The 72,089-nt window shown below is 39.8% G+C and overlaps 1 protein-coding gene across 1 annotated transcript; it reads left to right on the top strand.

Moving 5' to 3' along the window:
- Positions 1-21,817: 21,817 nt before the first annotated feature.
- Positions 21,818-49,159, top strand: PLEK (pleckstrin; the record flags this gene model as incomplete). The annotated part of the gene is made up of 9 exons (XM_084235562.1): positions 21,818-21,859; positions 31,935-32,090; positions 32,343-32,524; positions 34,138-34,229; positions 38,152-38,336; positions 40,546-40,650; positions 46,714-46,797; positions 47,599-47,668; positions 49,023-49,159. 9 exons carry the CDS (start codon positions 21,818-21,820, stop codon positions 49,157-49,159), a joined length of 1,053 nt encoding a protein of 350 aa, XP_084091688.1.
- Between the last annotated feature and the right edge of the window lie 22,930 nt (positions 49,160-72,089).

The following is a 72,089-nucleotide window of genomic DNA, read 5'->3' as shown; positions in this document are numbered from 1 at the left end:
TTTCCCAATAGGGATCTGCAGTTTCCCAGATAAGAATAGTGAAGGTGTGAGTTGGATAAAAGGGAAAAAAAAATGGCAGGGGAGGAATTTGAGCTGAGATGGTTCAAGTCTAATGTCTGAACTCTGAGCACAGTGTTTGGCAAAACTATCATCACTGATAATTGTTGCCAAGCTAGTAAAATTCCCTCCCCTATGTATACAATAACTCTGACTCTGTCTAGTCTTGTAGAAGACATAGCAATGGAGTTCAAAGACCAGATGGGAAATTTTAATGATGTCTTGAAGCTTATTCTACATTTAGAGTTCTCTGATTAATTTTTTTTGAGTTCTCTAATTAAGAAACCAATTGAATAAGGGCTGGATATTTCCCACTTCCCAACACCCACCTCCCTTCCCACCATGAACAAACATGTCCACATGCTCAGGTGCCTAGAACGCCCACACGCTGAAACAGAATGTACAATTCCAGTCACTTTTCTAAATGCACAGAAATTATTTGTGGAGATTAAAAAGTTCCACTGCCCTGAAATCACAAAATACAATGACATGATTTCCTGCTAATGATGACTGGCCCAGGTCCAAGCTTCTGTCAGGATCATGTGATTGGCTTGGCAGAGTGACCATTATTTTCTTGCTTCCCCTGCCTTATGTTTTACAAAATGTCATCTTGAATAATCACAGGACTTTTAGTACTGACAAGTGAGAACCAAGAAACAGTGGAATAGATTGTGCATTATAAAGGAAAATCAGGTGACTGACTGAAAAACAAATCACAGTTCTCAAAAAAAAAGTCACAAAATACTGTCCGAAAAGATACTAAAAAAAAGTGAATGAAGAGAAATGGGGAGTTACATAATCATGTTAGGAAGAGGCAACCATACTTTTTTTTTTCTTGAGAGAGAAATACGTTTTTCAACCAGTAGATTCAGAAAATCTGACCAGCGTTTAATGGAAAATAATATGCAGGAAATTTCCCCCTCTTCTTTGACTAGCTCCATTTGTGACACACAGACATTCCAGGGGCTGAAGTGAGGTCAGTTTCAGGGAGTGTCTGAGTGTAGCAAGGTTGATGGACTGGGCACCCAAACTAGGAATTGAATTTTGGGTCAGAACAGCAGTATGTGAGGGATTAGTGCTAGGAACCCAACAGATATTGGTTCTAATATAGATGCTGTATTACCTAACTACAGATGTGTAACAAATTACCCTAAAACTTAGCTGAAAATAATACACATTTATTTATAGTTTCAGGGGGCTCAAGTATACATGAAAGTTTAGCTGATTTTTGGCACACACTATCTCACGAGATTGCATTCAAACTGTTAATTGAGGCTATAGTCATGTAAAGACTTAATGGAGGCTGGAGGATCTGCTTCCAAACTCACTCACAGGGGTATGGTCAGGAGGTCTGAGGTCCTCTTTAAGTGTTGACTGGAGGCTTCAGTTCTGTATGTCATTTGGGTCTCACCTCACAACTTGCAAAATGAGAGGGGGGGAGAGAGAGAGAGAGAGAGGAGAAAAAACATTCAAGACAAAAATCCAGTCATTATTGTCTCACCACAGAAGTGACATCTCATCACTTCTACCACACACTATTGCATTGTGGGAAGGGACTACACAAGAGAGCGGGGTAACTGACAGGAGGTGCAGATCACAGGGACCAATTTGAAGCCTGGGTACCACAGGTACAAAAGCATGTATTAAGATATCAGGTTAAATCTGAAATCTTTCAAATAAGGTACCTGAAAACTTAGTCATGTTTTTGTTTGAATAAATAGCATATTTTTGGTGGTCACTGAATTACAAATATTTATTTATTTATTTATTAGAAGATTTATTTATTTATGCATACAAGAACTGGGGTACAGGCCAGAGGTGTGTGTTGGGGGGTGAGAGGATTCACCAGAGATAGAATGGGGAACAAAACAGCGTACTGAACTACGCTGCTGAGGAGAGCAGCATTGAAGCAGGAGAGGTCTGCTGCACCATATGGGTTGCTCTCTGGCCAGGGATCAAACTCGTGCTATAGTGGCTGCAGATAGTACCACCAGGGAGGCCCATTACAAATATTTAAAACATAGGGCAAACTATAACCTACTAACCAAATTTGACCAGCAGTTCCTGAACTAAAATGAGTCTAAAATTTTGTTGGAAAAAAAGAGTAATTATATCTAATGACATGTGAAAATTACATGATTCAAGTTTCAGTGTCTTAAGTAAAGATTTATTGGCACATAGCTATACTCATTTGTTTAGTTGTTGCTTGTGGATGTTCTTGTACTAACACAGCAGAATTGAGTAATTGCAAAAGAGACTGTGTGTCCCACAAATTCTAAAATATTTATTATCTGACTTTTACATAAAGTATCTGCCAGCTCCTGATTTAAAGGATATTTAAAACAATGCCCTTGTTGCTTATAAATGGTAAAAGAATATAAACTTTATTATTGATAAGAGATATGACTTAGGGACTAATATTTGTGTTGTGAAATGACATATCAAATCTGATAGGTGTTCTGATATTGCTGCACTCATTCAGCATATATCCAGTTCAGATGTTTAATGAGAAATGTGTCAAACTTTAATAGATTATGGGAGACATCATAAAATGCTTTCAGTGCTTGATGAGAAGGAATTTTCTTCATTTGTTGTATTTAACAGATATTTAATCTCTAAATTGTTACCTATTTTGTATAAATTGTTAAATATATCTATCTATCCATCTTCCTGCTTCTCATCATCTATCTTAACTACAGAAAAGCAGAATGTAAAGACAAGTACAACAAAAAACTGTGCAGTTCCAATTATCCCATGGAATGTAATCACTGTATATTTAAATGTTTATCTTTACACTGTAAAGATATATATATATATATATATAATAATTTCTTTTTCCATATGTATGTATAACTGCAAAGAGAAACTATATGGCTTCCTAGAAGATTTTGTTTGATACCATGTATGAATAGTGCACATGCAATGTTTCCCAAAATTATTTAACTCTGCCCTTAAAATTAATATTAAATTCACTGAGCCCACTAGTGTTCTATAAGTTAGTGTTCTCATAAGTATTAAGGAATTCTGCATTAGATGTACATCTGAAGATTTGCCTGTTATATCTTCCTTGTAGAGACAGTAGAAGAGAGACACACCATTTTATTTTATTTTATTTTATTTTTTATTTTTTTAAAGATTTATTTATTTATGCATACAAGAACTGGGGTGCTGCAGGAGGCCTTGATGCCCCAGCCAGATAAGACACTGGCAAGCAGTGAAGGTAAAGGGCCTCACACCGTGGGGCTGAAGATTCCTTGTGCCTCACGCCATGGGGCTGAAGATCTAACATTCCTTCACTTTTTGTTCTTGGTCATAAAAGGAGAAAAATTTCCCAAAAAGTACATTAGGCACTACATTATATGCATCAGTATACTGCAAATAAATGGCACGGAAAATTATCTGTTAGAAACTAATTATTAAACAATTTGGCCCACTTGACAATGGGAGACAACTTACTGAGCATGCCTGACAAGCATTACAATACAACAATTATAGTAGGTCCTTCTTTTTTGTTTTCTCTACAAGTTTCTTAGGAAAGTTTTTAAAATGAAGTTGACTGTGTTAAGAAGTTTGTAGGTAGAAAAAGTTCTGATAGCTGAGCAGCAGCTGGTCTCCGGCTAAAGGCCATGTGAATAAAATAGTCTTTTGATGCTGAGGCTTTATTTATTTATTTATTTATTTTTTTATATAGAGGCATGTTTTTATTTATTTATTTATTTATTTTATTTGTTTGTTTGTTTTGTCCATACATGCACTGGGTACAGTCAGAAGCGCGGGAGGGTGAGAGAATTCACCAGAGCCAGAGCGGGGAGCAGAGCAGGCAGAAGGACCGAAGTACACTGCTGAGGGGAGCAGCGGGTGGCAGGAGAGGTCTGCGCACCATGTGGGACCCTCCTCCGGTGGCCAGGGAGCAGCCGGGGATCGAACCGGCGCCGCAGAGGCCGCGGGCAGCTTCGCAACCCAGCGCTCAACCGCTGCGCCACCGGGGAGGCCCTATGCTGAGGCTTTAGCTGATAGGGATGCACTGGCGGCTATCCACTGTCTTAGGTAATTGTCTAGCTGAAATAATAAGTTTTAGTGTTAGGTCTGGTTTTTTATCTATTAACCTTGAAGGCTACCGTCTAGCTGGGACCCGTAGGAGACAGTAGTCCATGGGAATAAAATACACTAATTGTTTCTGCTTTACACATGACAATGTATTTTTTTTTCTGCTTACTAAAAATGAATAAATAAAGACCTGCTGAGTCTCTCGGCAGAAGATACTAGCACCTCACCAAGTGTCAGTGTCTCCTCATTCTACCTCATCCCCTTCCCCTCAGTCCTTTCGTTTTCGCTGACGCTGTCTCATCCTTTCAGGAACCCCTGACACGAAATTTTGCCGGAGGCTGGTCCCTGGCACTGGGGTACAGGCCAGAGGGGTGGGGGTGAGAGGATTCACCAGAGACAGAGTGGGGAACAGAACAGGCAGATTGACCGAAGTACACTGTTGAGGGGAGTAGCGGGTGAGCCAGGAGAGGTCTGCTGTGCCATGTGGGTTCTCCCTGGCTGACCAGGGGGTCGAACTCATGCTGCAGAGGCTGTGGACAGCCTCATAGTTTGCGTCTTAACCCTTTGCGCCACCAAAGGAGGCCCAAGAGAGTCACACCATTTAAAAAATAAGCATCAACATTTATTTTGCTCTAATTTTGTGTAATGTACTTAGGGGGATAATAGGCTCATGCCCAATGCGGAATCCCTCTTTTCTCTCCTCCTGATAATGATCCAGGCTTCTTTGGTGGGACAAAGAGCAGGAAGAACATGGAAGAAGCAGACAGTTCCAATATTGGCACTGATGTCCTGCCAGGAAATACACCAGGAGAATGAGTGAGTCCAGGGTTTCTTTCTCACAGCAATGGAGATAGGTGTTCACAAAATCATGAGCACTTGGCTGTGACCACACAGGAGGTAGAAAATGCAGGTGGTTTAGTGGTTTGAAACAGTCCCTTTTATTCACTCAATTTTTTTCATAACAGAATGACCCCATATTTATTTGCACCAGCTAGTTGACCCTACGGTCTTACTGGGCCATCACTCAGGAAAAAAATAGTTGGTGATGAGTCAGCCAGTGACTGAGTCCTAGGGAGATTGTCTGTGTTTCATTGCTGAGGGCTGAGGGCCACCTGTGCATTTCAAGGTATTCCAATTGAATAATGGGAGCTCACTAGTACTCTTCTACAAATATTTTTTATTGTTTAAGTAAGTTAAAGATAGCAAAACTTGCCAATACCAAAATACACTTTGGTGTGATTATTTTGAAATAAAGGCAATTAAGAAGAGCAGATACGGGCCTCCCCGGTGGCGCAGCGGTTGAGCGCTGGGTTGCGAAGCTGCCCGCGGCCTCGGAGGCGCCGGTTCAATCCCCAGCTGCTCCCCGGCCCCCGGAGGAGGGTCCCACATGGCGCGCAGACCTCTCCTGCCGCCCGCTGCTCCCCTCAGCAGTGTACTTCAGTCCTTCTGCCTGTTCTGCTCCCCGCTCTGGCTCTGGTGAATTCTCTCACCCTCCCGCACTTCTGACTGTACCCAGTGCATGTATATAAAAAAAAAAAAAAACCCAAATAAATAAATAAAAATGCCTCTATTTAAAAAAAAAAAAAAAAGAAGAGCAGATACAAGAAAAACTCTCTGCCCTCCCCCTATTTGCCTGAAGTAGGACATGCATTTGTAAAGGAGTTTCCCACCCCTACCTATGAGGAAGGACAGAAATGAATCATCCAGACTACTCCAGACCCACAAGAATCTACATAGCATGTCTTGCTATAACTAGCTCCTATCTATCACTAGATTCCCTTCCCATAATTTGCCACCTCTAAAACCTCAGTTCTTTTCCTTTGTCTTGTAAGTTCTCTACAAAATTATTGTTCTTTGTTAAAGTGCTACATAAGCCCAACTTCTGACAATCTCTTTGAATTATTCATTACTGGACACTCTCACATGTAAGTGCAATGCATGCTTTATAAACTATAATCTTTCTTTTGTCATTTTAATTTGCAGGGCCTCAGCAAAGAACTTAAGATAGTTAGAAGGAAAAAGAAAACTTTTCTCTCCTACATAAGTCACAGTCAGTTTTCTTTTTTGGCAATCAAATAGCAGTAATAATTTTGAAGTGGAGGTGGGGCAAGTATAAGGAGAGAATATACATTATATTCAAATATTATGTTCTTTTTTTTTAAAGATTTATTTATGCACACAAAGAACTGGGGTACAGGCCAGAGGTATGGGGGGTGAGGGGATTCACCAGAGATAGAGTGGGGAACAGAACAGGTAGATTGACTGAAATACACTGCTGAGGGGAGCAGCGGGCGAGACAGGAGAGGTCTGCTGCACCATGTGGGTAGCTTCCTGGCCAGAGATCGAACTCGTGCTGTAGTGGCTGTGGATAGCTTCATAGGTTGTGTCTTAACCCCTTGTGCCACCAGCGAGCACCTCAAATGTTATGTTCTTATGTGGTTAAAATTTGGGAGAGTGGAGGAGTGAAATATGAGTTCTCATAACACTCTGGATCTTTACAAGTTTAAGGTGATTTTTATGTGTACCTTTATGACATTGTCCATTGGGTTTGTTTTGTAAGTGACGATGTATGGGTTTGCCTGGATAATTTCTTTTCTTTCTTTCTTTCTTTCTTTCTTTCTTTCTTTCTTTCTTTCTTTCTTTCTTTCTTTCTTTCTTTCTTTCTTTCTTTCTTTCTTTCTTATTTATTTATTTATTCATACAAGCACTGGGTACAATCAGAAGTGCGGGAGGGTGAGAGAATTCACCAGAGCCAGAGCAGGGAACAGAACAGGCAGAGTGACGAAATACACTGATGAGGGGAGCAGTGGCCGGGGATTGAACTGGTGCTGCAGAGACTGCAGGCAGCTTTGCAACCCAGAGCTTAACCGTTGTGCCACCAGGGGAGGACTTACATGGATAATTTCTGAATGAACACTTGGAAATGCTAATAGCTGCAGGATCAGAGATATAAACATGTGAACCTTGGCAGAGGCAGATCTGGGTTTCAGTCCCAGGTTTGGCACTTATTAGACTTTAGAGTTTCTTAGTCTCTCTGAGACTGTTTTGCCTTCTGCAAAATGGAGATAATGATATTTTCCTTGGATGCACAGAGATGCTTTTTAAATGTAGCTATATAGAGGAGACATGGGGCTAAGAGGAGACAGAATTCTGGGCTGGATCCTGAGGGATGTGGAGGATGCTTCTTTTGTCTTTGCTGTTCATCTGTTTTTCTGTTGCTGTGACAAAATATGTGTCCTCCCCCCACCCCCACCTCCCAACCACCTCCCTGGGCTGTTACTATGGTGATCCAGGGATTGTTGTGACGGTACAGATTGGTATTGCAACTTGTGAAATCTCACTCTCTAAAATAAGGACCAAGCAGTCATGGCAGCAGAAACAACATGGTCTTGGGCAAAGCTTCCGCCTCTTCTCAACCACATAGTAAGAGGAAAACCTGCAGTCGGTCTGCAGAGGACCTAGGTCCTGGGCCTTTGCGTTTATCAGGGAGGACAGTCATTTGAACTGATAAATTAAGATCAATCGAAAATTGCCCTTAACTTTGCAGTTTTCCTTTTCTTCAGTTTCTTTTTATTCTACTTACCTTCACATTCTGTCTCTTTCTACCTCAAATGCCTACTCTTAGATCTTTTGTTCTTTTAAAGTTGATACAGAAGTCATTCAGTGGGAACTAAGCATAGATGTTCTTTTAATTGATTTCAGAAAATGGTTAATTGTGAAAATTTTCAAACATTAAAAAGTAGATAGTATTCATCACCTAACTTTAATAATTATCAATTCATGGTCAATGTATAACCCTGTGCAATTTCACCCTCACATGTATTTTTAAAACAAATTCAAGTTACTATATCACTTAGTAGATAAATATTTCAATAGAACTGCTGAAAGATAATAATTAGTCCTGGTGTGCGTGTGAGTGTGTGTGTGTGTGTGTGTGTGTAATCTGATCACAATGCCATTTAGACAGACCTTGGAGATACTCTAACACTGTTGGGGAAGTTATGAAGACTAAAATTGACTTGTACTAATTCCCCTGAAGGTTTAACTGCAACAAGGATTTCCCTCCAATAATAAACAACTAGAAAAGCAAACTGAATATATGTAACTACTAACTTCGGAGAGTGGACAGCCAGCTATACAAGGTGAGCCCTATGACTGTTCTACCTTAATTCTGAGGCCTTTTCCAGGCTGTGAAACAGAGCCTCACAGACTCACTGAATTGAGGAGCAGAGAGAACTGGGGAGAGTGGCAAGAATTTGTGGGGCAGAGTAAGTACTAGAGACACAGAAAGGTAGAGAGTGTTCTGGAGTTGAATTGGAGGACAGCCTGCCAGTATCTGGAAAATTGTTTTTGGTGTGGGGACAGACCTCCACACATTTGGTAACCAGAGATGCAGAGTTTTGAGTGGATGTCAAAAAAGACTCAAAGGAGGAAACACACTACAGAAGAGCTGGGTGTTTTCCTACAGAGGAAGGAACCAACAGAGGTTTTCCATTTTACTGACTGATCAGAAAACTTAACACAAATTCCTTAAAACACAATTTACTATTTAATCAGGATCCCTTACCTCTAAACCTATTGATTCATAGTCAGCAACTTCATAGGGAGAATCAATATGATTTACTTTAGGTGATAGTATTTACTACCTCTCTGTCCTGTGAGACTTCTTACTATCTATCTGTCTACTGTAGACAACTCCCAATTTCTGTTCCCATTCAGGTCCTCTCTCTCTCTGACACCCATGACTGCTTTGACAAGTTTTCAGTTCTAAAGCATTATTATCTATGGTATACAACCTTGAGTAATCATTTACATATTTATACATATGATAGAGCAGACCATCAACTGCTTTCCAATAAAAACCTTTCTTTAAGCTATAAAAAAATTTTTGTAACCACCAAGTGCAGAAGTGGTATATTCATCTCTGGAGGTGTGAATTACTTATGCATACTACCAAAGTTCACTTGTGCAAATGGCTGCAATACAGTCTTTTTAGACAAATGGTAACATGCAGTATTACCACTGTGCACCTTGCTCTTTTTCACTAAACAATATATTGATTCATCCATTCATTTATCATTTAAATATTGTTCACCGAGTTCTTAATATGTTCTGGGTTCTGTTCTAGATGCAGGCATGCAATCTACCTTCTGGTCCATTGTCCTAAAACTAGCAGCATTTGTAGGTTCATACTGGCAATCCAACTAGCAAGACTCAGTAGGACTGAGTCTAGCACTAAGTTTACTCTAGAGATGGAAACAGGTCTGGGGAAAAAACATGCAAATCATCTTTGGTTTTATTAGAGATCCAGGAACTCCATGTAGAGAGTGCAAACAAAATTTCCATGAATGAGGTCAAGGTATGTATGATTCATCTTGAAACAGAGAACATACTGCCCTTATTTCCTATCTGTCTCCAGTTACATAGGCCCAAGGCTTGAGTGCCAATTGTTGCTCTCCCAGTAAACAAGATAGATGACCAACTTGCAGTGTGTAATAGTCCAGGTTTATGCAAGGAGGAAATGCTGTGAGAGGCAAACTCTGGATCATTATTTCAGCAGTTCTGAGGCTCATCCTAGACTCACACACATGCTCCTGAACGAGGAGACTAACAAAATAATATCTATCATATGGTAACACTATTGGTGGATGTTATGATGACCAAGAAAGGAGAAAGAAATAGACACTGGTGGAAGGTGCTAATTTATACTTTAGTGAGGGGAGTCCTTGTATATTTGTTATTGGGCACACAGGTAAGTATATCCATGGGCTATTTGCCAGGAGTAGATTTGCTGGGCCAGAGATTATGTGCTTTTTGTAATTTTGATAATTATCATCAAAGTTGCTTTGGTAGCATTTGTTCTACATTTCTCTCCTGCCAGCCATGTACCCATTTGCTTGCACCTTAATCAACATAGCATGTGAACCGTTTTGAGTCTGAAACAAGTGACATAGAAAGAACAGCATCTCTGTGGTGGTAGGAGACCTACAGGGACCACACTTGAGGGGAGAGAGCAAATGCTGTCCAAAAATTAATAATGATGTAAGAAAATAAATATAAAAAATAAAAAACCAGCCTCCCTGGTGGCGTAGGTGGTTGAATGCAGTGCTGTGAAGCTGTCTGCAACCTCTGCAGTGCGGTTTCAATCCCAGCCGGCCAGAAAGATACCCACATGGCATGGCAGACCTCTCCTGTCTCGCCCGCTGCTCCCCTCAGCAGTGTTTTTGGTCCATCTGCCTGTCCTGCTACCCACTCTGTCTCTGGTGAATCCTCTCACCTTCCCACACATCTGGCCTGTACCCCAGTTCTTGTATGCATGAATAAATAAATCTTCAAAAAAAGATTAAAAAAACCCAAAATAGCATATTATTGTTCCTTTTATCTTTTTTCTTATTTCTTTTTATAAATTCTTCCCCCCTTACATTTAAAAGGACATATATACTAGGAAAAGAAGGAAGAAAAAAAATGCACAGGTGGAGGGCTGTCTTTGTATACATTCTTAAAACATGAGAGAAATAATGCCTTTATCCTGTGACGTGTAATGATTTTTTTTTCAGTTTAACATTTCTTTTTGTTTTGTTTATGGGTGTTTCGTTCATACACAATTTTTTACTTCTATATAATTTAATCTATTTCTCTCTTACAGCATCTTCATTCTGGAATTATAAAAATAATTTTATCTCACTTTTTCTGATATCATTTTTAATATTTACACTTTTGGATATACTTACCTTTTTGATTCATCTGGACATTTTTTTGATGTAAGGTGTGAGATGTAGATTCCAGATTTATCTTTTTTCTCTACATGGCTATCCATTACAGCACTATCATTTAATGAATAACAACCTGATAATATTTTAGAGTATATATATCTGCTCTTACTGGTGACCTACAATAATACACTTTAGGCCTTTGTCAAAGACTTTTACATCATACTTTTGTTGCTTGACTTTTATCTTAAGCGGTATGATGAAAAAATATTTACATGGAAGGATCTGAGATTTTATGTATGTGTGAAATATATATTATATATATATATATATATATATAGAGAGAGAGAGAGAGAGAGAGCAAGTTTTATTTCTGGATTGTCACAGATGATTACAGAGTTTTTCATATGATTCCTGTTGTTTAATGCCCATCAGAAGTCCTTTTCAATTTGAGCATTTACTTATTATCTCAGGTTGTCAAGAGATTTTAAGATAATGCTGTACAAGATCCAGATTGTGTTTATTATAGTGATATTTTATTCAGTGACTTCTATATCATGGCACACAGCTTTTTTTTTATTTTAAGAAAGAGGAATCAAAGAAATTTTATATCTCTTGTGAAAATGATGAATCTTTTTCAGGGTTGATATGAATTTAATGACTGATTTCTCTTGGCTGCCATGTACCACTGTCTAGAGGTGACCATGTGCCAACTATTACATGGAGTTTGCAGGCTCTGGAGGAGGGCCTATTTGGATCAAATCACAGGCTTTTGCCTTTATGAGATGGGCTTCCTGGGGCAAGTCAGGTAACTTCTGTGTGCTTGCTGTCTTAGCTGTACGACAAGGATAATAATAATAGTTGCCTCTTTAAATTAGGAGGATTAGGTATGATTAAAAATAAGTAAAGGATTTAACACAATGTCACCACATAGTAAGCATTCAATAAATTTTGGCTTCTTATTATGGATTCATGTTATCAAGGTGTTAAGAGGCATGTCATCTTGAGAACGGTTGACAGCATCTGGAAGATTAACACAAGCTTTAGATGCTTTAGTGTCTGTGCGTTCCATGAAGAGGTGAATTAATTTCCTGCTTGTTATTGTTCTTCATATCCTAGAAAGTAGGGGTTTTCAAAAGACCAAACCATCCAAAAACAAACAAACAAATGTGAATGAATCGGATTCATTTCATAGAATAGCAGGTGTTGGAGAAAAAAAAAATTAGATGTTATCTAGTAATTTCCCTTCTCAGAGTTATTTGATAAATTTCAAATAAACCTCAATTTTAACTTTTCTCCCTATGAGACTAAAGAGTGTTAAAGAAATGGGAAGTATATTTGAATCAGAACAAAATACACACATATTACTTCTAAACTTTTACATGTTTGCATATTTTCAGAAACTTATCAAGATCTGGTATTTCATTTACTTTAAATTTTCATAGGATAACTTTTTCCTCTGCCTTTGGTGGGAGGTTGGCTGCCAGGGGGTATAACATCTCCCTGAGTTGCTGGTACTCTTCCCCCACCTCAAGTTCTGGTACCCCGTGGTGTCCTGTGCAGCAGACCTGCTGCCAAGAAGACAGTGTGTTGGGCTGACCTGGGAATAACAGCTCTGAGCTGATGATGTCAGTAACTTTTAAAATAGCATATTTAAAAATCTCTCCTGAGACCTCAGCTATACTTAATGACACTTAGCTCATCTGGACGTGGGCAGGAAATGTAAGAAGGATGGGTGACAACTGGAACTCCAAGCAGCTGTATCCTAAGTAGCCCATTTTAGGAAAGAACATGTCTGAACAAGTTGAAGATTGAAGACACCCTCAATATCCAGTGACAGCAGTGCAGATAGAGAACTAGGGTGTCCCCTGCCCTAGTGCAAATCTGGCGAAAATATAACTTTACAACAGTTGCACTTGGTATTTCTCAAGTTCTGCACATGCCTTCTGTGAGAGCAACTCCGGCCCCCTTCTCTGGTCCTCTATGTGTTTGGAAATGATGCAGGAGATGACTCATGGCTCACCCCTATCAGTTACTGTGGGTTTCCCCTGTTTGCCCTCCTTACTGTCCTTTCTTGCAACCCATGTGGCTACCAGAGCAGGTGATGCCTGCTATATCCAGGCTGTGGAGAATTAATGCCAAGGATGCTGATGTTTGCACTGATAGCAAGTCCCCTCCTTGCAAAATCAGGTGATGGTGTTGCCATCAGCAAAAGTGCTGATGGGGCCTGAGCGCCTGAACAGTTAGTTGTGCTTAATCTTTTGCAGGCTTTGGTGTGCTGAAGCCACAGCAAAGTGGGTGAACTTTTGCCACCCATGTGTTAATTGGACAGCAAAGCTATGCCACAACATCTATAGCTCTCTACACAGTTACTATGGAAATGTTTATGAGCCATCATTAAACATACTCTTGTTAAAAATTTAAGTTTGTGCTACAGCACCTAGATCTTCACAGGACTTAATACCTTTTCAGCCTAATAATTCTGTGATTTCAGTACAAAAATCAGCACATAAAATCTCCTCTGCTATTTCCACTCATTGGAAAGGCCCTTTATTTAGTTGCATAGTGCATGCTTCCTAATTCACTTAACCAACCTTTTATTCTTGCACATTTAGATCCTCCTCCTTTCCCCCTTCTTCCCCCCACCCCATTATTAAAAACAATGCTGCAGGGTACATCTTCATGGCTGTTCTTCCCACAACTCTCATTATTTCCTTAGGGGGAAAAATCCTGATGGCTGAATCAAAGGGGTTGTGTTTTTTAAGGCATTTGATACACACTATCTAGTTGCCTACTAATGGGATGAATTTACACTCCTACCAAACTTTTGAGGACTCTGGGTATACCACTGGATTTAAACAAAATTACTGCAGTAATACAAGCAGCAGTAATTTTGTAATAAGTTCAAACTATATAAAACCTTATTAAAATATAAGATAAAAACCTGGCTCCTTATGATCCCTCCCGACTTGTCTAAGTGTTTTTGTGTGTGTGCCTCCTCCCAGAGCCTCTTTCTGTGCATGTGTGGATGGAAGGAGGCAGTTCTGATTCTGGCATTTACTTGCACCAATGTGATGAAAATAACTATGTTGAAAGATAAAATCACCAGTTGTAAAGAAAACCATTAATTCACTCTCATTCATTTCCATACTTCATTCATTATTGTGCTGCTTGATATGTTTATAAGTTCATATTATTTTAGTAAACAAAACAATCTATAAAGATACTATGCATAAACATATTAACCTATGGGATAACCTCTAATGGATACTACCTGTTGCCCAAAACTATAAAAAAAGAAATTTATTGTACTTATTGAAATATATACATACTATAGAATGCTGAGAACACTATTAAGCACAGCTGAGGATTTTTCTTTTCTGTCTAGATTTGAGCAGAAAGTCTCAGATGGTAGCCCTTTGATCTAATCTGCAAAAAAGCAGGAGTTTCATTCTTCAGACTAGTGGTGGAACAAAACTGCTCATGGGCTAAATGGAGCTTGCCTTCTGGTTGTTTTTTTTTTTTTTTTTTTTTTTTTTTGATTTGCAAGCCAAGGATTTTTTATTTATTTATTTATTTATTTATTTATTTATTTTGGTGGGACCCTCGCTGGCGGCAGGGGAACAAACCGGCGCTACAGAGGCTGCGGACAGCCTCGCAGCCTCGCAGCCTCGCAGCCCAGCGCTCAACCCCTGCGCCACCAGGGAGGGGGGGTATTTTTACATTTTTAAGAGTCTAAAACTCAGAAAATTATTTTGTGACACATGAAAATGATATAAAAATTGTGTCCATAAAGATTTTATTGGTGCACAACTGGACCTACTTATTTATGTTTCATTTATAGTGGTTTTTGTGCTACAATGATATAGTTGAGTAGTTGTGGAAGAGGCTGCATGACTCTTTTTTACTACCTGCCATTTTGCAGATAAAGTGCACTAAGCCCTGACTTACACTTTCAAATGAAAAGTAGATTTCATTTCACTAAGTGGACAAATTTGTTTCTTTTCTTTTTTTTTTTTTTAATGGAGGCATGTTTTATTTGTTTGTTTGTTTGTTTGTTTTGTTTATACATGCACTGGGTACAGTCAGAAGCGCGGGAGGGTGAGAGAATTCACCAAAGGCAGAGCGGGGAGCAGAGCAGGCAGAAGGACCGAAGGACACTGCTGAGGGGAGCAGCGGGCAGCAGGAGAGGTCTGTGCGCCATGTGGGACCCTCCTCCGGTGGCCGGGGAGCAGCCGGGGAGCAGCCGGGGATCAAACCGGCACTGCAGAGGCTGCGGGCAGCTTCGCAACCCAGCGCTCAACCGCTGCGCCACCGGGGAGGCCCCAAATTTGTTTCTTAATCTCATGATGAGTGGTTTCTTAGTAGATTTTAGCAAGGAATCAGAGCATTTGAGGTGAATACCTGTGAATGAAATCTTGGAGAATGAGTGGACACTCTTATTAGAAGGATCAGTGGGGATGAGCAAGCATGGGAAACATGCAGTTGGTCTGTCTCAGAGCATATATTTGTAGGGGAAGTACTAACTTGTTATTAGATTTTTACTAATTATATTTTTACTAACAGTATCTGGGAGTATCTTCTTGCTCTCACCAAAATGAAAAATAAATTAAGTCTAATGGGCAATAAATGGCACATCCTTATTATTTTTATTTTTTAATATAAATTATTTTATTTTATATAATTTCTACATCATTTTTCATTTTTGCATAATGTATGCATTTTCATTTTGATTATATTCCCCATACAATTCCCACCCCCCTTATTCTGACCCTAATCACACCTCCACCCCCCCAGCCCCCCATGCGCCAGCCAGTGTGTCTCTGGTCTATAGTTGCTTGCTGATTTTGATTTTTACTTGATTGCAATTAGTATTTTTCCTGGTCCCTCATTTATGTTATCTAAATTCCTGCTATGAGTGAGACCATCCAGTATTTTTCTTTTTCTTTCTGGCTTATTTCACTGAGCATGATCCCTTCCAGCTCCATCCACGTTGCTGCAAATTGCATGAGTTTATCTTTTTGATTGCTGAGTAATATTCCACTGTGTATATATACCACAGCTTCTTGATCCAGTCATCTATTTTTGGGCATTTGGGTTGTTTCCAAAGCTTAGCTATTGTAAATAGTGCTGCTATAAATATGGGGTTGCAGGTGCCCTTTTGAATTAATGTTTCTGTGTCCTTTGGGTAAATACCTAGGAGTGGAGTTGCTGGATCATATGGAAGCTCTATCTTTAGTAGGTCAAGAAATAGAAATATCCACACAGCTCTCCATAGTGGTTGGACCATTTTGCACACCCACCAGCAGTGCAGGAGAGTTCTTTTTCTCCACACCCTCGCCAACATTTGTTGTTGCTAGTTTTTTTAATATGTGCCATTCTCACTGGTGTAAGATGGTATCTCATTGTAGTTTTGATTTGCATTTCCCTGATTACAAGTGATGTTGAAAGAAATAGAAACATATGCTTTGTTTGGTTCATTTACTTCATCTGTTTCTTTTTTCATATGCCTGTTGGCCATTTGCATTTCCTCTTTGAAGAAGTTTCTTTTTAGCTCTTCTGCCCATTTTTTGACTGGATTATTTTCTTCGTTTTTGTTGAGTCTCATCAGCTCTTTGTAGATTTTTGTGATCAGTCCTTTATCATTAGTACATCCCTCTTATTTTAAAGTGGACTTAACAATTATTAATGGTAGGCACTTTTTCAACTTTATTGATTATTTATACTTATTTTGTCAAATGTTTTTTTTCATATCTGGTTAACTTATGTTGTAGTTTGTGGCAGTGTGGGTGGAGACCTGGATGCTATCTTGGGTCTTGCCTCAAGAAATGTCCACATGTGATGGTTATTTCACCAGAAGGGAATCTTGGGTTATCTTCTCCAGGGATGTCAGCCTGGCTGCCAACATACTTGTTCCAGGTAGATGGACTAGCCTGGGATCACACTATATGGATCACATCCATACATGGGTATGGAGCCAAGTATCCTTGATGGAGCCTTGGTATCTCACTTCTCTCAATTATCAATATGTGGGTCAAACATTGGGCTGTGCTGACAGAGAGAGCAGGGATGCAACTCTTTCAAAGACTTTCAGACACACACACATATAGCCACAAGGCTAAACACACACAGACACACATAGCCACAAGGCTGCAGGAAGTGAGTTTCTTACTGATGTCTTTTCTTGTAAATGTTACAGTTATTTTGATAATGCTTTGTTTGGTTCATTTACTTCATCTATTTATTTTATAACTTTTTTCCAAAAAGGGATTTGGATGCATATTTTCCCATTTCTTACATACATGAATATGTCTTTACTGAGTCTTTGAATGCATGTGATAGACTGACTGTGAGTCTGCGACAATCTTTATATCTAGTATTCTGATTCATTACTTTGGTTTTATGTAGATACCATCTGCTGTTCTTTGAGCTATTGAACTTTTAGCCATATTTTAAACCAGATTTTGGTTAGCTTGGAAGGAACTAATTGCTGTTAAATACCTTATTCTCTGAATGAAGTTCTAGAAATTGCAGCATAGTCTCAGGTATATAAAAATGTGCACTTGTGCCATATTCCCCTCCTCCCTGGACTACTAATGCAAGGATGGAATGTCAAAAAATCAAAGACAAGATGCCTGTAGTCAGATGGGCCATGAAAAGATGGGTAAGTCATCTTGATATCAGATCAATAGTCATATGTATCAATCATTTTGGGGGGACACATTTAGTCCATAGCAGTGTACTTGCTGCTACCACAGTGTTGTTATTTCTAGGCCCTTTCAGCTGACAAAGCAAGGAAATATATGTGAGGAAATAATTTCTAGGCCCTTTCAGCTGACAAAGCAAAGAAATATATGTGAGAAAATAATTTTTGAAGCAAATGAGTATATGCACACTCAAAAAACTTGTATTTCTTTTTACCATTTCCATGAGAATTTTGTGTCTTTGTGTATATGCTCAACATATGGGTTTGGTTCCCTACCCTGAGCTGGAAGTCCTTTGCATATTCTCTAAAGGATTTAAACAAATTAGGTAGCATGGTGTTCTTTTTGCTGTGAGAGAGAATTCTCAATGGGTCTCTTGTGTTTTCTACAACCTGCAAGCAGAGGCACTGCCAATTCATGGATGTTTGTACAGTGAACAACAGCCATGAAAGGCTGAGAGAGTATCTATTTCCAGGGCAAAGGAAGATTCATTTACTGTTTACTTTTTAGCAGAACAAAGGTTTGGACAGGTTTGCTTGCAGCCCATTCTAAGACATTTGAGTCCCTAAACTCTGAGTTCTCAGCTGTGATGTGAACTTGATCTGGGTTTCTACACCTTCCCTCATCGCACTTGGAGGCAAGAGGGACAATGTCAACCTGAAGTGTACCCTGCTTGCCATGTGCAAGTCACCAAATCAGAAGTCTTGGTCTTGTGTCCTCTGTCAGCTTCCACAAAACTGTGGCAGATTAGTTTGTTAGCTTGCAAGTACGGTAAAGTCTCTGACTCTCCCAGGTTTTTGAAGCTGGTGTGTGCTGTTGATTTAGCCCTTGAACCACCACAGATTCTTGTCCACGAAGCCATAAAAATAATTTGCAGATTTTTTGATAAGTAAGTATAGTGAAGCAAACTTTATTCAAGAAAATAAGAAAAAGTTGATTTAGAGAAAAAAGAACAAAAGCAGTCTCCAAGGCCAAGGAGAGGCAAAAGATGCCCTTAAGGGCCCATGTCTAGGGGATATTTAAATTCTTTTTTCTCTATTCGAAAATCTCATCATCCATGATCCTATTTTGTGATTGGCTCTTTCTCCCAGTGGCTGTACTCCTCTGGGCAGATGTGCCCATTTTCCCAGATCTTACCTTAGAGTTTCTCTTTTTACCTACCCTGTCCAAGGTCTCCTAAAATTTACTGCCCAATTAGCCATAAATTTTAGCCTTAAAATTTACTGCCATCATTAGCCCTCCTGAATTTCTCTTCCCTTATCTCAGAAGCCTCTTTTAACTCTCTTGAAGTCCCTGCCCACACTGTCCCTGAGGCTGTCGAATTAACCTAACTTGCCCTGGGACTCATTTGGACATCTTTCTCTTAATTTAGGTTTAGTATTAGCAGTATTCTGATATTTCTCAGCCAAATATTTTTCTGAGTTACCAATGCTAAAGAATTAATTTTTAAAGTTTCAACAAACTAAAAAAAATTAGAGAGAAAGTCACGGGTGTGGCATGCTTACAACACCTGAAGGGGGAAATCTGCTGTCTGTAAATTATATACAATGTTCTAAACCAATGTTACCTCAATAAAAATAAATTTAAAAAATTGAAAAAGGTTAAAATCATGACTCACATACAATAAAATGTTAATGGAATCAAAATTTTATTGACCTCATGAATTAAAGAGGTCAATTTAACATCTGGTTACAACTAGTTACAACTAGTTCAAAGGAGAAGTCAAAGGCAAATTTATATGGCATAAAAGAAATGTTAAAATCAACTTACAGATGGGTGAAAAACTGACTTTTATGGGGGTTAGTGGGGGATCCTAGAGTAGAGTCTATTGACCTTTCACCAGACAGAATTTACATGTCTATAGATAAGAATTGTTTTGCTGTCAGTTATCATTAGTAGAGTCCTAAAAAATTCAAACATGAAGAAAAGCACAAACTCATAGGTAGCCTGGAAAAGGGTGCTGTAAGTGATGCATAGTTTTCCATTGGAGACACACGGTAATCTCTTTTGCTTATTCCAAAGTCTTAAATTTTCCTTACGCAAATAAAAATTGCTGTTTCCTAGGTATTGATTGAATATGGAAAGATTAAAAGGAGGACAGAAAAAGAATTTTAAAACTCAGTCTAGACACACATGCATAAAAAAGATATTGGAAAGAATTCAAAATATCTGATTTGGAAAAGGGACCTGAAGACTAAGAGCACTTACTCGACCTAAGAGAGGGAAGGAAATCCTAAAACGGGCAGTTCCCTCTCCTGACCACTAGGCGTTGCTGCTCAAGCAGGACCGTGACAAGAGGCGGAGAAAGGAGAGTGGTAACTTCTAATCCATCCCTTATAACATTAAAGTTAATAAATTTGGGAAGCTCCTTGGTGGCAATGCACTTTTACTTAGTTCAGGGCCTGGCACATAGTGAGCCTTTAACACATCTTGAATGATTCATAACACAGGGGGTTCTTTCACACTGTAGGCATCCCCAAATACTGCATTTCTGTGTAAGGGTTAAGACCTCTGGTCATATTAGGACAGATGGAGAAAACATTACAAATTAAAAGTCATTTGCTTAATTAAATAACAGCAGATAAATTTAGCCATGAAGTCAGGCTTGGAACATCTATGAACTATTTCGATGGCTGTACAAATGCAGACATAGCAAAAACACCTGTTTAAATATAGATGTGGCAAGTCATCTCTTTACTTGTTTCTGTTCTGCTCAGGTGCCATCAAATGTTGATTATTCCACTCCTATCCTCCCAAAATGTCTAATACTATCTTACTAACTTTGGCATGAGTTAATGAGAAACAGATGGTATCATCTGTACTTTTACAAAACCTACATTAGCAGAAAAAGAAAAGTGAAAAACAGAGGGGGAAAACTAGAAAGAAGGAAGAAGGTGATCAGGGCTCATAGAAAACCCCAGGAACAGGGGTTCCTAAATTTCCTGCTTCCTCCACACCAGGTGTTGACCTATGTTGGTTTTGCCTGCCTTTACTCTTCTAGTTTTTGGTACTTTGACTTTACTTTGGAGGATGAGCTCTTCTCCCCAGTGGGCACTGTCCTTATTGGGTTGTTAGTTTTTTTAGATGGCTGAGGACCAAACAGGAAGCCAAGCAGGCCTGACAAAGGTCCCATTGCTTGCCTACTCTATAGTTTCTGGTGTTGCAGGCAATCCTTGGCATTCCTTGGCGTGTATATGTTTCTCTCTGATCGCTCTCTCTCTTCTTCCGATAGATATATCATGTTGGATAGATTATCATGTTGGATAGATAATCATGTTGGATTAAGGGTCCACCTATTCACATGACCTCCTCTTAAATAATGACATCTACAATAATCCTATTTCCAAATAAGACAACATTCTAAGAGGTGGGGATTAGGACTTCCTTTGGGGGAACACAGTTCAACCCATAACAAAAATGCTAAAAGTTGTCCAAAAAATAATTCTGTGGTCAAGTAAGTTTGGGAAATGTAACACCAAATACTGTTACAATGGTAATATCTGCTGTAGTACCCTCAGCAGGGCTTTAAGATGCTATCCAGAAGGGGAGTTGCCACGATGGAACCTATAAAGTACAGTTTCTCAAACAAGCCTTATTATGGTGGATGTCTTTTTACAGGCCTTCTGTTGGCTTGTCTTTCTGTGTGATTCAAGGTTCTCAGGCCCAATGCACAGCAGCAGCACCCGCCCACCTTTTACCTGCTTTCTCTTTTGAACCTGCGTTCCCCCATGCCTACGATAGAGACTGACTTACTATACTTGCCCCTGTGGGTTTCTTGTGAAAACAAGGGAAATTAGATAGGCTGAAAACCACTTCACAGCATACCGGCACAGACCTGGCTTCCATTTAGTAGTAATCTTTGTTACGCTAACCAGTCAGTTCTGAATTTCTTGAGCATTTTTATAAGCATTCACAGGATCTCGAGAATAATACTTTAAGCCAGGACAGTTTCCACCAACAAGGTTTTCTTCCTTGCACCTTTTTTTTTTTTCTTCTCTTTAGGAGAATGATTTTTTTGTGATAATAAAAATTTACCTCGGGTAAATATTTGATCTAACCATACCTTTAATAAGTCTCCAACATTAGCAAAGAGTGGGTTATTTGGTTCTGCAGTTCCTTATTCTGATCTTCCAACCTCAGAGGGGAAGAGGATGTGATCATGCGATAACCAGCATGACGGGAAATTGTGAAAGGAACCTCACTATAAAAAAGCAGCCGACAACTACTTTGGCTTCCAGAGGAGATTAAGCTCATGGGAGGAGTTGTCTGAGAGTGGACCCTGCTGTCTGTCCATCTGACATGGAACCAAAGCGGATCAGAGAGGGCTACCTTGTGAAGAGGGTAAGCAGAAGGGCATCCAGGAGGGTATCCTGGAAATAAGGTTGGCGGGGGGGCAGCTTTGCACTCTTTATCCTCTAATTTTAGGTATATTTAATGTTAAACCTACTGGATTGAAATAGGGGAGTATTACAGCACGTAGAATGTTGGGAGTGGGGTGGTAAGCCAGGACATATACTGGGGCATTCTGGTTCTGAAAGATGAACTAATCCAGCTCAGGGATCAGCAAAGTTTGGTCTTGTGGCACTTTCCAGACGGCAGGGTCTGGAAAGTGGGGACCTTAGCAAAATCCTTCATCATTTAGAGCATATTTTCAAAAGCTACACATCTGTGTTATGTTAGACTATTTAAACTCTTCTGCTTTAAATGTTACTTGAAAAGACTATTGGTTTGTTATTTAAATCCCTCTTCCCCTTTTTTATTTTTGGAGGTGGGCAAGAAGAAAAATTTTAAAAATGAACTATTAAAGCAACACAGTAATTGTGACTAATTTCTTGGGCCATCTTTCTTAACATTTATGCTTTTTTTTTATTGGGTTAAAACCTCTTCATTCATAATTCTCAATGAATTGTAAAATGTGTGATTGACATGGCAGGCCAATGCACCCTTTAAATGATTAGGACATTGGGACACAGGTATATTAAAAATGCTTAGTCTCACTGGTGTGTGGCATCAGGACATTGAATTTTGTTAGCACTGTTGGCTTTACTTTTGGGAGCAGGCACATGAAGCATCATTGGGAAAGCCCCTAGGAGGAGCATTCATACACAGGGCTTGTGGGCAACACCTAAATAAGTGAGTACATTTACACTGACCCAAGGAGCTCAGCGTCCTGTTAGAACGGAACTAAAATTCAGTACATTGTGAATGTACAGCACTTCAGATAACCAGTTTATTCCTTGAACAAGAACCTGATGCAACTATTTTAAAACCCATTCATTGTTGAGCATTTTAGCCCAAGATGTTCTACAAGTGTCGAGGCTAAACAGCATACATTGCCACTTGATTGTGTTTTGATTAAAGTTGGAAGGGGCCTGAGATCATATGGCCTCTTTCCCTCATGTCCAGAGGAAAAAAAAAAAAAAAACAAAACAGGCCTTGAAGCTCGGTGACCACCCACGGCCACAGGGGAAACACAACCTGACTGTTGTGTTTCTGGCTGGTAGCATGGAGTTCTACCCTATACACCAGGATTTTCTTAGAGTGTATCTAATATAAGTTTGGCTTGTTGTATATATGTGGTAGTGAGAGTTATGTTTATTGTGTACCCATACTTGAAAACCCCAAATTACAAAAAATATAGAAAGCTAAATCTTTAATGAGTCTGCCCCACCAGAAAATGAGGATGAAGCATATGGATTTAAGTCAATAAATATTTTTAATCAATGAAAGTAATTCTCTGAGATTATTTCCTGAAAAAAAAAATCTAAAAAATTACCTAAAACATGTAGTGACATTTCAATTGATATTTCCACATTTTTTCATATTTTTCAGGGATCTTTTGAACATCTAGTTGTAGTATATTAAAATTCTCTAATTTTTCATTTTAAAGTAATATTTGGTTCAGAAACACTCTCCTTGTGGGCTGAAGAACTATATCTAAACTTAAAATTTCCCAGTGAGGTGTTAAAGTTCTTAACTTCTTTAGAGGTTAAGTTCCATTCAGTTACCTTATGTCTGTTAATTAAAACTGCATGTCGGGAACCTGTCACATAGTAGATGCTGCATAAATGGTAATGACTGTTAGCATTAGTGTCGATATGTGGTTCAACAGATCAGGGGCCCTCCTTCGATACTGCTGGGGTATGTATATATTGTATATATTGGTATATATACCTGAGCTGGTTGCCAAGTTAATAGTGAAGAAAGGACCATGAAGATCTTTATTTGTCATCCTGTTAGTTGTCTTGACTATGGTTATGGACCTTAAAGTATGACAGATAATAATATAAGAATCTACCTCCATTCAGTTTTTTCTCCTGTATAGTTGAAGATATCTGGGTGTTATTTTAGGAAATTATTTTATTGAAGATAAGAGATTTTGGGTTGGAAAAATATAACAGAAAATTCTGTTACAAGGATTTTATCATGTCAGATAAGCCTTAGTGTAAAATCAATGGCACTGATTATAAAACATTTCTGCTTTTTTTCTGTATGAGATAACTGCTGACATTCACAATTCAGGGTTCTTTGCTTTCTACCCAAGATCTTTAAATAGAGATGATAGAGGAGGAAAAATATATGGTTCTGTAATTTTGCATCTTTTTCAATTTAAATAAGAGCCAGATTTCCTGGTCTCAAGTCTTGTCACTTTTGATGTGGCGAAAAAAAGAGAATTTAGAACTTACCACATCACCACTAGCCATTCTATGAGCATTCAATCCTAACCACCCCCATGTGATAGTATCCTTATTTCCATCTTCCAGAGAAATCTGGGGCTCAGACAGAAATGACTTGCCCACAGTCCAACAGCTGATAGGAGGACACCCTGGGATTCAAACCCAGGTCACCTTACAGCTCAGCCCACTGTCTCATTGGTCCCATGCAGCATTCAAAAAGAGGGGCTGACCAAGACAAGCAAAAGCAAACGTCAGAGAAATTTTCCTGAACCAGAGTGAGGCTTGATAAATTATATTGTGGCAAGATTGGGTTTAGTAAACTCAAACTTCCTATCTGAGCAGGGGTGATAAAAAATAAACATATTTTGGAGGTCCTTGGAAACACACTATTGACATGGATATATTTATAATCATAGCTTAAAAGAGAGAGGAGCAGATTACGTAACCTGAACTCCACCACCATTGTGTCACAAACCAGCTTCATTTCTAGAGGTTTTTGGAGCAAACTTTTGTGACCAAGTCAGTAAGCACTTCTCACACCAGGCCTGACCCAAAGAGTGGGTTAGGGATTTGGGTGTCCTAGGAGGCTGGGAGAAACCCAGTAATTGGGGATAGGAAAGGAAAGAGAAGGACAAGGGGCTTGAGCAGGCAAGAAAAGAGTGACACTGAATAGTGGTAAAGGAGGAAAGTTTGAGGGAAAGAGAGGGCAGTACTCAGGTATCTTGCCCAGGAATTCTTTTGTGCAGCTACTTAAAACAGTCAACAGAATCTTGCACTCTTTGATTTACCATCATCATAATAGCTAACACATGTGGTGCTTACCCAGCAGCAGGCACAATTGTAAGCATTTAATGCATTTAATACTTACAATGACCCTTCCAAGTGGGTACAAGTTATTTTACAGATGAGGAAACCGAGGGATATAGGCAAAGAGACTTGCCCAAGCTCACATAGCTAATAAGTGGCAGAGATGGACTGGAAGGCCCAGTGTGACCCCCATGTCTCACAGAGCTGTGCTGAGCCATGTTACGTGTGGTCCTCACAGGTTCACATTGCTGCAATTTTCTTTTCCAAAGCACTGTTGCTCTCATGGGTGGTGCTTAGCAGAACATTCTGCCAGAATGATGTCATCGCATTACCCATAAATCTGTGTAATCTTGTCGATCTACCTATATGATTACCACTTTTTTTTTTAATACTTACAATAAGCTAGCCACTATCTAGCACTGTAAGCTTATTATCTGATTTAATCTTTTCAAGGGACGTGATACTTCATTATCTTCATTGTATAGGTGAGGAGACTGATGTCTGCAAAAATTAAGTAACTGAAATTTGCAAAAATTAAGCAACTGGGTTAAGTCCACACAGCCTGGCAGAGGCAAAATGGAGATTTGAACCCACATCCTTCAGAAGCTAGTGACCATGCTGTTAAGCACTCTGTGCCATTGCTCTCTTACTTAATATGGTTTTATTGTGAAATTGTCCAATCTAGAAGACTTTATTTATGTAAAAAAATATAAAAGATTATCTTCTTTACCGTTAAAGAATTGAAATAGATACACGATTACCATTTATTTAGGATATTATTCAAGTGATTTTAGAGATGAGGCTGGAAATCTAGATGATATGATTTATGGTGAAGCGGAAATAAGCACTTACATTAACACCCCACAATGACTTAAAATACCATGTCCCATGAGTGTGGGAGAAGAGACAGTACTAACCCACAGTTCTGCTTTAGTTAGCTACATAGGTTTGGTCATAATGTGATTTTACTTTGAATTCCAGCTATAGGTCTGCAATGAAAAGAGAAGTTTGAGGTTAAGGAGAAGTTAAAGGAGGTGTCTTCACGCTAGGGGAGGTGTCTGGGAGGAGCTCTAAACACCAAAGTTGCCCCAACCCTCAGCAATGGGTTGTGTCATGTTTCTGTGAAGTGGCATTTACACAGGAAGGCATGGCTCATGCCCCCGTTCATGCACAGTCAAACTGAACTGGAGCTGTTCTCTCTCCCATTAGGCTGGGAGCCCTTCCAAGTAGAGACTGTCTTGTTCATCTTTATACCCAGACACCCGGGCCTAGAAGCATAGAACTGCTCTATTATTATTTGTTGAATGAACATGTCTCAGAGAAAGAAAGTTGCCTAAAATAAAGTCAGAAAAACCAAGAAATCAAAATTCCTTGTTACATATGTTTTTAAGATGCATGTATTTTTGGATGGTAGGTCAGCCCCAAGAGTTGACAGGGGCATCTGAAAATAGAAGATAAAGGGTTGGTGGGGTCAACAATCTTTTTGGAATATATGTGTAGAATCTCAGGGTTGAGTGGAGGGTAAGTGTTGAAGCCAGTATTTAATGGGCCTTCCCCTTGTGGTCTGCATTTCTTTTATTAATCTGTTAACAAGCATGCTTGAATAACACCCATGTCAGAGAACTCACTCACTTCCTCCTTTAAGTTATGCAGCAATCTATTACTTTCTGAAAATACTTCTTGGGACTTCAAAACTACAACACCCTTAATAGTGGACCTGTCTGTCCCTTTTAGGGGTAAAATGTAGCTTGTTCTTTCAACTGTTCTTTCAACAATTCCCCAAGAGAGATACCATCTTGTCACTCTCTTTTGAGCAGGCTCAAGGTTGTTCTCCAAATGTACTTAATAAGAATAGATTTACAAGGAATAAGGAGTATTTATTGAGTGTGTATTATGTTCTAGATGTGCCATATGTGATTTATGTGGATTTTAAATTTAATTTCCCAATAACCTTAAGAAATAGATGATAGCATTATGTGCATTTGCCAGATGGAGAACACAAGATTAAAAAATTTCCTCAGGGTCACATGGCTTAGAATGTGGCAAAGCTGGAATTTGAAGATAGGTTATCCAGCTCCAGAGTCCATGGACACCTACTGATTATGTCCATTTCAAGTCAGAATATTACTTTTTCACTTTAAATCCTGTACTTCTATTTATACAGCCTAAAACTATGACTTCAGTTTTTTTGACAGCCCACATCAAATGGCTGACTCATAGAGCTCCTTCCCCTCCCCCAAAATCTTCACCCATACATTTTATAAATCTTAAACAACATCTTATTAAAGAAAAAGATTACATCTTATTTAATTTTAATTTGCAATTCTTCAAATTTATTGAAATAGTACATTTTTATGTTTATTGGACCTGGGCATTTTCCCCTTATGAAAATTATCTATATTATTTTCTCACTTAAAAAAAATTGCAGAGTATTGTATATTTCTTATATATAAGAAATAGGAAATAAGATTATACAATCTTATTGATTATAAAGAGTTAAAATACATTAAGAATATTAACCTTTAATTATATAGAGCATATACAAATATCCACAAATTTTTATTTGCTTTTCAGTTGTTGCAGGGCTTTTGAATGTACAGAAATTCAATTTATATACAGGCAAACCTCTCACACTGAAACATTATTCTTTTGGTGTCATGCAATGTGATGTTCTTATGCACTAGGCTATGCCATTCCGGTGATAATGAAATTATTCACTAGGAAAATTGAAATCTGAGTCAGCATCTAAAATCAGCCCATTATGACCTGAACTTGGATAGGTTTTGGTCTCTAATGGGAAAAAAACAGACATGATTTTCTCTGGCTATGTCTGTCTCTTTCTTTTTTTCTTTTGTTAAAGATTTATTTTTATTTATACAGGAACTGGGGTACAAGCCCACGGGAGGGTGAGAGAATTCACCAGAGACAGAGTGGGGAGCAGAACAGGCAGATTGACTGAAATATACTGCTGAGGGGAGCAGAGGGCACGACAGGAGAGGTCTGCCACACCCATGTGGGAATCTCCCCGGCCTAATGGGAATCGAACCCTCACTGCAGAGGCTGCAGACGGCTTCACAGCGCAGCGCTCATCCCTGTCTCTTTCTCTATAAAATCATTAAATGTGTTAATATTATTATCATAAAATATATTATTTATGATAACGTATATATAATAAAAATATATTATTTATGATAATAACATTATTTTTTAAAGATTTATTTATTTATTTTATACAATAACTGGGGTACAGGTCAGAAGCATGGGAGGGTGAAAGAGTTCACCAGAGACAGAGCAGGGAACAAAACAGGCAGACTGACGAAATACACTGCTGAGGGGAGCAGCGGACGAGGCAGGAGAGGTCTGCCATGCCATGTGGGGTTCTTCCTGGCTGGCGGGGAATCAAATCAGTGCTGCAGAGGCTGTGGACAGCTTCGCAGAGCGGAGCTCAACCGCTGTGCCACCAGGGAGGCCCAAAAACATTAACATGTTTCATGATTTTATGTATAGAGTGTGTCTGTTTATATAATCATAAAATAATGTTTTAGTGATAGATACATTTTACAATTTTTATATACACATGTATACATGCAAAGATGTGTGTATGTGTGTATATCTATGTATATGAGGTTATACATAAGTTAACTAAATGGCCTAATGAAATTGATTTAGATCCCAGATTTTTTTTTATATAAGAAACAAAATGAGGGCCTCCCCAGTGGCACAGTGGGTTTGAGTGCTGCACTGTGAAGCTGTTCACAGCCTCTGCAGTGTGGGTTTGATTCCCGGCCAGCCAGGGAGATACCCACATGGCATGGCAGACCTTTCCTGTCTCGTCCTTTGCTCCCCTCAGCAGTGTCTTTGGTCCATCTGCTTGTTCTGTTCCCTGCTCTGTTTCTGGTGAATTCTCTCACCCTCCCATGCCTCTGTATGTACCCCAGTTCTTGTATAAATAAATAAATCTTTAAAAAAAAAAAGAAACAAAATGAAGAAGGCTTCTAAGAGGAAATGGAGGGAAAAACACACAATTGGGTATTAGGAAACTGGGATTTTAGTTCCAGTTCCACATTAACTGTTCAAACATACTGGGTTCTAGTTACTTAATTGGGCTTCAGCTTCCTTAGCTTTATGATGAGAGTCTTGGTAGATGATCCTAAATGCTTTTCTAGCATGGACATTTCATGATCCCACTTCCAAGTTTGTCCTTGGGTGATCACCAATAGGGAGGGTCAGAAAGGGATAAATACAAAGCAGGGGAGGGGCTGTTAGGTAATTCCAGGGAGAAGCTGGGGCTGCAGTGTTGACTGACAGGAGTTAGACCAGTCCTCTGTCCATTATCCTAACTTAACTACAACTGTCAAACCTTGACCAGGTTTCTACTTTATAAGTGTCTGCTTTCTTTTGCTTGCAGAATTGATGTGTCCTCAGTGCTCTTAATGACCCTGAATCCATATCCTCTGAGTGCTGACATACCCCTAAGGCTACATCTGAATTAGGAAACCACAAACTCATTTTAAGCAGTTGTCTCTGAAGTAGCATTACTTTCATTGCCTCCAAGGAATGCAGTGCTGGTTGACCTCTCCCAATTTATTGCAATTCCAAGGTCAAAAATTCTGAGTGACTCTGACAGTTACTTATCTTCTCCAGGTCTGAGATAGAAAGTAAATCTTAGAGGTTTTGGCAGTCATCTAGCCCAACATCTTACCCCTAGATCTATGCATATCTTTTTTTTTTTTAAAGATTTATTTTATTTATTTATACAAGCACTGGGTATAGTCAGAAGCGTGGGAGGGTGAGAGAATTCACCACAGCCAGAGCGGGGAACAGAACAGGCAGACTGACGAAATACACTGCTGAGGGGAGCAGTGGGAGCGGCAGGAGGGATCTGCGCGTCATGTGCAGATTCCCTTGCCGGTGGCCAGGAATTGAACTGGCACTGCAGAGGCTGGCGGGTAGCTTCGCAGCCCAGTGTTCAAACGCTACGCCACCAGGGGAGGCCTGATCTATGCATATCTTTTATTATTTTCAATTATTTTAATAGTTTTCTTAAGTAGACTTGTTTATATATTTCCCCAAAAGGATATCCTAAAATTTAATACATTGTAGTATCATGTATTGTTTATTATTTTTTCATATTATTTTGAAAAATTGCAAATCCACAAAATAAATAGGAAAACTAATACAATAAGCTATGTCCAATTTATGTAGATTTATCAATTTTTCATACATGGCCACATTTGTTTTTCTCCCTCCTTATTTTTAAACTTACATATAAATATATGCACTTATATTCATGCTGAGATATTTGAGTAGTTATAAACATCATGCTATCTCACTTCTAAATATTTCAAAATATATCTTCTAAGAATCAGTACATTCTGTGCAGTTTTCCATGTTGGATGCTCCATTTTGCTCTCTTGCAAGTCATGTGTAAGAGTTCCAGTTACTATCCTTGCCAACTCTTGCTCTTTCAATCTTTTTAAATTTTAGATCCTCTAATGGGTGTGCAGAGAGACATCTCATTGTGGTTTTCATCTGCATTTCCCTGTTGAATAATGATGAGTACTTATTCATATGCTTTTTGGTAGCCTCCTTAATGAAGTGCCTTTTCCAGTCTTTTGCTCATATAAAAAATTGATTGTATTTTTCTTCTTGTTTTGTAAGAGACCATTATATTCTTTTTTTTAAAATAAATTTTATTTTTATATTCCCCGTACAATTGCAACCCCCTTATTTTGACCCCAATCCCTCCCCTCCCTGCCCTCCACCCCCCATAGAGTGTTTCTGGTTCATAGTTTTTTGCTGATTTTGATTTTCACTTTCTTATAGTTATTCATTTTCCTGGAGAGACCATTATATTCTGTATATGATTCTCGCTTAGACATAAACTAGAAAGACATTTGATTGACTGAAATTATTTCATATGTTGTCATAGTGTGGATCTTGCCCATTTGTTGAAAAGGAGAACTAATCCAGTATTTAGATGGATAGTTATTCTGTTTCTACAGAAAAGAGATAGTGTACTTTAATTAGAAATTTTTTTTAGTAACTTGGACAGCAAAGAAAGGAAACAGAAGCATTTATCATTTTGCAGTCTTCCTTGTGGGCAACTGGACCTTTATATAGAGGCTGTTTGTATTTAAGATAAGAAAAGGATGTGTTGGGACAAGGATGATAATTCTATCTTGTGGTAGACATGAGAGAGCAACATCTTGAGTCCAAAGATGAGAGGCAAAGAGAATCCTGATCCCCTCTTTTTTCAAAGTCTTCCCAAGATATAGACAAGTAAGAGACGTCCTTGAGCTAGTTGGAATGGCTAATTTATTGCTAATGGGGTAGTTGGCACTAACCCAAACTGAAAATTTCTTGAGTAAGGATTTTTCTAAAGACCACATTAACAGGGTTGGCCTCACTCTGGCATTACAGATCATCTTGCAAGTGATTTTCACACAGCATTGCCATGCTGGCACACAAAAATGGCCATCTGAGTTGATTTTTGTCAGTTTTATTCAGATAAATTCTGGTTAGACTAAGGGATGGAAGTAACTGTGGCTTGCATCCACCATTTTTTGGTCTCCATGTCCATGGCACACATAAATATTGGTCGGTGACAATTTCTCAGTGAGTCCAGCCTCTGGTGTCCACAACTAACTCAGTCTGAGTTGACCCTGGAGATAGAATCTATTTGTCATCATGAATTGAACTGAACACAATGGACAAAAATCAGAAAATAAGCCTGAAATACTCAAGAAAGAAAGTAGAGGTCTATGCTATATTCTCTTGGTAATGGCCCACAAGAGGCTTCTTGGCTGATTATAGATATGCACACATTTTATCTAATTTTTTTTTAAGTTCTGGAAGAAAGGCAGTTCCTTTTCTCCTGAAGTCTGCTTTCCTGAAAACACTGTTACCCAATTTTTTTATTGTCACCACAGGGGAGCATTTTCAACACCTGGAAACCCATGTGGGTTGTATTGTTAGAAGATGGAATTGAATTCTATAAGAAGAAAAGTGACAACAGCCCCAAAGGAATGATTCCCCTGAAAGGAAGCACTCTGACCAGCCCTTGTCAGGACTTTGGCAAGAGGATGGTGAGTTGGCATCACTGACTATGACAAATATCACATCAGACACTGACCTTTGAGTTGTGTGGAGCTCACAATCCATAGTGTGAATGGTGCTCTCTGGGCCAGTCCCTCTCACCACTGCCTATCACCCACCTTTGACATTTGGGTCTCTTGTGGCCAAGCACTTCCAGAACAGGGCGGGCTTACTGCTGCTTGGTAAAGGGCCTCTGCCTCTTGACTGGAATTATTCCTAATGGGATGTGTTTTGATTTTTAGTTTGTGTTCAAGATCACTACGAATAAGCAGCAGGACCACTTCTTCCAGGCAGCCTTCCTGGAGGAAAGAGACGGCTGGGTTCGGGACACCAAGAAGGCCATAAAATGTATTGAAGGAGGCCAGAAGTTTGCAAGGAAATCCACCAGGAGGTCTATTCGACTACCAGAAACAATTGACTTAGGGTGATTTTCTATGTTTCCTTTCCTTCACCCTTTCTTTTGTCTTCCTTTGGAGGAAATCTAACAGATCCTCTTCCAGGGCTTGCTTTGCTCACCTTTGATGGCTGTATCTACCCTTCCAGCTCAATACCAGCGTGTGTGTGAAGCAAGATGCTCACTTGGGTGTGAGGGAGTGATTGTGGCTTCTCTAGTGCCTAGCAGTTGAGGAGAGAAGGTTGATGGAGTATAAATTCCCTTAATTTGGTGTAACCTTGGCAGAGAGAGAGACAGAGAGGGGAGAAGAGGAGAAAGAGAGAGAACATCATCACATTTATGAAGTACCCATAATAAGTTAGTTTTGAAAGAAAGCTTCAGGATCTGTAAGTAGGTAGGAAAAGGCAGGGGTTGTATGTCCAAACATGTAGGGTTTCAAGTGCAAGTTTACATTCACACTTTCAGTCACCAAAGGCCAACCAAGGTGTAAGCTCATTCTGTGTGGAAACCATTTGTGCTCTGGCCTGGTTTATGGCCTCTGATGTTGGTTAACTTGGACTTGCAGATGATAGTTGTTGCCTGAATGTTGTCAGAGGCCCATAGGGTAAATTCAGCCCTGGTGGGTGGGCGTAGTGGGGGGAGTTTCTTTCTTCCTATATGTTTCATGACACCTATCACATGAACCTTTTTGTTTGGGGCTCTTTACTTTTTGCTAGTTTTGCTGTTATGTTGAGCATACCCTAAACAAGAGCCCTGTCAGGAAGAATTCTATATTACCTGCCTAACATGTCCAACAAGATGCTGTTTTATAAAATTGGGTCAGGGAGTCCCTGCGTGGGGACCAAAACATCCCTCTGCAAGCCTAACACAGGAGATGGCATGTCAAGTATAATGAAGTTTGCACATTGAGCTTTGCGAGATCAAACACCAAGGAAGTTTTCAGTGAAGACCCACAGAGAGGCTCCTGGTCTAAATGCAGCACTGGGTGGGTTCGCCACATGGCCACATTTCTGACCACAGATGTCAGAGCCATGTGGGAATAAGACTCTTGCTCTGTGGACCACAGGATATATGAAAGTGGTCTTCTGTGTTGTTCTTATGATTTCCCCGATAAGGCTATCTTTACTACTTCAAAGAAAAACATGAGAACTATTTAGCCTTATAATTTTTAGACTAAGAGATAAGTCTAAACAAAATGTTCACTTTTTTGGACGCAAGTGAGTATACCAGATAGTCTCTTGAAGGATACTTAAAGAACTGAGGAGGCTTAAAAATCTAGAATGTGTATGAAAAACTGGCCCTTGGAAACTTTAATCTTTAGCACCTAACTGGGGCTCAACACTCCATTTCAGGCACCTGGGGTTAAATCAACAACTTGGTGCATTTAAGAGACAGTAATACCACCTTAGTATGTGCTGTTGAATGCTGGGAATGCCACAGAATTCTGCAAATATAAGCTAGTTAAAGTCAAATATAAACTACTTATAATAGATTACTTATAATCTGTTGGGGACATGAGGCTCAGGAACCCCTGGGAAGAGGAAACTTGTACTCATGGTCAGCCTCTCCCTGGTGGCTGCTCCCAAAGAGAAGTCTGCAGTCTGAAATGTCCCCACTCACTGTCTGTTTTCATCTCTATTCAGTGCCTTGTATTTGTCCATGAAAGACATAGAAAAAGGTGTGAAAGAACTCAACCTAGAAAAGGACAAGAAGATTTTTAATCACTGCTTCACAGGTAAGAAAACTTTCAAATCTGAAATGGGACAGCTGAAATGAGGGGCAACATGGAGTTCTCCCTCAGCCTAATTTCTGGTGTAGAGAGTAAGAAGCATGGTGGGTGGATGGAGTCATAGAACCCTGACCAGTGAACATGAAAATGAACTTCACAGCAGGGAAACAGAAGACAGATTAGAAGTGAACTTTCTTGTTCAAGATTAAGTTTCAAAAGTTCCAGTTATGTCAATCAAAGGATCAATTATTTTTCAATAAGTGACATTATGTTGAAATAGACAGAGAGTTGAATAAGATGAGACCCTTAGTATGATAAACAGAAATCAATATACAGTGTAAGATTCAAGTGACAATTTTAGGGATGTCTGTGGCAGCAAAAGGTAAGGCATTAAATGTTTAAGAATTTGGCATGTTAACTGCATTTACCATGGTGATCATTTTGAATGTGCAAAAATATCAAATTGTTATGTTACATCAAAATAAATATAATATTATATGTCAACTATATCTCATTAAAACAAAAAGAGTTTAGGTAGACAGTGTAGTGGTTGAAAACATGTCCTTTTGTTCATATCCTGGCTGAGCTTCTTACTAGCTGTAAAACCTTAGGTCAATACTTAGCTTCTCTGTGCTCACTTTATCTGCCTATAAAATGGGGGTTATCACAGCACACTTACTTTATAGACTTGCTGTAATGTACTTGGAGTAATTCCTGGCATAGACTAAGTTCAGTATGGTGCAAATTCTCAGTGAACTTACTATGACTAAGAGGCACAAGTCTGCACAATCAGTTCTGTTCAGAAAAGAGAAAGAATTCAGCTGGTTGTTGAGATGAATAGAAGGTAGTACCTAAATTTGACTTTGAAAGGTGGGTAGGATTCCATTAAATATTTATGGGAAGGAATTCTGATGAGGAGGCTGAAGAAAGGAAAGTGAATTCAAAGTTTTGTTGCAGAGATATTTATAATATGCATCCAGCAAAGAAAATGGGAAGCTTGATAGGGCTGGTGGCTCATTAGGGGGCAAAATGGGATGTACGTACTAGTACTAGGCTTGTCAGCTGCCTAGTACCTTACTTATGGTGACAGGAAAGTTTAAGGGAGGAAAATGCCGAAAAGACCACAGATATAGAATCTGAAGGGATGCACGATTACTAGATAATACATAAAAATGGTCTAGGTCAAGACTAAGAACGTTGAAGGTAATGGACATAGTTTGGGATATAGGGTAATGTTCTACGGGAATTCAACTTCAAAGAATTAAGGCACTGGCCCACTAGCATCAGAAAAATCAACACTGAGATGTGTATCAAGACACCAAGCCATGAGAGTGGCAAGGAAAACTGACAAAACAAAGGTCCTAACTCTAGCAGAACTAAGGTCTCCAAGGCAAAGCCTTGCGTGTGAGAATTGGGGGAGGTTCCAGTATAGATCTGGGTACAAGGTCCAGGCCAGGTATTTCTTGTGTAATGGGCTTCTGAGTCATGGAGAGTTGTGGTAGACTTCCTAAGTTCATCCTGTTGAAGTTCAGGGTGAGTTTTTGAAATTCCCAAGAATGGAACTTTCATGTGGATGTTGGTTGGTCTCAGTAGGGTAAACAAATCTACAGCTGAGACTGGGACTAGTCACTTTTGACATGTGTTGGACGTTGAATATCAGGAGACAGGGAGACCATGATAAACTTGTCTTTCAAGCTATAGCATGCGTAGCTAAACAAACATGGAATCTAGGTGAAGGCACAACGTAAGAACTCATGCCTAAAATGACTTAAACTTTCTGAGTCTTAACTTTCTCATTCTTAGGATACTAAGAATGCTTTACCTTTTTTATTGGGTCATGGTAAGAATTAAAAGCAGAAATACAGGGCCTCTCTGGTGGCGCAGTGGGTTGAGCACCGTGCTGTGAAGCTGTCCGCAGCCTCCGCAGCACCAGTTCAATTCCCGGCTGGCCAGGGAGAATCCCACATAGCGAGGAAGACCTCTCCTGTCTTGCCTGCTGCTCCCCTCAGCAGTGTATTTCAGTCAGGCTGCCTGTTCTGTTCCCCACTCTGTCTCTGGTGAATCCTCTCATCCTCCTGAGACTCTGGTCTATACCCCTGCTCTTGTATAAATAAAATTAAATCTTAAAAAAAAAAAGTAGAAATACAGTATCCATTTATCTTTCGAGAAATAAAATTCGGCAATAGCTATTCATAGATAGAATTCACGGAAGGCTCATCAATCAGCTGCTCTCACTCCTCTTCAAGGATGGCACATACTACTGCTTTTGCTTTGATGATGGGGAACTTGCTGGCTGTCACATTGACTCTCTAGTTGACTACATTTGTAAAGAAAATAAATGCCTTTTTTAACACAAAGCTGCATTTTAGTCTGTTAATAATCCAACTGATGTGTTAATTTCATTTTATTTTCTTTGCAATCCACTCTTGAGGCAGAAACTTGATTGGCTTCTCAAGGTGCCTGCTGGGCCCTGACAAGGTGTGACATTCAGTACAACTGTGATATAAAATTTTAATTTAGAAAATACACATCTGATTGTTGTTTCCTGTTTCCTGCTGGGAAACTTGCCTCATTACCAAATTTGTTTAGTTTCTTTTTTTAAAGATAGATTTATTTATTTATTTATTTATTTATTTATTTATTTACTTACTTACTTACTTACTTACTTATTTATGTCAGAAGCATGGGATGGTGAGAGAATTTACCAGAGCCAGAGCAGGGAGCAGAACAGGCAGACGGATGAAATACACTGCTGAGGGGAGCAGCGGGCTCGGCAGGAGAGGTCTGCGAGCCATGTGGGAACCTCGCCAGTGGCGGGGATTGAACAGGTGCTGCAGAGGCTGCGGGTAGCTTCACAGCCCAGCGCTCAACCGCTGAGCCGCCGGGAAGGCCCACATTACCAAATTTCTTGATGTGTCATCAAAGCTCTCCTCATTCACTCTCTGCCTTCCTCTCCCTTTTGTCTCTTTTGCTTTCTCCTACCCCCACTCTGCACTGGGGCTGCTTCATTGCCTATGTGCCTCTGTTCACACTGCACCCTCAGCCTGTGTTGGTTCCTCTCAGCTACTGCTCCATGTGCTTGGCAAACATCTACTCATTTTATTTATTTATTTATTTATTTATTTTTTAAATTTGGTCTTTTTTTTAAGATTTATTTATTTAATTTTATTTATACAAGCACTGGGTACAGTCAGAAGTGCGAGAGGGTGAGAGAATTCACCAGAGCCAGAGTGGAGAGCAGAGCAGGCAGAAGGACAGAAGTACACTGCTGAGGGGAGCAGCGGGCGGCAGGAGAGGTCTGCGCGCCATGTGGGACCCTCCTCCGGTGGCTGGGGAGCAGCCGGGGATCGAACCGGCGCTGCAGAGGCTGCGGGCATCTTCGCAACCCAGCGCTCAACCGCTGCGCCACCGGGGAGGCCCCTCTACTCATTTTAAGCGTGGGTTCAATGTCACTTCCTCTATGGATCTTGTCCCAAAGTGCACACACAACTCCCTTTCCCCTGCCCGCCCATCATGCAGATTTGACCCAGTAGCTTCATTGCAGTGACCCACAGCTATGGTCTTATTACAACACCTACTTGTCAGCCATCTCTCCCTTTAGACTGCCTGAGCAAACCTCTCCAATACCCATCATAGTACTTAGTATCTAGTAGGCACATAATAAATGTTTGTTAATGAAATAAATAAGTGGGTTAGTAAAAACTATTTCTTTGATGCATGTGTTGTTCCTTAAGAAGCATATAGGTATCACAACAACAATAGCAAAAACCTTTACATGGATCCTTTTGTTTCTTGTTATCTATCCCACTGACTGTTTTTCCTTCTTGAAATAACAAGGAAGATTAGATAAACCAGACACTTTGGTCCTCTGTCAATGGCTTGTTCTTTGGTATGGAGAGTTAACCTTCTTTCCCATGGTCCCATCTAGGTACCTGTGTCATTGACTGGCTGGTTTCTAACCAGTCTGTTAGGAATCGCCAAGAAGGTCTCATGATTGCCTCCTCACTGCTCAACGAAGGTTATCTGCAGCCTGCTGGAGATTTGTCCAAGAGTGCAGCAGATGGGACAGCTGAGCACCCTTTTCTGGACAACCCTGATGCCTTCTACTACTTTGTAAGCTAAAGGAGCTACCCATCTATGCTCTTTGTCTTAGAGCTGCACCAGGCAGATTACAGATTGATTTCAGGTCATATCCACACATGTAAAAGAAAGAGCTCAGCCATTCAGAGAGTTGTTAGATAATGGGGGATGGAGGGAAGGAAAGACATGTCAGATGAGGAGAACCAGGAGACACCCCAACTCTCAACTTGACTGCTGTCCCCCTCCACAATGCCTGCTACATCCAATTGAATCAGGTTAAAAGAAACTATTGTTTATTTATAAGAATAGCTGTCTATACATATATTTCTTAAACTTTAATATATCAATTTTTTTAAATTGAGGTACCATTGGTTTACAACGCTTTAAGTTTTAGGAGTATGACCTCACATCCCTTCAAATGTCTGTTGCTCTACCACAAAGTTCTAATAACCCCCCTCCCACCAACAGCCAGTCAACCCCCTAAACCCATTCATCCTTCATTCTGCATTCTACTCTTTCCCCTTTGGTATCCACAATTTTGTTATCAGAGATTAAGGGTTGTTTTAGTTTGATCATTTGTTTTATTTCTTTATGTTCCATTGGTGATTGACACCATCCAGAGTCTTTCTCTTTTTGACTTATTTTACTTAGCATTATCTCCTCCAGTTCCATCCATGTTGTCACAAATGGCAAGATTTCATCTTTATTTATAGCTGAGTGATATCCATTGTGTATATATATTACATCTCCCTTATCCAATCATCTGTCAATTGGCACTTAGGTTGTTTCCATATCTTAGCTATTGTGAATAGTGCTGCAGTAAATAACAGCGTGTATGTATCTTTTTGAATTAGTGTTCTCATTTTCTCCAGATAGATACCTAAGAAGTGGAATAGCTGGTTATATGCTAGGTCTAGTTTAAACTTTTGAAGGATCTCCATACTGTTTTCCATAAAGGTTGCACCAATTTATATTCCCACCAACAATATGCAAGGGCCTTTTTTTTTTTTTGTACACCCTTGCCAGTACTTGTTTCTGGTCTTTTTGATATAATGTATCATCACAGGTGTGAGGTAATAACTCATTGTGGTTTTGATTTGCATTTCCCTAATAATAAGTGATGATGAGTGTTTTCCATAGCCATACCTATTTTTATCCTAAGCAAGAATTCATTTATTAAAATTTATTAGCCTCTAATACATGCCAGGCATTCTCCTAGTCAGAGGATATACCACAGTGAAAAAAAACAACAGGTAAAAATTTCAACCCTCCTAGAGTTTCCTTTTTATAGAGAGAGAGTCATATAATCACAGAGTGATTGTATTTTTTCCAAATATACCTTAAAATATGTGACTCTGTAGAAAATGTGTTCAGTCATGTCACCTCCCAATCATCTTGTGTACTTCCCATGATAGGCTGACCACAAATTGAGGAACATTGTATTATTCAATATGGAACTGATATTGGTCCATTTCCTCACAAGGGGAAATCCAGCAACAGTGGATTTCTAGGGGGAATTTGGTAGTTTTTTTGTTTCTATTTGTGGTCCAACACAAAAGTTAGGAAGCTACTTAAGAGAACCATCCTGCTTACAAAACTAAGTGACTGTCCCAGAGAGAGTTTCATTTCATTTTGGGGGAAGTTTTACTGGCAGTAATTTTTTTTCAGGCCTTTAATCTGGTTGTGGGGTTCTAAAAATACCCACCACAGAGGCTCCTCTTCTGTAAGATTTATTTCTGCATGTAGTTGTGCACACCCCTATTCCCTCCTGATCTTAGAGGATGAGGCTGGATACATGCTCTTGGACTCGAAGTAGAAGTAGCTGAAAGACAGTGGTCATAACGGAGATAGATTGTGCAGTGTCTTATAAATTGGTCAAACCTGCCCTCAAAGGTTGTGGCCATGAAGTCCCAAGAGAAAGAAACTTTTGGGAGAAGAAATGTCCTGAGCTAAACTTAGAATATAACTTGGGGAACATATAGAAATGAAAGGATATTGACAAGATCACACCTGAGTGGAGTAAAGAGAGCATCTAGAAACCAGAAACAAGCATCTAAAAACAAGATAAAGGAGGAGGGGAAATAAGCTAACCAAGGACAGCTTTGGAAGTTCAGGTTGGAATGTGAACCACAGAGGAAAGAAGAACCGACCCAGTGACTGGAGGTGGGGGAGAGGTATAGACCGTAAAAGTAGTGATATGCCTTCAACTGGTAAAATAAACTTGTATTTGGTTTCCCAATAGCCAGACAGTGGATTTTTCTGTGAAGAAAATTCCAGTGATGATGATGTGATTCTGAAAGAAGAATTCAGAGGGGTCATTATTAAGCAGGGGTGTTTATTGAAGCAGGTGAGTGGCCACCTCTATTCTTTTCTAAGCGTTACTCCTCATCAGGTTCTTTCTATTTCTGAATTACCAAATGGTGTTTCATTTATTTGACTAGTAGTCAACTAGGAAAAAAAAGAACCCACAGAAGGAAAGACTGACAAATAGCTAAGTAGATGATCAAAGTGGCATTAGGCCAGGAGGACCAAGGCCACAGGGCAGAAGATGCAACTTGAATTAGGGAAACTCATCTGTTTTCAAAATTATGGGAAATCATGCTTCAAGGAAAATATTGCCCTTTTGTTAGCTGGAGAAAAAATTGATGAAGATGTCATCCAAAAGACAGAGATGTTTTATAGCAAAAGTACTTCCATTTGCTTATCTCTCTTCCCTGCAAAGTAACCAGGAAACAGCAATAGATCACGTGCATGAGATGAACATCACAAGTGGCAAGAAGCATCATCCAGTTTGTGCAGAAGATACAGTGGGACCAAAACCAAGGCTTGCCTGTGGTCAACTCTAAAGAAGCAGCAAAAAGAGAAAGGTCAAGTCCTGAGGACAAAGACTCAGACCTGGGGGAGTGGTCATATCAGTTACCAAGCATCCATTTATACAGACCCCAGTCAGTCTGGAGGCTAGCACTGCGGTGAGCTGAAAAGTTCTACTTAGTGACCAGAAGCCCAGGCACATGATGCCCAGAAATAAGAGAGTACAAGGGCTGGAGCTGAGCGAGGAAGCCAGGACAGACACCTAGTAGAGGAGGAAGTAACCGGAAGACCTGGGAATATTCAGGGTGAAACAAACCGATACCAGCACCTGATGGCAGACCCCAGAGATGCTTTACTTATTTGTTTTTTAAAAAGATCTATTTTTTATTTATACAATAGCTGGGTTACAGGCCAGAGGTGCGGGAGGGTGAGCGGATTCACCAGAGACAGAGCGGGGAGCAGAACAGGCAAACAGACCAAAAGCAAGGCTGAGGGGAGCAGCGGGCATGATAGGAGAGGACTGGCTCGCCCCAGAGCTGCTTTATATAGAGCCCAGGTCTTGCCTTCCTGGCCGTGCCAGGAGATGTCTTAAAGGCGCTGCTCGGTTATGAACAGAGGAAGCCTGGCTCTGTGAGATTTCTGTGCACAGTCCATGTGTCCCATGGGGCTGGAAAATTTGACTTACCTCACACTAGGACCCTAAACTTCCCTCTGAGTGATTCATGGGACAGACCTGGAGGGAAGATCCGAAGTTGTGCATTTAATGACTTGTAAAAGGAAGGACTTCGTGATACAGTTGAGATGATCATCAAAAACTGGCTGAGAGTGATGGGTGCCTGAGGCTGTGGTGAAGATAATAGGGACTACAACAACTTCTAGGTTTTTCTAACCTTTCTTTACCTGGCTTTGATAGGTACACTTTAGCCTTAGCTAGTCTAGTTGGTGTACATTTTAATCCTTAGAAAACTCAGAAAACTTGATCCAGGCCATTTAAACCAGTTTCTGCATTTTAGTGCTTCCTAAGCAATTCCATTATGTAACCAGGGCTGAGAACCAAATGCTAGTCTTTTCCTCAAAGTGAATTATCCTATTATCAAAATACTGCTGTTGAAACAGTCACCTTTATAAAGCCTCCTTTTAACATGTAGAAAGCAAATATCCATGCATTCAGGAATTCTGTTCTTTAACAATATTCTTTGCGCTAAATTTTTTTTAGGGGGCAAGGAACAAAAACTTCTTCTATTTGAATTGAGTTCCTTTCAAGTTTCCAAATCTCTTAGCTCAGTGGTTTATAACCCTGGTTCATACTATAATCACCTGGGGAAATTTTTTAAAAAGTCCTCTTTTAGAACCTTAAAAAGGAAACCTTCTTGGGCCTCCCCTGGTGGCACAGCGGTTGAGCGCTGGGTTGCGAGGCTGCTTGCAGCCTCTGCAGTGCCAGTTCGATCCCTGGCCACCGGCGAGCGTCCCACCAAAAAAAAAAAAAAAAAAAAAAAGAAAACCTTCTTGTGTCTATTATTGGGAGTTAGCCAGGATTAGCCTGCATGGAAGGCTTGGCATGAAAAAGGACACCTGTGCCCCATACCTTGCAGATGGGAAGTAGATGTGCTCAACTGGAGAGTGGTCTCTTCCCCACCACTTCTCCCTCCCAGGGGAGATAATTGTACTTGGGGGACATAGTGAATTCAAGAAGGAATGGACTGGATTATATCATATATCATCCTTTTAAATATAATTCATTCTGTTACGACAATGAATAAAATACTTACTTTGTCAAGAACATGTACCTTCTTTGATGGAGACATAGGAGAGGAAAAAAATTCCTACCCAAATTTAATTTCCTAAATATGATGAACCCACAAAGATACATATTATTCTCTGATAGCCAAGAAAGTGGGGTCTATATGCCATCCTAACTAGGCGGGAAAGGGTGAGGGCCTGAGAGTTTAAAGGGGAGGAAGATAATTTATTGGAAGGTGGAATAGCAAATGATTTGGTAAACAAATGTTTGCCATGCCAGACAATGAGACACAGAGGAATTTGAACAAATAGGCCTTGCGAGCATCCTCCCATCTACCACATTTAGCCCATACTCTTTGTAGCTGTTTGTGATAATATCTTACTTCCTAAAACAGGCCCCTAATCTAATTTCTTGTTATGTTGTTAAGGGAGTGGTAACAAAAACCCTCCTGAGTCCACTGAGTCCTACTTGGCCTTTAGCGCAAAATGATCCACATGTCAAAGTAGTATATGTTGGGAATGGCCTATACTGTCCCCCAATAGGGACAGTGTGTTATACAGTTGACTCTTGAATAACTCAAGGATTAAGGGTAAGCAGTAACCTGCACATAACCTTGAGTTCCCCAAAACTTAACTACAAATAAGTTATTGTGGTTTGGAAGCCTCATCAGTACTGTAAATAACATCTATTTTGTATGTTACCTGTATTACATACTGTATTCTTATTGTAAATAAGTTGGAGAAAAGAAAATATTATAAAGAAAATGGTAAGAGAAAATAGTTTACAGTCTGTACTGCATTGATCTATAATATAAGTTTATGTTGTCTGTTTATAGGAAAATCCACATAAAAGGGCACTTCAAACTGTATTGTTCAAGGGTCATCTGTATGCTTTTCTTGTATCTAGGGAAAGCTCAGCGTCCTTCTTGGTGTATAATTGGCGATGGGCATTTGTAGCGTGAGTTAAATCAAGTATAAGTATGTGATGGCTCAGCAACAATTCTTGGAACCCCCAGGCATGCATACTTTCCTTAAAATTCCTCAGGAAATACTCATTAAATGAAAGATGCCAGACGTGCACTTAGTAATATCAGGCTCTTGGTTGCATCACATTGTGATGTCAGTAAGGGTGTGAAGGGTATAGGCTGATTAGTCAGAGTTTGGCTGATTTCACATCTTCCTGTTACCTTCCTTTTCCATTGACTCATGATGACTTGGTATTCACCCAGGAAATGTATAAGAGAACATGACATAGGCATCTGCAGGTCAGGAGGAAATGGTAAGAGGCAGTCCTTATCTCATGGGCAATGTTATCTAAGGCAAAAAATAGAGATTTTTAAAAGGAATTTTAGAAGTTGATGTGTTGCAAAGGCTATTCTGGACATGATACAGTAGATAGAAGAATTTTCTATTCTCCCACAGAGTCATAAACAGGGTTCCTCTTAGGAGGTAAGTAAAAGACTCTTAGGAGATGACTTCCTAGACTAAATGCTCAGTCAAATAACAGCTCCATTCCTTAGCTTCCTTTAAACTCCTCTGACCTAGCATTTGGAAGCATTTGCTAAAATCACAGATGTTTCATTCCTTTCTATACAAGCATAATGAAAAATTTTGAAAAATTTCTTCTGTGTCTGTCAATATATGGTGCTTTAGAAATAGCAACATTGTATTGACCAGGTAGAAACTATTGCTATAATCTTCTAATCTAATTTTTGTTTGTTTCTGAAGTTTTAAGTTTTTAGAATTTTCTGTGGGAAATCTTGGTTTACCATGACTTTGAAAAAACTGCTATAACCTAACTGAAATAACTGTAATTCACAGCAATTATAAACAGTTAGGAAGCAGTGTCTGTGTGCCAGGCACAGTGCTGGGCATCAAAGGAACAGTGATAAACAAGACACAAATTCTGCCCCTCAAAACTCACAGTCAAGGCTATGTCAAGGTTTAATTCTACTGGGAAGGGCCATGTCTGTTTTTTTTTTTTTGTTTGTTTACATCATGGACTGTCACATGCACTCTTCTTTCCCATTTCCATTGGATTGTTACTGGATGTTAGTCCTTACTAATTTATGCTTATTATTTCAAGTGTGACCCCTTATTTATTTATTTATTTATTTATTTATTTATTTGTTTGTTTGTTTGTTTGTTTGTTTGTTTATTTATTACTTTATTACTTTATTATCTTCTCCCCAACTTAACTTGAACCTCTTCTGCTGGTCCATCCTGTATGTTGTCACCATATTAATTTTCCTAAAGTGTGGTTGTAATCTTTTCACTCTGACTCAGAAGCCATCAGTGACTGCCCCCACCTATTATTTTTGCCAAGTCTCCTTCCACTCTTCTAACTTGGCCTCTGTTGTTCTTTGTGAACCCTGTATCCCAGCCCCGCTGGGCTTAGTCCTCAGCCTCTGAAAATGCCTTGTGTAGTCACACTGCTGCTGTTTGCTGTCAATAGTTTTCCAATCTAATTCTTTGTCATCCACCTAACTCCTGTGTGTCCCACATGGATACATGTTTATGAGGTTTTTTTTTTTTTTAAAGATTTATTTATTTACTTATACAAGCACTGGGTACAGTCAGAAGTGAGGGAGGGTGAGAGAATTCACCAGAGACAGAGCCGGGAGCAGAGCAGAACAGGCAGAATGACGAAGTACACTGCTGAGGGGAGCAGCGGGCGTGGCAGGAGAGGTCTGCGTGCCATTTGGGACCCTCGCCCGGCGGCCAGGGATCGAACCGGCGCTGCAGAGGCTGTGGGCAGCTTCTCAGGCCAGCGCTCAACGGCTGCGCCACCCAGGAGGCCCTATGAGGGTTTTTTTTGACACCAAACCTATACTTATATGCACTTCACTTAATTCCTTTGAAAACTGTTGTCTGAGGATCTGTCAGCAGAGGCACTTGCTCTTGCAGGTACTTGTCTAACTCCATCTTCTTTCATTTGTAGCCAAGATTTCAAATGGATATTGTTGACAAATGTACCACTTTATGCAAATGGTTTCCTAGAAAAATGAAGTAGAAGGCTTCACAAAGAGATAGTATCAATGAGGTCATCTGTCTTTTCAAAAAAGTTCACCTTGGTTGAGTCTTTCTATATGCCCAGTCCTCAGCTAAGCACTTTATTTGTATCAATACACTGAATCCTCATCATGACCTTTTACTTTATGGCTCACTGCAGGCCACATGTGCCCCTGCAGCCCTCTCCTTTCCCAATACCATTCACCCCAAATTAAAGCAATGAACATGATAAACGGACACTCGGTTTGTTTGTATAATGTATAATGTTTGAAAAGATCCAAATGAGTCTTTGTCTCTTATTAAAAGTGGCAGATTTTGCCCCAGAGTATTGAAAGTTTTAATCTGACATTCTGTTTGCCTACAGGCAAGGCATTCTGTTAGGTAAAATAAAAACACCGCATCAAATTCTGCTCAGAATGTGATAAATCAAGATTTTAAACAAAAACAACAAATGTTCTTTTTCATAAAAGTAATTTTGAAACCAAAAAAAAAAAGGAAAGAAAACTGTTATAACTGTTATCTGTACCAAATGATTTGATTTGGACATTTGTTGTTTTATATGTCCACATAAGTTATTAACCCTTTGAAAGCAGAAACATGTCTTAAACCCCTTTAGAGCCCCATGACCTCCATAACTTAAGATAGACCGTTGTGCACAGTACTGTTTTACAGAATACTCAAGCTGGAAAATAATCGTAGCAATAGTTTCACTTGGTAAATTCCCCACTGTGTCTTAGCACATTGTTAGTGCATCTTTTTCAATTCAGCAGACATATCATAGGTAGTATGTGTACTGAGTGATACTAAGAACTTATTATTGCTTCTTTTGTGTTGATCCTGGATACAGGGGCATAGGAGGAAAAACTGGAAAGTGAGGAAGTTCATTCTGAGAGAAGACCCTGCGTATCTGCACTACTATGACCCCGCTGGAGTGAGTTGAAGACTTTATTGGAGTGGAAGCCTCCACTGCAGCTCCTCGCTAGGTTTCCTTTTTGCCTCCTTTCTGCTCAGTATCCTTCTTTCTCTCCTGCCTCCTTTCCCATTTTCTCCCACCCTCCTTGAACTGAGATCTCAGTGTTAAGACCAGCATAAAGTCAGGGATGGAAGAAGATACACTCCACTGGCATTTATTTGGTTGAGTTTTTTTGTTTGCCTCAATCTGATATTTTCAGGAAAACTCAATCATTACAACACTTTGCTCTTTTTTTAAAGTGCAAAAAAGTGATAATTATTCTTTCAGGTCAACTTGGATGAGAGCATTCTTTAAGTTTAGTCATTTAGACTCTTGGTTAGTCAGGATTCTCCTCAATAAAATGAGCAAACTCTGAAGTGTAAAGATAACTGTCTGGGTTGGAACCTTAGCCTCTGCTTGCAGCACAGGGCTCTTTGGTTTCTGCCTGTGAGGATTATACTGCTGTGTCAGTTGTGTGGGGCCCCAAACATGTAGCCCTTCCCTCAGAGAGGGCAGGCCCTCAGCCGCTCCTCTGTCTTTCCTACTTTCTTCCAGATGAAGCTCAGATTGATTTGCATCTCCTTATCCAGCCTTCTGACCTTACTGAAGTGGAGGGTGGAGGATCTGGAAACACTTTCCTTTCATTTCCCTCTGCCTTTATTTATTTGGGGGATTTTGATCTGTATCAGCGTGACTTTGTGTAGGGTTTGCACCTGCAGGATAAGGTATATCCATATATTGTACTTTAGAAAGAAAACAACTGACTCCTCTCTCTTCCAGGGGGAAGATCCTCTGGGCGCAGTACACTTGAGAGGCTGTGTGGTGACTTCAGTGGAAAGCAACCCAGATGGTAGGAGTGAATTTTTGTGTGAGAGAAATGTGTTCACTCAGGGTCATCTCCCCATAGTTGGGCATCCTAAGCCAATGGCAATCAATTATTCACTCAATCAATCAGGCATAAGCATGCATGAATTCAGTCTGAGAACCTTAGAAATGTTGCCCCTTGAGAGGTTGAAGTGGCTTTGTGCATACCTTGAGTAAGTCCCTGAGCACTGCTGAAAAAAAATCCTCATCCCTGGCTTTGATGGAAAGACTGGTTATCTCCTGATGCCTGTAATTAAAGCATGTCATACCTTAAAGGGAGTCTCTTGCATATCCACACCAGGAAATATCCCACAATAAAAAGGACATTTGTGTGGTGAGACAATATGGTCAGTGGATAGTGCATGTGAGGTGGGGCTGTGATTGTTGGTTAGCAAATGACTTGGGATGAATTTCCTAACTAGTCTGGGTCTTCATTCCTCTTCTTGGAGTAGGAAGGTCAGACCAGGTGACCCCATATCACAAGTCTGTGACTTGGTGCGTGGAATTACCATACTGGTGGAGACTGACTTCTCAACTGTAGGGAACAAGGTATCACTGGGGACATATGGTTTGGATCTCCAATCCCTGGTTTTGTCTTGTCATTTTTAGATTTATGATGCTATAGAGATTGACAGGAAAACACTAATGCTGCAAAAACCTAAATATTTACAGCTCTGGATCTGCCAACTCCCCTCCTGTTTAGTTCTGGGATAGGGAGAATTTTGTCTTTTCTTTGAGATGGATGTTTTAAGTCTTTTCAGACTTTGAGCAGAAACTCCAACTTAGCCCTCGCTTAACGCAGTTCAGGTTCTACTGGTAGCTGGATTTTGGTGGTTGGCCTTTTTTTTTTTTTTAAATTAAGTTAAAGGTCAGTCCTTGGTTTATATTATGAATAGAGAAAAGGTACTTGTTAGACACTATTAGAAGTTACTCATTAAATACGATTGGTGTGCCAAATTTCATTTGATTTTAACCTGTTAAAAAAGAGTGTTTAACTTATTTCTTAAGAACACATACATACAGACATGATCATATGATGTACCTACTATATAAATACTGTATATTTGGTTATGCACAGAATATATATATATATATATATATATACACATCTATGTTTGTGTATACACACACACACACACACACATATATATATATATATATATATATATATATATATATATATATATATAGTCATACCACAATGGTCAGCTTGAAAACCATATCTTTAATTCTTGTAGAACACTCAAAATATTGGGATTTCATTCCTTGTAGAAATGTGAATTAGATATCCTTTCTGGGGTCTGTGCCCATGCACCAACATTCACTTTCTCTTTTACCAGTTAAGAGGAGTGAAGAAGACAACCTCTTTGAGATCATCACGGCTGATGAAGTTCATTATTTTTTGCAAGCGGCCACTCCAAAAGAGCGTACCGAGTGGATCAAAGCCATCCAGGTGGCCTCCCGGACTGGGAAGTGAAGATAAACCTGTAGAACTTCATCACATACCTGAGGGAAGCCCACAGATAAACTCGGTCCAGCAGCTGCCCACTTCTGGTGACAGATCAATAAGAAAGGGCCCAAAGGTGGGAAGTCTCCATCTGCAGGAGATCCGAATGTAACTAACCACGTGTGCTGATTGCATTGTTCACCGAAACCTCTCTGCCACTCTTTGTGTCCACCAAATAGATATAACAAGTTGTGTAGCCTTGGGACACTGCTTAGCCTCTCCAGGCAAGCAAGTCCTCTTCTGAAAAACAAAGGAGTTGAACCAGGAGATCCCTAAAGTTCTCTCTAGTTTAAAAACCAATAGCCCCACTGTGATTCTAATATCCATGGACATGAAATCCCCCACGTTCTCTTGTCTTCTCTTGCCCTTTGCCAAGAGAGCATGTATCAAAATGAAGAACTCACTTCTTCCTTCCTCAGTCTATCCAGAAACTTCTTGAGAGCCCAGTGCTGCAGTGTTGGCTTTGCTGTTGAAGCCTTCTTTTACTTACTCCAGCCTGAAAAGTTATATCTTTTGAGAAAAAGACCTGAGTAAGCCAGGAGTAGATAAGGGTTCCGAAGTCAGCCAAGAGTATTCCATTCCTACTGGAGGTTTAGCTGAGAAAACTCTCTGTCCCTTTGTTTGCCACATATTACAATTGGGGTGGGGGATAATCTCCAAATTTGTGAGATTCATTTCATTTGAGTGTTTACCAAAAAAGTGACCAGATGGGTTCTCTTCATGGTTTCTCTCCATGAAGGAGGGGCCTGGCAGCTCTGTGTGTTCCCCCAGCACCAGAAGGTGCAGGGGCTGGACCTTAGGCTCTCTGGCTGGGTATGGATTGATACAAAGACACCACTGAAAAGACTTAAGATGGTGTTCATGGTGGTGGCCATCAGAGTTGTGTAGAACCTTCAGTTCTCCAGTCAGTGACATTGTGGCCATGCCAGAGATTCAAATACAAGTTGTAGCAGCTTCTGTTCAGTTTCCAAGGGGTCTAACTGACCCATTATCAACCAGAGGGGTCTGACCTAATTCAAACTGTGTATCTGTTTCCAGTTTTTGACCATTTCTACTAATTAGTGATTCTAATCATAAATTGAGAAAGAAGGCACCCATTCAACCAGGCATGTGAACGATGGTGTGCTTTCCAATACTAGATTTAAAACTTTAAATTTAAAACTCCTCCTCAGGGAGGAGAATAGAAACTTCTTCCTGATTTTATTAACTCCTCTTTTTCCCTCCTGCAATTGCATAGAACATTCACAAGTTATTCCTACTCTCAGATTGTTTTAGTAAACTCATTCATTAGTTAACTATCTCTGGCATAAAGATCTCTATAAAGATTATCTTTAGGGGCCTCCTTGGTGGTGCAAAGTGTTAAGACACAGCATTATGAAGCTATCCACAGCCACTGCAGCATGAGTTCGATCACCTGGCCAGGGAGGTGACCCACATGGCGTTGCAGACCTCTCCTGTCTTGCAGGCTGCTCCCCTTAGCAGTGTATTTTACTAGATCTGCCTGTTTTGCTCCTCACTCTGCCTCTGGTGAATCCTCTCACCTTCCACATCTCTTGCCTGTACTCCAGTTCTTGTATGCATAAATAAATAAATCTTTAAAAAAATGATTACTTTAGTATTTATCTAAGATACTAAAAAGTTTCCAATGTTTAAAGTATTTATTAATAAGTAGTCAACTTTATGTTTTGAAATAAACATGACTGTGTTTACTGTCTTTTTGTTGTGATGACTCTGACATTTTGCCTCCCATTAATGATTCTGTGATTCTCCAACCCACTTTCACTTATTGCAGGTAAGGCTAACTTTCATCTCCAAATCATCCAAATAACTGTCTTTTTTTATAAAAAAAACAACAACCAAGTTGGTTATATTAGGAAATAATAAAAATATTGGGGAAATAAAGATATGGTTTAGGGACTAGGAAGAGATATGAATAGCTTGTTCATTAATTTTTGATTTTATTAGACCTTGATTACAACATTAAGGCAAACAAAGAAATTCATATCTGGTCATTAACTAATATGGATACAGAAAATTGTTTACATTAGGGGAAAATAACTTTCCTACTAAAAGATCTCTATGTATGGTTGCGCAGTATGTGCACTGCTCAACTCCGGCGGGCACTATTCACAGTAGTCTAGGTGACTGTCACTCCTTGGAATTTGCATTATACAATCTGTGATACTGTACATGGTAGCCTGCAGAGAAATGAAAATATTGTTGACTTCCTAATATGTACAACTGATTTCACTTGCCAAAATAGAAATTTATAGTATAGGTGTAAATAGTACATATGAACCTCTTTGGCTTAGAAATCAAGCCAAAGTAATAGGAAAAGCATAATAACAGGTATATCCACATGGGTCTGAGTCTCAGAGTGACAGACATTTCCCTCAGTGATGTGGACAAAAGAACATACAAGCTGTCAATTTAATTTGAAGACTGTTCAAAACCAAAAAGAAAGGGTACTCAGCATATACCCAGGATACCTGTGGAGGAGAAAGTGAGGAAATAGTGCAAGTTATAAAAAAGACAATTTAGCTTGCTTAAAGAATAAGCTACTTTGAAATGATAGCCCTTGATGTTGGCTTAGTTTCAGGGCAAAGGAAAAGTAAAATTTAGATGCCATTGGAAGAGAGAAATGCAGAGGGGAGAAGAGTGTTTATGACACCACATTTACTAATTGCCTTTTTTTTTCTTTTACAAAATTTCCCTGTTTAATTTTTTATTTTTAATGTATTAAATTCATGGTTTCTTTCTCTCAGTAGATTGACTTTCAATGTCTTTCATCTTGTAACCCACTTTCTTATTCCTCCTTTAATTTTAAGAGAGAAGGAGAGATTCCCAGAGAGAATGTAAGACAATTATGATTTAACTTTTTATTTATTTAAAATTATTTTATATATTTTTTACATCATTTTTCATTTTTGTGCAATGTGTGCATTTTCATCCTGGTTATAGTCCCCGTAAAATTCCACCACCCATTCACCAGTGAACTATCACGATGGTCCCTTGTGCTCTTCCCACCCTTGTTTTGATCCTACTCCCTTCTCCCCCATAATATGTCACTGATTTATAGTTGCCTGTTGATTTTGATTTTTACTTTATTATAATCATTTTTTTCCCTGATCCCTTATTTGGATCATCTATATCCCTGCTATAAGTGAGACAGTCTGGTATTTTTCTTTTTTTTCTGGCTTATTTCACTGAGCATAATCCCTTCCAGCTCCATCCATGTTGCTGTAAATGGCATGAGTTTATCTTTTTTGATTGCTGAGTAATATTCCATTGTGTATATGTACCACATCTTGCTAATTGACTTTGACCTGTGTCAATTGCTCACAGGTGTTTGTGGGGTGGTCACGTGCTACAGTGGGAAATGCAGTGATCCTGAAGCTTGGAACCTGGATCTGAATCGCTGGTCTGTGGTTTAACAACATTTTCGGCATCTCTGAGTATCAACTTCTTTATCCCTACCGTGAGGGTAATAATGTCTCCCTCATAGGGTTTTGTATGGAATTAAAGGAAATGATAACGGTTAGTCACTCTGCCTAGGTTGGAACTCAACAAATGCCGGTTTTCTTTCTTCTGACCCCACCGCCAAAGAAGCCATTGCAGAAACCCAGGTTTTAAAGGCTATGTAGCAGTGGTTTTTCAACTCTTGGTCCACGTCAAAATTACCTGTGGTATTTGTTCTTTGAACATAGGGCTGAGCCTCAACTTCAGGGATTCTGACTTCATAAATGACTTATTCTTATCAATAAGGTTAAAAACTTCCAATATGCTGCTTGAATCCCCACTGTCAGCAGTTTAGATATCAGTGTAATAGCCTGGCATTAAGGCCCTTCACAAACTAGCTCCCACCTAACTCTTTCCTCCATTGTCTGCCTTCCACTTCTGTCACACTGCCCTCTCACAAGACCATCCTGTTTCTGTCCCCTCCTCTGGCTTACTCACCCCCAAGGCTGAAGTCTCCATTCCCTGTCTTTTGGCCTCTTCATTCTTATTTCTGCTTAAGATCCAGTTTAAAGCCAGCTCCCCTCAATCTTTGTACTTCCCTCACTCCCATTGTAGACCTTCTGCCTCTGAATTTCTCTGTCATCTACTTGCATCAGGTGTTTAGCAATAGCCACATGCCATAGTGGTTCAAGTTGTTGACCATGCTTCCTGTTTCAGGGTTTGTGAACTTTGGGGCCAGAAAAGTGTGTTTCCTGATGCTTTAAATCCCTTTGTTACCAGGTTCACGGCTTGGGCATAATAGAGCTCTATAAAAAGCTGTTGTTTGAGTGGTGTGAGTGAAGTAAGTACTAGTCACAGTTAAGACACTATAACATGTACCTGACTGGGACTGGGGGAGATCACTGAACTGTGGCAGCAAACACTTCTGTCTGTTACTAAGTTTTTAGTATTTTATGGAGACTTATACCATATGATTCCGATTTATGGATGAGGAAACTGGCACAGAGAAATAAAGTGACTTGTTTAAGGTCACACATCAAGGAATTGCCATGGTTGGGGATCTAGCCCAGTTTGGCTGGCCCCAGAGTTCATGATGAAAACCCCCACCTAAAAGTCCTCCTTCATAATAAGAGGTGGAGTTTAATTAGTGCTATTAGTGTCAGGAACTGAGCTGCATATAATGTAAATTGTTCACTTAATTTGTACAACAATCTTGTGTAGCAGCTTCATTCCCATTTTGCAAAAAAAGAAAATGAGGTTAATCAAATTCCCAAGAATTTGGGTCAGTAGCTGAAAGAAATTCAAACCCATATGTGCCTGGTTTCTGAATCCAGGCACTTAAGCGCTCTGCTTTGCTGGGGACACATTTGTTTTCTTACCATCTTTCGGCTAGCTGTCTTGTTGCCAGGGGAACACTCAGCTAGGGCCCTATCAGCTATAACAAGATTTCCGTTAGGCCCCCAGCCACAACGTTTGGCTCTAGACTTTTCTTTGTTTAAAGGGAAACACTATGGTTAGATACAGCCATGAAAATAGCTCTGTACTGCTGATATTGGTTTTGAGGCTTTTATTTTCTAACGTTATATGTTGCAAAACATTTTCCTTAGCCAAATACATTGTGTGTGTCTACAAATATATTTGTACCTTTGCATATATACCTAAAACTTTCAAAGTCCTAGTCTACTAGTACCGCAGGAAAAAAACGAAATGATCAAAATTCATGTTGTGTCAATAGTTAGAAATAACAGAAGGGGTTCACTTTACTGAAGAAGATGCATAGATGACTCATTAGTCACTAGAGAAAATGCAAATTAAAACTACAATGTGACATCAGTATATGTCTTTTAGAATGACAAAATTATGGCAGGATCAGATCAAATGTTCACAAGGGTGTGGAGGATTTGAAACTCAAATACACTGCGGTGGGAAAATAAAATGGTACAGCTGCCTTGGAAAGCAATAAGACAGTTTCTCAAAAAGTTAAACACGCAGCAACCACTCCACTCTGGGGTTTATACCCAAGAGAAAAGACAGTGTATGTCTATACAAAATGTGCATATGAGTGTTTAGATGAGCTTATTTGTAGTAGTAAATAACTGCAAACTACCCAAATATCCAACAAAAGATATATTGAGGAACAAATTGTATACATTTAAACAATCAAATATTAGTTGCCAATAAGAAGGAATTGTTGGGCCTCCCTGGTGGCGCAGCGGTTGAGCGCTGGCTTGCGAAGCTGCCCGCGGCCTCTGTGGCGCTGGTTCGATCCCCGGCTGCTCCCCGGCCACCAGAGGAGGGTCCCACATGGCGCGCAGACCTCTCCTGCCACCCGCTGCTCCCCTCAGCAGTGTACTTCGGTCCTTCTGCCTGCTCTGCTCCCCGCTCTGGCTCTGGTGAATTCTCTCGCCCTCCCGCGCTTCTGACTGTATCCAGTGCTTGTATAAATAAATAAAGAAACAAACAAACAAACAAACAAATAAATAAATAAATCTTTAAAAAAAAGAAGGAATTGTTGATAGGTGCAACATGGGTGCATATCAAAATAAGCAGACTGAGTGAATAAAAGTCAGATAAAAAAGAATATAAACCATATTGATACAAAATTCTAGAGGGCCTCCTTGGTGGCACCGTGAAGCTGTCCACAGCCTCTGCAGTGCGGGTTTGATTCCAGCCGGCCGGGCGAGAATCCCACATGGCGAAGCAGACATCTCCTGTCTCACCCACTGCTCCCCTCAGCGGTGTATTTCTTCAGTCTCCCTGTTCTGTTCCCCGCTCTGTCTCCGGTGAATCCTCTCACCCTCCTGCACATCTGGCCTGTACCCTGGTTCTTGTATAAAAATGAATAAATCTTTAAAAAAAATTCTAGAAAATGCAAACTTATCTAGGTGACAAACACATCAGTGGTTGTCTAGGGGTGAGCAGGAGAACAGAAAGGAGAGGGCCGGTGTAGGAATTTCAAAAGGAAACTTTGAGAGTGATGAATAAGTTCATTTAGCTCAATTATGGTGATGGTGCAATTCATAAATCAAAACCTATCAAATTGTATATTTTATATATGCAGTCTATCACTGTTAATTATATCTCAATAAAGTCAGGCTTCACACACAAGAGGCTATGTTTTGAGGGTCTGCAGTACAAGTTCCCCACAACATAACTGTTTTTCCTCTCCCTCCTTCTCTGTTAAGGATTTTAAAACCCTGACCTTGATCTGTGTCCACTGGAATTTAGAGCCCAGGGGCTGGTGATAAGTCATGCCTAAAGGCTAGTGACTGTGGCTAGCCTGGTGGCAGAGGCAAGGAGAAGAAATTGCATTGAAATCAGCTCTGTTTCCTGATTATTAAGACAAAGGATACATGTGTGAACATTTCCCTGTGTGCACCACAGGTGAGAGAGTGACAACTGAGGCTTCTAAAGTCCTGCCTGAGAAGATACCCACAACCAGAAATGCTAGTTTGAATCATTTGTCTAAGCTGGACTTCTGAATGAACTCTGGTCTAGTACAAGGAGAATGGCAAATCCAATATCACTATGGATTTTTGGTTTATTCTCAGTGTCTGAACACAAAAGGAAGAAAACTTTCTAATCATCTTATCTCTGGTTTAGTAAATGAGGCCAACTTAAGATCAGAAGTCTCACTGACCCAGTTTGGTCATGTTTCCTGTCACAAGAAGTGACCCAGTTGCTTAAACAATCAAATATTCTTGTTGTGCCTCCCTTCCTATTTCCTATTCACCTTTCAATGTTGTGAGGTGCTAGGACAACTGCAATAGACACTGAGGCTCTGAGTCAAGATCTTTCTATTTGAATATTAGTTTTGAATTTGCTCATATTTTCTTTGAGAACATGCATAGAGTGCTTTCTCTCAATCCTTAAGTCAACAGTGTTTCAACAGGAAAGTAAATCACATTTGAAGATATCAGAGATGGAGCATATGACCTTTACCTTGTTGCTTAAATATTTTGACATTAACAGTAGCTTTAGCAATCTGTTTTCTGACTCCATCTGAAAAACACTTGTTGGACAGTTATGGATAAGACTTGCTGTAATAGAGCCTCTGGTTTCATTTAAAGCTTGGTGAAAGATAGGAAGGAGTTTAAGATAATTTCCAGTTTATGACTTAGCAATACAGAGATGGCATTTTCATCATGAGTATAAGAAATATACTCAGTGTGAAAACTGATGCAGCTAGGTAGGAAAATACTGACTTTAAAGTTTGAGTTAGGCATCTAGGAGTACCTGACCAGTAGCAGGAATCTATAGGAGAGTGAAGAAAAGAAATCAAAGTGGAGTTATAAATTTCAGAGTGATAGCATATTCTTGGGTTTTGAAGCTGTAAAACTGAATGAGAGTTTGTAAAGATGTCTTTGACGTGCATGTCATGTAGGGTTTTGCCTATATTGTCTTCTATATATTTTATGGTTTCAGATCTTATGTCTACTCTTTAATCCATTTTGAGTTGGTTTTTGTGCATGGTGTGAGGTAGCAGTCCAGCTTCATTCTTTTGCATGTTTTCCCAGCACCATTTATTGAACAAACTTTCTTTGCTCCAGTGACACATCACCCAAAGCAGTGATAGTGAAAGCAAAGATAAACAGCTGGGACCACATCAAATTAAAGAGCTTCTGCACAGCAAAAGAGACAATAACCAAAACAAAGAGAAACCCTACCAACTGGAAGAAAATTTTTGCATACAACACTAATGATAAAAGACTGATGACAAAAATCTACAAAGAGCTAATGAGACTCAACAAAAACAAAGAAAATAATCCAGTCAAAAAATGGGCAGAAGAACTAAAGAGAAACTTCTTCAAAGAGGAAATGCAAATAGCCAACAGGCATATGAAAAAGTGTTCAACATCACTTGTAATCAGGGAAATGCAAATCAAAACTACAATGAGATATCATCTTACACCAGTGAGAATGGCACATATTAAAAAAACTATCAACAACAAATGTTGGCGAGGATGTGGAGAAAAAGGAACTTTCCTGAACTTCTGGTGGGAGTGCAAAATGGTCCAACCACTATGGAAAGTTGTGTGGTGATTCCTCAACCTACTAAAGGTAGAGCTTCCATATGATCCAGCAATTCCACTCCTAGGTATTTATCCAAAGGACACAGAAACATTAATTCGAAAGGGCACCTGCATCTCTATGTTTATAGCAGCACTATTTACAATAGCTAACCTATGGAAACAATCCAAATGCCCAAAAATAGATGACTGGATCAAGAAGATGTGGTATATATACACAATGGAATATTACTCAGCAATCAAAAAAGATAAACACATGCAGTTTGCAGCAACATGGATGGAGCTAGAAGGGATCATGCTCAGCGAAATAAGTCAGAAAGAAAAAGAAAAATACCGGATGGTCCTACTCATAACAGGAATTTAGAAAACTAAATAAGGGGCCAGGAAAAAGACTAATTAATACAAAGTAAAAATCAAAATCAACAAGCAACTATAAACCAGAGACACCATGGAAGGGGAGGAGGGAAAGGGAGAGGAAGGACTAGGGTCAAAATAAGGGGGGGGTACAATTGTATGGGAAATATAACCAAAATGATAATGCATACATTGTGCAAAAATGAAAAATGATGTAAGAATTATATAAAATAAAATATTATTTAAAAAAACTTAATGAGAGTGCCAAGGGAGAATAAGAGTTCCTGTGATTGTGCACTTATGCACTCAGTAATTATTGAGAGTCCACTATGTGATAATTGAAGGAATGTGATAACATCCTGGGGAAATGTACCCTTTAAAGACAAACATGTATAGATTATTCTTTCAAGAAACTTGATTAGGAGGGGGACTATATCTGTAGATGATAATTGGATGGAATTGAAAACCAAGAAAGCACTCCTTTTTAAGGATAAGAGAGATTTTCTGGAGCTGAAAATTGAGTTGAATTTTATCTACACTTGAAAAAAAATCTTTTTATAAAGGAGACAAACATAACAAAAATTTCAGTTGATTGTAAATGTTAATGGTCAATATACAGGATGGTATTATAAAATTATATTATAAAATTTTTCAGGGCCTCCCTGGTGGCACAGTATGTTGAGTGCAGCATTGTGAAGCTGTCCATAGCCTCTGCAGCACAGGTTCAATTCCAGCCAGGGAGATACCCACATGGTGTGACAGACCTCTCCTGTCTCGCCCGCTACTCCCCTCAGCAGTGTTTTCTGTCTGTCTGTCTGTTCTGTTCACCATTCTGTCTCTGGTGAATTCTCTCATCCTCCCACACCTCTGGCCTGTATGCCAGCTCTTGTATAAATAAATAAATCTTTTTTTCCCAAAGATTTATTTATACAAGCACTGGGTACAGTCAGAAGTGCAGGAGGGTGAGAGAATTCACGAGAGCCAGAGCGGGGAACAGAACAGGCAGACTGATGAAACACACTGCTGATGGGAGCAGCAGGCGCAGCAGGAGAGATCTGTAGTGCCATGTGGGACCCTCGCTGGTGGCTGGGGATCGAACTGGCACTGCAGAGGCTGCGGGCAGCTTGGCATCCCAGAGCTCAACCTCTGCGCCACCAGGGGAGGCCCTAAATAAATAAATATTTAAAAAAATAAAATTTTGCAGTGATTTCAATAATATCTATTAATGCAATAATTCACTTATCTGTCATCTGGTTTTGCTCTGCAAATAATGACTTTGAAGAATTACATTTCAAAAGAAAATGATTGGACAAACTTTAATTGATCATCTCCTCAACTAAGTGTTATATGGGTGGTGAAAAGTCCAGGCCCAACCCTGTGTTAGTGTCTGCTTATAAATATAAATGCCAGTGAACCATATAGATGATCACCGTGATGAGACTAGGCTTTCATTTCTAGAAAACGTCTTAAAAAGTAAGAAAGTGGAAATGTCAAAGAAAATCTAGAAAACTGGCTTGAGGCTCTGTTTATACTAAAAGAAAAACTAAAGAATTTGAGTTTTTCCTTGTAGATGCTGGGGAGCCATTTTTAAAGGGGATCTGAATGGAGATAGCTCAGAAGAATATGATTCAAAAGGCAGGATAATCAACAAGTAGATTATTGGAGTTTATCTGTTTGGGAGGCAAGAGAATGTGGCAGTAGAAATAAGGATAAACAGAACTTGTTCAAAGGAAGAACCCATAGGTCATACTAAGTGGTAAGAAGTCCTCAGAGAGGACTCCACATCTTGATCCTTTGAGAGAACTAGGCCCTTAGAAGAAAAATGAAAAGCATAGAATGAGGAGGGGTTTGGTATATGAGCTTGAAGACAGAAACAGAGGAGGTACAGGGATATGTTTAGACTCATGGACAAAGGAGAGCTGAAGTCCAAGGAGATGTACTCACCAAGAAGAATATGACATAAAAATAAGAAATGTGTGCAGCTTTGTGTCAGGACAGCTGGAAAGGCCCATGAATGGTGATTAGGAGCAGGAAGAGGAAGTAACAATGGGGGTTGGTAAAGATGTGGTCCACAGAAGAAGACTTTTAGCAGCCTAGAAAAAGCAAGAGAAGGGATCTGGTCAAGAGTAACAAATGCAGGGCCTCCCCGGTGGCGCAGAGGGTTGAGCCCAGTGCTGTGAAGCTGTCTGCAGCCTCTGCAGCGCCGGTTCAATTCCCAGCCTGCCAGGAAGATTCCCACATGGTGCGGCAGACCTCTCCTGTCTCGCCCACTGCTCCCCTCAGCAGTGTACTTTGGTCCTTCTGCCTGTTCTGCTCCTTGCTCTGTCTCTGGTGAATCCTCTCACCCTCCTACGCCTCTGGCCTGTACCCTAGTGCTTGTATAAATAAATAAATCTTTAAATAAATAAATAAAACCTCATTAAATCATGGATTCTCTTTAAAAAAAGAGTGACAAATGCATAGAGATTAAAGAGACTGAGGCTGCAAAAAGATAGTTGGGCTTGATCATTAAAGCATCATGGTAACCTCAAAGGAGAAATTTCTTTCAGTAGGTTGGTGAGGAGAAAATCCATAGTACAGGGGAAATGGTGGGGATGAAAGGAAAGCAGTGGTTGCAGGTTATCCATTCTAGAAGTTTTTTACAGTGCATTATAGGGAGATGGTTTATATTAGAACCTATGAGATATTTATTCACTGTTGAGTAAATAAGGCAAGCAAGAGATCCCCATTATTATGAAGCTTGCATTCTAGTGTGGGGGCAATAGTCTATAAACAATGAAGACATCTTTACATATGGAAAATGCTATTGGTGAAAATAAGACAAGGTATGATCTAAACACATTCTAGTGTATAGAAAGAGAAGGGCAGCAATCCTGAGGCAGGACTGAGCACTGCATGTTCAGTGAACAAAAAAAGGTCCATACATTTGGTGCTTGACAACCTAGAGCAGAAATGATAAGTTACAGCAGAAAGACAGGGAAGTTTGGGAGTTTTTCTATGTGCAAAAGGACACAATCCATGGAGTTTTGAGAAATGACATGGTCACATCTACAACTTTCAAATTCTCTTTGACTCCTTTGTGAAGAATTGAAGGTAGACAGAGTTAAAGCTTGGAAACACAATATGGACCTGCTTAATAATTCAGGTGAAGGACCAGAGTAGCTTAGACCAGACTGGTAGCACTGAAAGTGGAGAGAGGGGGTGAGACTTGGGATATGATTTGGTGGTAGAATCGTCAATAAGATGTGTTATATGATGCTGGGAAAAATACACATAAAGGATGAATTCTAGGTTTTTGGTCTGAGTGACTGACTAAATAGTAGAACCGTTTGTTGAGATGTGAAACTGGGAGGTGTGCAGATGTGGGCTGTGGTAGGTGGTAGGACCTGGGAGTTTCGTTTTGCTCGTGTGTGGCATGTCTTGAGTCATTCAAGTAAAGGTGGCATTCAGAGGAGTGGTCAGAACAAAGTGAACAATTTTTCTCTTAGCTAGCGACTGAATATTTGAAAATTGTTGATTGAGGAGGGAACATGTCGGAAGGAGAAGAGAAGAGGTAGCAGACTGGGAAGAAGTGTTTTGGAGGAGATGGAGAAGAATTGTATCACTGGCCCAGAGAGAGGACTGCCATGGAAAAAAAGAGGGACTGTACTTATGTGAAAAAGGAAATGAAGACAGATGTAGAAATAGAATTCTTTAGAGGTTGAAAGGAAGAGAGAGGAGAGCTCATTTGAATGCCTTCTAACATTTCTCTAAATTAGGAAACGGAGTCACCTACTTGGGGGGATTTTAGTGAGAGAAACTGGTGGAAATTTGAGGAGAAAGGTTTAGAATAGACATTGTGGTGACTCAGTTCAGAGTAGATAGCATCAATCTTTATGCACAGGGTGAGAAAAGCCCTTGAACTTTCAGAAGTCTCAATGATCTTAGGATTTTTTTTTTTAAGATTTATTTATTTATTTATGCGTACAAGAGCTGGGGTGCAGGCCAGAGACAGAGTGGGGAACAGAACAGGCAGATATACTGAAATACACTGCTGAGGGGAGCAGTGGGTGAGACAGAAGAGGTCTGCTTCGCCATGTGGGTCACCTCCCTGGCTGGGGATCGAACTCATGCTACAGTGGCTGTGAAGAGCTTCATAGTGCTGTATTTTAACCCCTTGCGCCACCAGGAGGCCCCTGATCTTAGATATTTAGGCAAGAAGGAGGAACCTAATGGGAATGACCTGGACACCCAGGTGGGAGTGGAGAGACTAGCGGTAAGTTGAGGGTTGGTAGACTAGGTTTGGGGTGTTTGTGGGATCCAGGTAGGGAACCTGAAGTATTGAGTGGGGCTGAGAGCTCTAGTATTGAGTGGGAGTATTGAGTGGGACTGAGAGCTCTAAGTTCCTGTTATATTTCAGTATATCATACACTGTTGGGTATGTTGCTGCAGCCTAAAGATGTGAAAGTGCATCTAAAAATGTGGTCCACAGAGCAGCAGCAGCTGCAGTTCCCCCCCAGGGAATCTGTTAGAAATGCAGAAACTGGGGTTCCAGATGTCTGAGTCAGAACTTGCGTTTTCACTAGCTTCCAGGGTGATGTCCTATCAACATTGAAGTTTGTAATGAGCAGTTCTAGGAAATAAGGCTCTCGGTTAAAAATAAGAACTATGCATTTCTGTTGAAGATCAGAGGATCTTTCACATAGATTAATGTGTTTTACTTTTTATTTTTTTGAAGATTTATTTATTTATGCATACAAGAAGTGGGGTACAGGCCAGAGGCGCAGGGCATGAGAGGACTTACCAGAGACAGAGTGGGGAACAGAACAGGAGGATTGACTGAAATACACTGCTGAGAGGAGCAGCGGGTAAGACAGGAGAGGTCTGCTGCGCCATGTGGGTAGCTCCCTGTCCGGCCTGGAATCGAACTCGTGCTGCAGAGGCTACGGATAGCTTCACAGGGCTGTGTTTAACCCCTTGTACCACCAAGGAGGTCCTGTTTTACTTTTTAACATCTTTATTTTTCTGATTAAATAAAAAGGATGTAGACTTGTAGAAGTGGAAATATAGCTACAAAGAAGAGCTAACACCTCCCAAGAGCATCCACACCCACATTAGTTAGCACGTTGATGTGAGCCAGTCACTGTCTAATCACCACAGAATTGGCACATGAATAGAATGGGTACAGAGGCTGAGATGAAGGCCATGCATAGTGCTGAAAATATCAACTTCTGCTTTCAAAGGGTGACACTGCCATTGCTGAATGACCGAATAGTTCATAGCAAGAGAACAATGATGAACCTCCACTGTATCACTATTCTTTAAGAAAACCAATCAGTCACTTGGCAACTTGATTATGTTGGACACCTTCCATTCTGGAAAGTGTAAGGACTATTCTCATAGGAATAATCATCAATTCTGGATGTAGATGTCTCTTTTCTGTCCAAATAGATGTCAGCCAGCATCATGATCGAGGGTTTACAGGTTTCTGATCTAAAGCATAAGATCTAATGAGCAGACCCATTTCATAATGAAGGAGATGAAAAAATGGATCTAGTGCATGTCATCCTTTAGTCATCTGACATGTACCATCCAGAAACTGCTGGAGTGGTAGATTGTTCAAGTGGCCCACTGAAAGAACAGTTAAAGTGACACTTCAGAGGCAAAACTCTGAAGGATGGGAACTACCATCAAGGATACAGTATATCAACTGAATCGGAATCCTCTTAAGGAGACTGTGTGAGAACCAAGGAAAGGAAGCTGGAGCAACCTCACTTGCCATCATGCCTGATGACCTACCAGGTAAGTTTCGGCTACTGATCCTTGCAACTCTGGGCTCTGAAAGTTAAAGGTTTTCACCCCCAGGGAGCACATTCTTGCTGGAGGACACAATAAAATTTCTATTAAATTTCAAGCTATCATTGCCAACTGTGCATTTGAGTTCCTCATATCTTGGGTCCAGCAAGCAAGAAGAGGAGTGACTAACTTGAAATAGAATTAAGAATGCAAGAGATTTACTGGAGCTAATGCTTAGGAAAGGTGAAAGTGTGTGTGAGAGCAGGGTTAGGAGCGTTTCACATCAAGAAGCAGATCTGACAATGGCTCAGCAAACTGATGGGTCTCCAGTGCAAAGATTGCCTGTTAGTGGAGTCCCATTCAGAGGAGTGATGGCTGAGACATTGGGGTCCACCGTAATTTGCTATTGGGAAGACTGGGGCCTCGGCTCAAAAGCTGAGGTAGTTAGAAAGGTGCTAACCATCCAGATCTTCAGCTAATGCTCCCCCTTATCTGTGAGTGGTTTCTTCTAGGAGGGAGATCTGAGAGGTACACCTCCTTGGTTCACACATTGTCTTATGAAGTAGACTTTACCAACGCTTTTTTTTTTTATTTGCTGATTGAAAGACACTTTTTTTTAAGATTTCTTTTTTCTTTTTTTTTCATTTTATATATTTTTTACGTCATTTTTCATTTTTTTGCACTATGTATGCATTTTCATCTTGGTTATAGTCCCCATAAAATCCCCCCCCTTGTTTTGATCCTACTCCCTCCCCCCGCTATCCCCCCTCCCCGTAGTGTGTCTCTGGTTTATGTTGCTTGTTGATTTTGATTTTTACTTTGTTATAATTAGTCTTTTTCCTAGTCCCTTATTTAGGTTTTCTAAATTCCCTGCTATGAGTGAGACCATCAAAGCTGTGTGGAGATTCCTCATCCTGCTAAAGATGGAGATTTCATATGATCCAGCAATTCCACTCCTAGGTATTTACCCAAATGACACAGAAACATTAATTCAAAAGGGCACCTGCACCCCTATGTTTACTGTAGCACTATTTGCAATAGGTCAGACATGGGAACAACCCAAATGCCCAAAAATAGATGACTGGATCAAGAAGATGTGGTACATATATACCATGGAATAGTACTCAGCATTCAAAAAAGATAAACACATGCAATTTGCAACAACATGGATGGTGCTGGAAGGGATCATGCTCAGCGAAATAAGCCAGAAAGAAAAAGAAAAATACCAATGCTTTTTGATGGTAGAAGGGAATTATAGCACAGCATAAGTAAGAAAATAACTTAATTGCAGTCTTACAGCCTTTCAAAATTTCCTGGCTCTTTCTGCTGAGAAGATAGTTCTGCTTGGACAGTGTGCTCCTTGCACTTCAGGCTGCAAGTAAACTGCAGAGCACCAATCTCAGTCTCCACTCTTTACTCAGCTTCTCTTGATTCCCAGTTTCAAACTATCTCCTTGGATTATAAGGAACAACATCCAAGTTACTGTTAGTGTGTTAAGTTTCAAACTATCCCGTCTAGGTTACTCTGTAACTTCCTTTTTGCAAAAGAAAGGACATGTAATGAGTTTTCTTTCTTCTTTTTCTTTTTTTTAACTTTTCGGATGTTTATTTATTTATTTATTTGTTTGTTTGTTTTTTAAAGATTTATTTATGCATACACGAACTGGGGTACAGGCCAAAGACACGGTGGGTGAGAGGATTCACCAGAGACGGAGTGGGGAACAGAAAAGGCAGACTGACTGAAAGACACTGCTGAGGGGAACAAGCGGGCAAGGCAGACCTCTCCTGGCAAGAGGTCTGCCTCGCCATGTGGGTTGCTCCCTGGCTGGCCGGTGATCAAATTCATGCTGCAGAGGCTGCAGATTTCTTCATAGTGTGGTGCTTAACCCCTTGCACCACCAGAGAGGCTCTATTTATTTATTTTTTAGTTTTCTTTTTATTTATATATTTTTACATCATTTTAAACAATGTTCATTTTTATTTTTATTTATATATATTTTACATCATTTTAAATTTTTGCACAATGTATGCATTTTCATCTTGGTTATAGCCCCCATACAATTCCCACCCCCCTTGTTTTGATCCTACTCCCTTCTCCCCACTCCCCCACCCCCCACAGTGTGTCTCTGGTTTATAGTTGCTTGTTGATTTTGACTTTTACTTTATTGTGATTAGTCTTTTTCCTGGTCCCTTATTTAGGTTTTCCTGCTATGAGTGAGACAGTCTGGTATTTTTCCTTTTTTTCTGGCTTATTTCGCTGAGCATGATCCCTTCCAGCTTCATCCATGTTGCTGCAAATTGCATGAGTTTATCTTTTTTTGATTGCTGAGTAATATTCTATTGTGTATATGTACCACATCTTCTCGATCTGGTCATCTATTTTTGGGCATTTGGGTTGTTTCCATAGCTTACCTATTGTAAATAGTGCTGCTATAACAATGTACATTTTTAAACAATGTTTTCTTCTTCGCTCCGTCCCCTACCCTGCTCAGGTGTACTCCTCACAAAATTTCCTTTACCTACGCACCCATGCAAAATCACCACAGTCCCATGTGCTCCTTCCTCCCTCTGATCCCTCTCCCTCTTTCTCCCCTGCAGGATGTCTCTAGTTTATTGTCTGTTTGTTTTTGTTTTGTTTTGTGGTGTTTTGTACTGTTATTATTTTTTTCTCTTGAGGCCTTATTTGGTTCCCCTATTTCTTTCTATAACTGAAACCATCCAATATTTTTCTTTTCCTTTTGACTTATTTCACTGAGCATAATTCCTTCTAGCTTCATCCACGTTGCTGAGTTTATCTTTTTGATTGCTGAATAGCATTCCATTGTGTATATATAGCAAATCTTGATCCACTCATCTATTTTTGGGCATTTGGGTTGTTTCCAGGTTTAACCTATTACAAATAGTGCTGCAATAAACAAAAGGGTACAGGTGTTCTTTTGAATCAACATTTTTGTGTCCTTTGGTTAGATCCCTAGGAGTGGCTTTGCTGGGTCATATGATAGCTCCATTTTTAGTAGACTGAGAAATCTCCACACAGCTTTCCATAGTGGTTGGACAAGTTTGTACTCCCACCAGCAATGTGTAGGAGAGTTCCTTTTTCACCACATCCTCGCCAACATTTGTTGTTGCATGTTTTTTTGATATGTGCCATTCTTACTGGTGTAAGGTGGTATCTCTTTGTGGTGTTGATTTGCATTTCCCTGATTATAAGAGATGTTGAACATTTTCATATGCCATTTACATTTGGCCATTTGCATTTCCTCTGAAGAAGTGTCTTTTAAGTTCTTCTGCCCATTTCTTGACTGAATTATTTACTTTGTTTTTGCTGAGTCGTGTGAGTTCTTTGTATATCTTTGTGATCAGTCCCTTATCAGTTGACTGGAGTGTAAAGATTTTTTCCCAATCAGTGGGGTGTCTCTCTGTTTTGGTTAATGTCTCTTTTGCTGTACAGAAGCTTTTCAGTTTGATGTCATCCCACATGTTTATCTTTTCCTGACTTTCTTTGCTTTGGGTGATGAGTCTTTAAAGATGTTACTGAGATGTATAGTAATGAGATTTCTTAAATAGAGGAAGAACTGTTCTTTTTTTTTTTAAGATTTATTTACTTATTTATACAAGAACTGGGGCACAGACCAGATGCACGGGAGGGTGAGAGGATTCACCAGAGACAGGGCGGGGAACAGAACAGGCACACTGATGAAATACACTGCTGAGGGGAGCAGCGGGGGTGACAGGAGTGGTCTGCTGTGCCATGTGGTACCCTTGCTGGTCGGCGGGGATCAAACTCGCGCTGCAGAGGCTGTGGACAGCTTCACAGCGCTGTGCTCAGCTGCCTGCGCCACCAGGGGAGGCCCGGAAGAACTGTTCTTTATGAGATCAACTTTAGTATCTCTCACTAGAAAGTAGAAAAAGTTGCAGGAGCATTTTGTTCTTTCCCAATTTGTTCCTAGTACAGATGTTTCTTTTGAGTGACCAGTATTTTTGTGGTTAGGCTCTGATCAGCAGAGAACCAGCACACACACTAACCTGAACAGTGAAAATATAAAATAAAGAATTATCAACTGCACACTACTTATAATAAGTAAAACCTGGAAACACCCCAAATACCCAAAAATAGGTGACTGGATCAAGAAGATGTGGTATATAGACACAATGGAATACTATTCAGCAATGAAAAAAAGATAAACCAATGTCATTTGCAGCAATGTGGATGGAGCTAGAAGGAATTATGCTCAGTGAAATAAGCCAGAAGGAAAAAGAAAAATATCAGATTGTTTCACCTATAGGAGGAATGAGGGGAGCCAAATAAGACATAGGGGAAAAATAATAACAATACAAAACACAACACAACAAAACAAAATGAACAGACAATTATAAACCAGAGACATCCTGCAGGGGAGGAGGTGGGAGAGGGATCTGAGGGAGGGAGGAGCACAGGGGACTGAGGTGATGGTGCAGGGGTGCATTGGTGGAGGAAATTCTATGGGGAGTACACCTGAGAAAAAAAAGCAAACATTGTTTAAAAATGACCAAAGATGTAAAATATAAATAAATATATAAATAAATAAAATGAAGGACAGAAAAAAAAAGAATTATCAACTGCAGCAGGGGATTAGAATAATAAAGGGTTGGCTGGTGAGGAGTACAGAGAACTCTAAAGAATGTAAGAACAGCATATATAAGGAAAAGCCACGATCCCTTAGGCTGAGTTATGACACCCAAGGAAGAGGCTTCCCCAGGGCTGAGATCCAGACCTAGTTGGGGAGACCATGGCTTTGGTTTATATTGGTTCCACTCAAGGGTCTGGCTGGGAGGACTTACTGGAATCTGCCTCCAGGGTGCTGGGGAAAGCTATTTACCAAGAAGTCTTAGAGGAGGGCATTCTGCTAGGAATCTGAGGGCTGAAAAAGAGCATGATGATAAAAAATGGAAGTATTTATTTATTTAGCTTAATTTTGTTCATATGTTCCTTTTTTTAATTTTGAAGTAATTATTTATACAAGCACTGGGTACAGTCAGAAGTGCGGGAGGGTGAGAGAATTCACCAGAGCCAGAGTGGGGAGCAGAACAGGCAAACTGGCAAAATACACTGCTGAGGGAAGCAGCGGGTGCGGCAGGAGAGGTCTGTGCGCCATGTGGGACCCTTGCCGGTGGCCAGGGATCAAACGGGTGCTGCAGAGGCTGCAGGCAGCTTCACAGCCCAGCGCTAAACTGCTGTGCCACCGGGGAGGCCCTGAAGTAATTTTTCTTACAGCATTATTAAGTTTTGTACAGTATATGATTTCTCCCCTCAAGTATGGTCACATAGTTCTCCCACCAGTAAGGCACGCACAGTCCATCACCATAGTTCTTTGAGCTCTCCCCTGCTGTTTTCACCCCCTATTCTCTCCTCCCCTTACCTCCTGGGTGCCTCACATGTATGGTCAACTTTCAAAGTTTGTCTTTGTCTGATCCTTTGTTTGGTTTCTCTACATATATTTCACATACATATAGAGAAACCATCCAATATTTATCTTTTTTCTTTGAACTAATTTTGCTTAGCATAATCAAAATGGAAGGTTTTCAGCAGAATGTACTATTGATTTTTCCAGGTCTCTCATTGTAAAACCAAAGAACATTAGAGAAAAAAGAAAAATAAATATTGGGTATCATAATGAAATGGGAATAAGAATGTTATTTTACTCCTCAATAACAGTATTTAAAGAAGACAACTGATCAATATTTTCAAAATTCTGAGTCAAATTTATTTTTGACCTGGAATTCTGTATTTGTCTTCCCTGAGCCATGCACTTTCAATTCCTGAGCCCTTCTGGGTTTCCACAGTGCACTTTGCATGAACCCTTTTTAGTATCTCCTCTGCAGCTACTTAGAGTGACCTTTCTCTTCTCCATTAAACCATTCCCAGTTCCCTACACACTTGATGTTTTTATGTTGTGATTCAGTTATGCACCAATTAGTCATGTTGAAGATACAATTTGTATTGCTACTCCACGCCCCGCTTCTTCTGGAATAATCAGCAAGTAGGTACATAAAGATCCTTTCCTTGTTCCCTTAAAATGGCAAGTTCCTTTTTCCATCTTTTGCTCATTTATTTAGTTTTTCAACAGATATTTATCAATTGCCTACTTTCAGCCAGACTGGGATAGCAAAACAAAAGTAAGCCCCTAATGGTCTTTTGTATAACTTATTAACAATTCTAATTCCACCTTATTTTCCCCACAGAGGTAGATAACTAGGTCAGGTTTTTATTCTCAGGAAGGCAAACAAACAGAATAAATGGAATATTCAAACTGTGAACACTTTCTTTTTACCTGTACATTTTGCACATGTTCCTTTGGCTACCATTATGCATTCGTGCATTTATTTTAAGTGTTTTCTCTACATGTGGATGTTTCTTCAGGGTTCATTGTCTTATCAGAAATTGAAAAATACCTTCACAGTCAATGCCTTCCTAACCCCATCCTTTCCATCCTCACTCTTTCTTTGTATTTGCTTATGACTTTCTTGATTTTTTTCAAATGAGTGGACAGAGATGCAAATGTCCCTTATTTGACTTGTTTCATGTGTTTCAGTGTCGTCCTGAAACAAAGCTTCCAGGGAGGCTATTCCAAAGTCCGTCATGTCTGTGCATATGGTGTAGCACATGAGGGTGCCTATTGACTTTTTCAACCCCATCTGGACACCAGATGTTGGCTAACACATTAATTGGTTGAGTGTTGTGAGTACTTTTCCTTTAAAACTGAGGAGGGAGTAGGATCAAAACAAGGGGGTGGTGGGAATTGTTTGGGGACTATAACCAAGATGAAAATGCATACTTTGTGCAAAAATGAAAAATGATGTAAAAATATATATAATTAAAAAATAATGAAAAATAAAAACTGAAATTTCTAAAATGAGTAAAAGGATCAGTTAAAAAGTGAAGCTGCAAAATAAAATGCGGTATGTATAATTTATTAAAGAATCGACTTAGACAAATTATTTAAAGTGGAAGAAAATTGAAAGTAATATAGGCATTATCATTGTGTGATTCCTCTGTTAATGAGTTTGTAAGCAAAAGCTTGTGCCGTACAGCACTTATTTTTCTAATTCATCCAAAACGAAGCCAGAGATTTCAGAAACAGTTGCTCCTGGAGGATAAGAAAGAATCTACACTAAAGCTTTGAAAAGAATACTCTCAGGTAGAATTTACATCTTGTTAGATAAGTGGAAGGGTGTTTGTAAGACATTTGTGTCCTAGGTTCTAAAAATATTTCTTTCACCCTTCCTGGCAGCTTAATAATTATGTTGTATCTAACTGCCATGACAATATTCTGGCCAATTGCTTTTATTTCACTTCAATTATTTAATTAGCATTCATTCAAAACCCATATTGATTAGCCACTGTGCCAATATTGTTTTAGCAGCTTGTCTTGGTGAGTTTATATTCTTACTAAATAAATAAATTATAATGTGGTGATAATTATTACATAAAATATCAGATGGAAGCAATCAGAGTGAATGGTCAGTGATTAGTGACACCATTTTAGTGAGAGTATTTAGGAAATCCCTCTCCAATGACATGATACTGAAGCAGAAACCTAAAGGCAGAGAGTGAGCCATGATGAACCTGGGAGAAAAGCATTCCATACAGAGTAAAAGCAAGTGCAAAGACTCTCAGGTGGGAATATGCTTGAGGAACATTAAGGATGCAAGTCTGGCAAACACAAAGTATGAGTGGGAGGTAAAGGAGAAAAAAAGGTCTGAAGGTAAGATCAAAGTGGAGGACCTCCCCGGTGATGCAGTGGGTTGAGCACAGCGCTGTGAAGGTGTCTGCAGCCTCTGCAGTGTGGGTTCGATTCCCGGCCGGCCAGGAAGAAACCCACATGGCGTGGCAGACCTCTCCTGTCTTGCCCGCTGCTCCCCTCAGCAGTGTCTTCGTCCAGCTGCCTCCTCTGCCTCTGGTTAATTCTCTCACCCTCCCGTGCCCAGTTCTTGTGTAAATAAATAAAATGTTAAAAAAAAAAAAAAAAAAGCTCACAGCAAAAGAGACAATAACAAAAACAAAGAGAAACCCCACCAACTGGGAGAACATTTTTGCACCCAACACTAATGATAAAGGACTGATCACAAAAATCTGCAAAGAGCTGATGAGTCTCAACAACAACAAAGAAAATAATCCAGTCAAAAAATGGGCAGAAGAGCTTAAAAGAAACTTCTCTGAAGAGGAAATGCAAATGGCCAACAGGCATATGAAAAAATGTTCAACATCACTTGTCATCAGGGAAATGCAAATCAAAACTACCA

The sequence above is a fragment of the Talpa europaea genome (genome assembly GCF_964194135.1).
Source record: "Talpa europaea genome assembly, chromosome: 6".
Classification (NCBI taxonomy): domain Eukaryota; kingdom Metazoa; phylum Chordata; class Mammalia; order Eulipotyphla; family Talpidae; genus Talpa; species Talpa europaea.
This window is presented reverse-complemented; position numbering and strand designations above follow the sequence as displayed.